Source organism: Myxine glutinosa, chromosome 10 (genome assembly GCF_964187855.1).
Source record: "Myxine glutinosa chromosome 10, kmMyxGlut1.1, whole genome shotgun sequence".
In the NCBI taxonomy this organism is placed as follows: Eukaryota; Metazoa; Chordata; class Myxini; order Myxiniformes; family Myxinidae; genus Myxine; species Myxine glutinosa.
The window spans coordinates 96,085,039-96,157,127 of record NC_136270.1 but is presented as its reverse complement, the minus strand read 5'-3'; the positions used below and the strand labels follow the sequence as shown (position 1 = coordinate 96,157,127).

General features: G+C 44.8%; 1 protein-coding gene across 1 annotated transcript; it reads right to left on the bottom strand.

Moving 5' to 3' along the window:
• Positions 1–12,267: 12,267 nt before the first annotated feature.
• On the bottom strand, positions 12,268–71,427 carry LOC137433939 (C-signal-like). Its single transcript, XM_068126446.2, has 6 exons — positions 71,137–71,427; positions 46,833–46,884; positions 35,403–35,599; positions 22,797–22,943; positions 15,167–15,277; positions 12,268–13,011 (listed from the first exon to the last, which is right to left on the bottom strand). The coding sequence occupies exons 1-6, from the start codon at positions 71,278–71,280 to the stop codon at positions 12,898–12,900; spliced, it is 765 nt and encodes a 254-aa protein (XP_067982547.2). The 5' UTR covers positions 71,281–71,427; the 3' UTR covers positions 12,268–12,897.
• Positions 71,428–72,089: the final 662 nt, after the last annotated feature.

Sequence of the window (72,089 nt, the reverse complement as noted above, 5' to 3'; positions counted from 1 at the left end):
GATGCACATAATATGCTCCCATAATATAAACCATGGTGCCAATGAAAAGAAAAATGGGATAAAAAGTTTATCCAAACTGTCCCTATTTCTTGATTATTATTATTTTTTGTATTAGTGACTGTCCCTATTCACCCGTAAAACGGGGTGAATAGGGACAGCCATAAAAATCCTATTTATTCCTATTTAACCCATATATGGGGTTAATAGGGACTATAAGTTGCTTTTAAAAAAAACAAGAGAACACTTTCAACCCAGATATCAACACATCAGTATGGTTATCAATTTTCAGCGAAAAAGGTTTCCGAACTTTTTTCAGTTTGTGTCCCTATTCACCTTGCTGTCCCTATTCAACCCATTTTACGGTACCAAAGGGTCGAAGTGGTCTAGGAGATTGAAGAGGTCCAAAGGGTCGATAAGGGTGTAACAGTATGTTCTAATAGTAATAATTAAGGGATTAAAGCTCAAGAGCTTTAGTGAGCTATGGGGTCTAATGGTCTAAAGTGTCTTAATGGTTTGAAGGGGCTAAAAGGTCTGAAAAGGTGTAAGGGGTCTTAGTTGTCTGAATGGTGGGTCTTAAAAGGTCTGCAGATATAATTATAAAGGGTGTCAAAGTCTAAAAGATCTAATAGGGCCAAGGGGTCTATAAGGGTATTAAAGGTTCTAAAGGTATGTTCCAATGGTAGTTATGGTCTTAAAAGGGCAACATAAGGTCTTAAGGGGTCTGTCTCATGGTATCTGGGGTTTAAAAGGCTATTAAGGTCTCTCTAAAGGATCCAAAGGGATCTAAGGCTCTAAACTTTAAAGATTCAACATAGAGGTAATTACTAGACATCGTCACGCTGCAACTGACGTTCAAACAGTATGTAAGAGATGGAAGTACGTGGTGTAACTTTTTCCACAGACATGAATGGCTCCCCTGAGGAAGTTGCCGGAGGCGTTTATATGTTTTCGGGTTGTCCGTCTGTCCGTCCATCCGTGGTCTAAGATCTTTCGTTACCGCGATAACTTAAGAACGGCAGGAGTGATCTCAGTCAAACTTGGTGCAAGTATGTATAATGATGGAAAGATGAACTGATTAAATTTTGGGGTCAACACATCAAAGGTCAGAGGTCCCCTTAGGTAAAATTCTGTTACCGAGCTAACTTGTGAACCAGTGATGTGATTTTGACCAAACTTGGTAGAAGTATATATTATGATGCAAACATGAACTGACAAGATTTCGGCATGAAAAGGTCAAAGGTGACTTATACAGTCGTGGCCAAAAATATTGGCACCCTTGCACTTTTTTCAATTAACTCACAATTTTCTCTAAAAATAAGTTGAAATTGACAAAAGTATTTGGTCTCCACAATTCTTTATTTCACTGTTAATATTACAGAACCTTTGTTTTTGATTCAGAACTTAATTTATCCTTTTAAATCAGAAAATAAATAGAAATGGCATTGACAAAATTATTGACACCTAAGACTTAATATTTGGTAGCACGGCCTTTGGACAAAATAACTGCAGTCAAGCGCTTCCTGTAGCTATGAATGAGCTTCCTTCACCTCTCTACTGGCAGTTTGGTCCACCCTTCCTGTGCAAACTGCTCCAGTTCTCCCACATTTGAAGGATGCCTTCTCCCAACTGCTGTTTTCAGATATCCCCACAGGTGTTCAATGGTATTTAGATCTGGACTCATTGATGGCCATTTCAGAACAGTCCAGCGTTTTGTGTTGAACCATTCCTGGGTGCTTTTTGAAGTGTGTTTGGGGTCATTGTCCTGCTGCAAGACCCATGACCTTCGACGGCGACCCAGCTTTCTGACACTGGGTTGAACATTGCGCTCCAAAATGCCTTGGTAATCTCCTGATTTCATGAGGCCACGCACACATTCAAGGCACCCAATGCTAGAGGCAGCACAGCTAACCCAAAACATCACTGAACATCACAAACTGCAAATGCCGAATCCTCCTCCATGTTTACCTGCGAATCCTCCTCCATAACCGAATTAATGTAATTGCAAAACAATATAAACACTAACAAGTGAATCCTCTTGGATTGCGCTGAGGTTCGGGCATGGAATTTCTAGGAGGAAGTATAATTTGTATGCAATGAAAGTACATGTAATATGGGATCGAGTAAGATCGAGTAAGCTTCACCAGTGCGCGTGCGCGAATTTACGTCACGTCGGCAGCGAGAAGGCGTTCCCCAACACGAACCAATCAGGAACTGCCACGCCCACTTATATGATCTCAGAATTCCTGTGACAGGAATTAGCGTTACACTGGCTGGAAGTCATTCGCTAGAGGCGCTTCCTCAGCGCCAATCACCAGTGCGCGTGCGCGAATTTACGTCACGTCGGCAGCGAGAAGGCGTTCCCCAACACGAACCAATCAGGAACTGCCACGCCCACTTATATGATCTCAGAATTCCTGTGACAGGAATTAGCGTTACACTGGCTGGAAGTCAATCGCTAGAGGCGCTTCCTCAGCGCCAATAATATTACCACCTCCCCAAGTGTTTTTTCCTGCCGTGTTAATGTGTATAAATAGCTCATCATGCCCTTTTTGTGGGAGCAACAGCCGACCAGAAGTAAAAATATTATAAAACCACAAACACGTTTGATTCCCTTTTTAAATAGTTGATAATGCTGTTTAACACTGAACTGAAATACATTTGGAGAAACCCGGACATTGGACCATTCTTATCACGTCGACAATCGTACCTGATCGTAGATCTACTGCAGTCTATATACCCCACAAGGGTTCATAACACGACCCTTCCTGCCTTTCCGTGGAGTCCTTCCAAGGCGTTTTCGTGGCGTTTTTCCAAAACTGCTTCTCATTACAAAAGTAATAACAACACATGATGATCGTATAATATTCATAATATTATGAAACAATATCCCCACTCATCAAGGGGTTTTGTGAATTGAAATATTGCCTCCCCCAACCCCGACGTCCTCACTGAAGTAAATTTCACAATCGGGAATTTTAGAATAACGAGGCACAGTCTGATCCGCTCAATGACCTGATCTAACATGTTATAATGTCATGCACAGTCTGATCCTCTCAATGACCTGATCTAACATGTTTTATTGTCATGCATGGTCTGATCCTCTCAATGACCTGATCGAACATGTTTTATTGTCATGCACGGTCTGATCCGCTCAATGACCTGATCTAACATGTTATAATGTCATGCATGTTCTGATCCTCCCAATGACCTGATCGAACATGTTTTATTGTCATGCACGGTCTGATCCTCTCAATGACCTGATCTAACATGTTTTATTGTCATGCACGGTCTGATCCTCTCAATGACCTGATCTAACATTTTTTATTGTCATGCATTGTCTGATCCTCTCAATGACCTGATCTAACATGTTTTATTGTCATGCACGGTCTGATCCGCTCAATGACCTGATCTAACATGTTATAATGTCATGCATGTTCTGATCCTCCCAATGACCTGATCGAACATGTTTTATTGTCATGCATGGTCTGATCCTCTCAATGACCTGATCTAACATGTTATATTGTCATGCATGGTCTGTTCCTCCAAATGACCTGCTCTAACATGTTTTATTGTCATGCATGGTCTGATCCTCTCAATGACCTGATCTAACATGTTTTATTGTCATGCACGGTCTGATCCTCTTAATGACCTGCTCTAACATGTTATATTGTCATGCACGGTGTGTTCCTCTAAATGACCTGCTCTAACATGTTTTATTGTCATGCACGGTCTGATCCTCTCAATGACCTGATCTAACATTTTTTATTGTCATGCATGGTCTAATCCTCTCAATGACCTGATCTAACATGTTTTATTGTCATGCACGGTCTGATCAGCTCAATGACCTGATCTAACATGTTATATTGTCATGCACGGTCTGTTCCTCCAAATGACCTGCTCTAACATGTTTTATTGTCATGCATGGTCTGATCCTCTCAATGACCTGATCTAACATGTTTGATTGTCATGCACGGTCTGATCCTCTTAATGACCTGCTCTAACATGTTATATTGTCATGCACGGTCTGTTCCTCTAAATGACCTGCTCTAACATGTTTTATTGTCATGCACGGTCTGATCCTCTCAATGACCTACTCTGACATGTTTTATTGTCATGCACGGTCTGATCCTCTCCATGACCTGCTCTAACATGTTATATTGTCATGCATGGTCTGATCCTCTCAATGACCTGATCTAACATGTTTTATTGTCATGCACGGTCTGATCCTCTCAATGACCTACTCTGACATGTTTTATTGTCATGCACGGTCTGATCCTCTCAATGACCTGATCTAACATGTTTTATTGTCATGCACGGTCTGATCCTCTCAATGACCTGCTCTAACATGTTATATTGTCATGCATGGTCTGATCCTCTCAATGACCTGACCTAACATGTTTTATTGTCATGCACGGTCTGATCCTCTCAATGACCTACTCTGACATGTTTTATTGTCATGCACGGTCTGATCCTCTCAATGACCTGATCTAACATGTTTTATTGTCATGCATGGTCTGATCCTCTCAATGACCTGCTCTAACATGTTATATTGTCATGCATGGTCTGATCCTCTCAATGACCTGATCTAACATGTTTTATTGTCATGCATGGTCTGATCCTCTCAATGACCTGCTCTAACATGTTATATTGTCATGCACGGTCTGATCCTCTCAATGACCTACTCTGACATGTTTTATTGTCATGCACGGTCTGATCCTCTCAATGACCTGATCTAACATGTTTTATTGTCATGCACGGTCTGATCCTCTCAATGACCTGCTCTAACATGTTATATTGTCATGCATGGTCTGATCCTCTCAATGACCTGATCTAACATGTTTTATTGTCATGCACGGTCTGATCCTCTCAATGACCTGCTCTAACATGTTATATTGTCATGCATGGTCTGATCCTCTCAATGACCTGATCTAACATGTTTTATTGTCATGCACGGTCTGATCCTCTCAATGACCTGCTCTAACATGTTATATTGTCATGCATGGTCTGATCCTCTCAATGACCTGACCTAACATGTTTTATTGTCATGCACGGTCTGATCCTCTCAATGACCTACTCTGACATGTTTTATTGTCATGCACGGTCTGATCCTCTCAATGACCTGATCTAACATGTTTTATTGTCATGCATGGTCTGATCCTCTCAATGACCTGATCTAACATGTTTTATTGTCATGCACGGTCTGATCCTCTCAATGACATACTCCAACATTAGCAGGGGCGTCGAGAGGGGGGTGAGGGGGGACAGGGTGGGTCGCTGCCTCGGGGCCAGGGGTCCGTTGAAGGGCCCAAGCTTCTCCTGTAATTTTTAAAAAACTGTTCAATGAAACCCCTCATCGGCTCATCCTCATTTCCTCATCGTTACATTTAAACCCAGAAGCTGATTTTGCTTTCCTTGCCGGAAACAAAACAACATTTACCACTGTTAATGGTACAGTTTCAAACTTCACAGAAAATGGTTATTAACCAAAAATGTGCTTTACAAAGAAATAGGTTTGAATCCTCTTTTTCCAAAAAAAACTATTAACCATCTTCTCACATATTTTTTGCCAATCTTATGGAGAAATAGTGTTCAACAGTCGAGGGTGCGAATTGACTCGATCGGTCCAAACGTCCCGCTATCTCCTTTATTTTCGATCATTCGGCTAAATAAAAGTGAGCATTTGTTTTTTTGTTTTTTAAGTTTTTCATTCAAGAAAGTTCCTTAAAAAGTTATAAAAGAGAGAAAGGGTGGCGGTGGCCACCTCGGGGACCAGGCTGGCTCTCGATGTGCCGAAGCATAAGTAAGAGTTATAATAATTGGCAATAATAATAAGGATAATAACATGACCCCCTGTCGCTCCCGGAGTGAGTGGGTGTACTAGTCCTATAAAGTGGGTGGAACTTAGAGCAGAATCTCCCCTTGTTGGAGGTCTCCCACTGAAATTGCCATTTTTTGTCAATCTGACTCTGAATTAGATGAGAAAGTTCCGACAGGCCAAGAGTGATTTGGGTTTCAAAATCAGATCTGAGTGTATTTGGCTGCCTGACCGCAGGCCTCCTTGCATCCAATGCCTACATTGGCAGGGATCCAGCCCAGGTAAAGGAGCCCCTACAATATGCATCAATTGGTTAATCATAAATTTGTTCTGTTACTAAATGCTAATCTGACTCACGGGAATATAGGAAATGCAATAAATATCGGTGGATGAGAGGTGGTGAGTTCCTACCATTTCCTGTTAGTACAAATGAGCGGTGGCCATGGATGTAACACACACACATGACGGCATCGTCTTTCCGATTGCAGACTCCATCAAATATATCACAAAGCCTGTCATGTTCACACGACGTAATCCCGCAAAGTTCAAAGTCCACTTGCTGGCAGCGATGGTCGAAGGTTTGGGTGTAACGCGCCATCGACGAACCTTCAGTCCTTGCACCGATTCACACGGCCTTGGGAGTTTGCAGTATGGGGAGCAGCAAGCTATCAGCTTTTTGGGTGGGCTTAGAAAGTTCTCCAACTCTTTCATTGTGCAGAGGCAAACACCCCTCCACCCACCCTTTTTCACAGATACGTTTGCAAGTATTTTCAGCTTCACTTAGAAGCTCTGTGAGCCATTTTAGGTAACAATCCTTATCTCTCACACACACAATGTATGTTTGGCTGCCATGATGCCCCCAGTTGCTAGAATCTTTATGAGCCAATTGCACGGTATCCCCATGCTCCGAGCATTCTGGGGTGGATTATATCATTTCAAAAGTCACATATTGGTGATATTAGTAAGATGTAGAACTTCAAGAACCAGGTCATACCTGCATCCAGACTGTAGGGACTCCAATGGTTGCAAAAAACGGGAAGAAAATCAGATGAATATTGATGTTTGCTGTTGGCGTTTCCCCTTTCTACGGTTGTTCTCTTTGTGTCCTCATCTGTTCTGTGTCCTAGCTCTTCCTCGTGCCTTGTCCATGCAAAAGACAAAATGGTGGTGCTATTTTTTCACGTCAGTATTGCATGTGTAAGTTTGATCAAATTCCAGATTCTTCCTGACATCTTTGTTCCTTTCACATTTCTTTCTACTTTTTCACATTTCTCTTTATTAGTCCCCTACCGGTGTACACCGGAGGGGTCTATAGGTTTGCACTCCGTCCCTCCGTCTGTCAGTCCGTCAGTCCGTCAGTCAGCCATGCAAAGAACAGTTTTCCGGACTTTTTTTCTAAACTCTTAATGCTAATGATTTCAAACTTGGTACATGGTTTCCTCATGATAAGTTACAGAACAAGTTCGAACTTCACGACGCTTCGATCATTTTTGACAAAGTTATGGCACTTTGAACTTTGGTAATTTCCCCAACAGTTTTCCAGATGACAGACTGCCGGTAGGGGACATGTATTGCAGCGCAATACTCAGAATGCTTGTTAGTCCCCTACCGGCGTACACCGGAGGGGACTATAGGTTTGCACGCCGTCCCTCCGTCCGTCAGTCTGTCAGTCCGTCAGTCAGCCATGCAAAGAACAGTTTTCCGGACTTTTTTTCTAAACGCTTAACGATAATGATTTCAAACTTGGCACATGGTTTCCTGATGATAAGTTACAGATCGAGTTCGAACTTCACAACGTTTCGATCATTTTTGACAAAGTTATGGCACTTTGAACTTTGGGAATTCTGATAATTCTGATGATCCTTAACTCAGTGCCATTTTAAGTTTTAATTTCCTTTAAAAAAGATTTTCTCTGCAATACGTGGACCGATTGAGATCACATTTTCACCATTGGAGGGACTCTGTCTGTAGAATATTTTAATGGTAATTATGACGTCGCAGGTCACGTGGTTCGGCCGCCATATTGTTTTTCGTGAAAACACAAAACCCCTTTTTCTCTGCAACGGCTGAACAGATCGATGCCAAACTTTGCAGGCAGAATCGCATACCCATGACGAACAAAAAAGTCAGCGAGCATGATGTCAAGCGTCACATGGTTTCAGAGTTGTGACGTTTTTAAGCATGAACTTTTAAAACCGAGCCCCGCCCTCATTTTTGATCCAATCGAGGGGAAACTTCACAGATCTGTTCAGCATGTCAATCTACTAAAATGTCCTTTTGGAATTTGCGATAGGGCACGTGGTTTGGCAGATATCGTTAATTAAACGAAAATATTTTTTTTTAATGGATATCTCTTGTTTATTCAAGAGTTCTCCTCAAGCCGCACCGCGCGCCCTCAGTCTCGTCTCGCGAACGTCAAAAGCGCGACACAGCGTGCGCTTTCCGGAGGGGCGGAGCCAAGCCGAGCAACATATATATACACATCGATCATTGATCATGAACGGGGAAATAGAATAAATTACTGATATTTAGCGACTCGAAAGGTTCTTTATCAACAACTTATTTTCTCGTGCTTCTGCTGACCTGTCTGCAAGATGTATAAATCGAAGTCCCGAGTGCAAATCACAGGTGAGCCCGCCCTGAGGTAATTAGCGATTGGGAACGATTCAGAACCTGTGGATAAATAATCCTTGGTAATTTCCCCAACAGTTTTCCGGATGACAGACTGCCGGTAGGGGACATGTATTGCAGCGCAATACTCAGAATGCTTGTTCATTCTAATTCTTGCTTTGTCTTGATTTTTCTCTTTCTTTATCTATCTGTCTAAAGAGAAGTGAATTCTTGCAGAAAGTTTTCAGTGAGACTCATAAGAATTCAAGAATTTCAAGAAAATAAGTTTTCAGTAAGAATCAGCATACAAGATAAGCCAAGGTCACCATGCCCCAAAGAGGCCACTAAATCAAAAAAAGGCAGATGCAGTCATTAAGATTTTGTGAACTATCCATGCCTACCTGTTGCTTCGCTGATGGGTTTAATTAAAAGACAGCATTTTACACTTCACATACATATTGCATGTCTGTTTGTCGCAAGAAGGATATAAAATGAAGAGAAACACGAAAAGAGGATCTTTTATAACACATACCTGTTGTTGCTGTCGTCATGCATCTGGTTGTTGTTGTTTATATGCTTCTCCCATGTACTTATATATATTTTTCTATTGCTTTAAGAAATATTACTATATGTATATAATTTTATGGGCTCCTTTCGTGTCCGTCACCCTTCATTTTAAAAGGTTCCTACTGTCGTACAGTTGCAACCGCTACATTAAAGCTCCAAATCCAGATTCTTCTTCTTCACTCCCAGAAAGGAGGGCTTTTGGAACAGGCATTTTTGTGATTAAACGGACACAACTTTTTGTTCCATGTTAGTTGATTATTAGCTTTCCATCTGAATTTTTAAAATTATTCTATGACAGCATAAACTCTTTAGAATAAAGCGTGATGGACACATGGACAGACAGCCAAATAACCTACCAATCTCATTTTCGTAATAGATCACAAATCAGTGTTCAAGTACGTAGCTCATTCTGAGGGCCTTTCTCTCTCTCTCACCGCAGGCAGGTTGGTGGTCTTTCTGTCTTCTACCAACACCTCTCCGGCCTTGCTCCCCCTGCTCTGTCTGTGCTCTGCCCCCCAAATATTCCTGCAGGACGCACAAGATCTGCCAGAAACCCTCTTCTGGTGAAACTGCCAAAATCAAAACTCGATGCTCACCTTCACTCATCCTCTTCCTCAAAATCATTCCTCTTTTCCCCTGCCTCTGGAACAAACTCCCACACTGTCTTCAATCCCTCTCCTCCCTCCAGGTCGTCAAAACAGCTGTTCACCACCATCTCTTATCTTCCCCCATCCAAAACCTTGATCTTTTCTACCTCCGTTAAAACACCCCAAAAACGCCTCTTTCAATCTCCGACTTCATTCCTGAAATTCCTAGTAGTGTTCATTTGCTTTATACTACCCCTCTCTCCTCCCCCAGCCCTCCCCCTTCCACAGATCCCCCGACATCCCTGTTCTCTACTGTTGTTGTGCTTCTTTGCTTCCCTCACTCTCCCCCTCTTGTCTCCTGCTCCCTTCATTGTATGTTTTGTGTGTCTGTGCATGTTTTCATGTTCAATGTGTTAGCTCTTACACGAGCCTCGATTCTGTATCCCCAAAAAAAAAAAAAAAATTGCTGAGACATTCCACATAAGCACTGAGTCATTGTGCTCCATACTCACTGAAACATTTGGCATGAAAAAGGTTTTAAGATGGGTGCCTGGAATGTTGACTGCTGACTAGATGAGAGCTCGACTTGACATTTACAGGGAAATATTGAGAGCTATTTATCGTTTCTGCAAACTCTAAAGTTAACTCCATGAGCAGGATTGTGACTTAAGCAGGATGAGTCACAGATTCACCGCTTTGATTGTAATGATGTCGAGTCTCCTCGGGCAATGATGGCATTGCCTTTCTATGGCTGGTACACACGGGTAAGTGTGTGGTATAGACGGGGGTCGCCACTTCTCTCCGTCCTCTGCTGGCCGTTGGGGAATTCACCCTCTTCCGCCCGTGCTGTTGGAGTCGACTGGACCTCTCATCCACCAGATGTGCGGAGCCATCTGCCATTTAAACCGCATGGCTGCGGACCGTTACCCTGGTAAGGGGGGTTGACAGGTACTACACCTTGCCCACAGGTGACCTGGGGTTATGCAAGGCAGGAGCATCCATCTCTCTGAGGTATCAGTAGACACCCGCATCGCCAAATATTGATTGTAATATCAAACAGCAGACAATGCAATAGAAGCACATATTGTCTGCGTCCCCTAAAGTTCAAGAATATTGTACCAGTTTGGAAAGGTCATGACCTTTCCAAGGTTTGTTGGGACAGTGCAGGGGTGATTATGATTTTTTTTTTTTTTTTTTTTTTTTTTTTTTTGTATACAAGATCGAGGCTCGTGAAAGAGCGAACATTAATCACACAGAAAGACAAACAGACACATAAAACAAATAACATCGGGAGCGGTAGACAAGATGGGGAGAGAGGGGGAAGGACACAAACACAACATTTGAGAGCAGGGACCGAGAGACATGGAGACATCGAGAGATCTGTGGGAGGGAGAGGGCTTTGGGGGGGAGGCATGTGAAAGGGGGGAGGCATGTGAAGGGGGGGAGGCATGTGAAGGGGGGGGGGGTGGGAGAGGTATAAACATATGGACACTGCCAGGATTTCCAGGAAATAAGTTGGAATTTCAAACAAGGTGGATCTGGGGTGAATTAGTGGGGGTAGAAAAGATCAAGGTTATGGATGGGGGAAGATAAGAGATGGTGGTGAACAGCTGTTTTAAAGACCTGGAGGGAGGAGAGGGATTGAAGGGAGTGTGGGAGTTTGTTCCACAGGCGGGAGAAAAGAGGAATGAAAGAGTGAAGGTGAGCAGAGAGCCGAGATTTCGGCAGTTTAACCATCAGAGGGTTGCTGGCAGATCTTGTGCGACCTGTAGGAATATTTGGGGGACAGAGCACAGAGAGAGCTGGGGGAGCAAGGCCGGAGAGGAGTCGGTAGAAGACAGAAAGACCACCTACCTGCCTGCGGTGAGTGAGTGAAAGGCCCTCAGAGATAGCTTCATCGCGGGAGATTCCAATGATTTTGAAAGCTTTGGATTCAACAGCGTGAAGCCGAGCCAGGTGTGAGGCAGGAGCACCAGCCCATAGGGGAGAACAGTATTCCATTGAGCTGCGGATGAAAGCCTTGTAAGTGGTGAGGAGCATGATTGACTACATTCTAAAAGACAGTAATTAATTGGGAGTGCTATGTCAATGAATTGCAGTGGTTGAGAGAAGTCATCAAGAACGAGCGTTGTGGAAAGTTGAATCAAGGAATGTTGCTTCTCTGGGGCAATGCATCACCCCACACAGCCCATGTTGCTGGGAGTACCATGGAAACCAAATGGCGCATGAACAGGTAATGCCCAAAACGTCAGCTTCGTTTGGCATCATGGCAATTTTAGCAATTTTCAATTATCATGAAAACCCTTCCTTCTAATTGTCTAATGCAGACAAACAATAGCTTTGATAAAATCTACTATTCATCTGACCTTGTTATTTGTTGTTTTGACGAAGGGCCAATGCTCAGAACTTTTTCCGCACCTTGTATCCCATGGTGGTTAAAGAAAAAGAAACAGACAGACACAGATCTTCACATACATTAAAATTCCATTGCTGAAGTCTTGGATGAGCTAGAATTTGTGAAATAATTATTTGACGAGCTAGAATTTGTAATGTTACATTGTTTTCTCCATTATTGTATAATGCACGTGAAATTTAGCATATCGCCATATAAAATGTTTCCTTTTAAGAGACAAATCAGGCATTTTATCTGAAGCATTTTGTGAAACAAACACAATTATTACACTGATATCCAATTCCCACACACCGTGTTTTGCATGCTGGGAGATAACAATGCATAGTAATTATCCTGAGGTATTGGAGAATATTTCATGGATTTTGAAAGTACAGTATTCATTTCTTTGTAATCCAAGACAGACTTTGCATTCCACGTCTGAGTTTAGCAAAACAGAGATGACCGAGTCAAATCCAACGTATCCCAACGTATCCCATGGTAAGTTATGAACTTCACCATCATAACTCAAAAAAGAACCCGTGTCCTGCTGATAATTTTAAAAAAAACTCACCATTAAAAATGCACAATGCACATTTTGGATTAAAACGATGAGTTAAACATGAGCAAACTATCACTTTTCTAAAACAAGCATTTGCAGTGCACTGAATTGAAAACCCAGAGATTATAATAATTTTCAATGCTTCATTAATTTACCTGCAAATTCAAGATTGTGATTTGTCTCACCATTGTCATATATGCTTAATGATTCATTATGTGCAATAAAAAAACATCAAAACCAAACATGAACACGAGGATAAAGCACCGCTGGCCCAGCATGAAACGATATGTTCCTAAATCACGAGATCCTGGTATTTCGATGAGCGTCGAACACTTCTTCCACGAGTAAAACGTTGACGTCACAAGAGTTACCATGGGAGAACTTCACCATCATAACTCAAAAAAGAACCCGTGTCCTGCATAGTCAAGTTCTTTATCACCTTTAAACATGAAGACACACTCTCCTCCACACTGAGTGGTGCCTGCAATGTGAACAACAACAACAACAACAAATTTAGGATCATCACTTTTATTTTTCAATAATTGCAGCTGTTATCATCATAGGTTTTTATCTGTAGGTAAAGGTTATCTTCAGTCCAAGTCTCTCATTATCAAAATTCACATCATATCAAATGTACATGCAGGTTATTTAAAATATGTAAAACATTTAGAACATGTGAGGGCATGCTGAAAAATAATGCCTCACACCCTTATTCTCCAAAACAGGCAAAGATATTGGAATGAAACAAAGACAGGTACTACATCAATCTTTATTCCATCAAACGCATATTTATTTCTCAACGTAATAACCACTGCTGGCCACACATTTCTGCCAATGTTCAAGAAGTGTTTAGTGATGACGTCACAATAGAACTGTGCATCCTCTTGACTGAACCAGCCAGTTAAATTAACCAGTGGCCTTGACATCGTCTTCAGAACAAAAAGGTTCTCCACAAAGGTGTTCTTTAAGTTTGTGGAAGAGATGAAAAACTGACGTAGCTAAGTCGAGGCTGGTGTTCCTTTGTGACAGTACTCCATTGACGGTCTCTTACTCTCAGGATCATAATGGTGCATCCATCCCTCATCTCTAGTCAACCATTCCAACTCTTAGCTCCAGCACTAACAATGTTGTGCTGTCCTCTGCCATCTTGACTAACATAGCACTTCGTTTGTTCGTTGGTATACAGCACAAGGGTGTGGGATAGCATCAATGGCATGTGTGTGGCTGTGCTGATGATGACTGGTAAGAACAGGAATTTAGAACTTGGCCATGGTGTCCACCAACTTGAACTTTAATGTCCACCAACGAATGCTGGCAGATGGGACACGTGTTTAACAGCACACACAATGACACATCACCTTGCTTGTGAAACACCTGGATGACAGTTTATAATTGCGACGGGAATCAAGCGCAGGGTAGACAGCTTAGAGGTGACTGTGCGTACCTCCTGGCCATCCTGTCGGCCTAAAATAGCACTGAGACATCTAGTGTCTGGCTAATATCTAATTTACATAATTATTCAACCCCCTGAGTCAATACTTCGTAGAAGTGCTTTTGGCAGCGATTACAGGTTCGAGTCTTCTTGGCTATGTCTTCATCAGCTTTGCGCATCTGGATTTGGGGAGTTTCTCCCATTCTTTCTTGTAGATTTGCTCAAGCTCTGTCAAATTGGATGGGGAGCGTTGGTGAACAGCATATCTTGAAGTCTTTCCACAGATTCTCAATGGGATTCAGGTCTGGGCTTGCCTGGGCCAGTCAAGGACTTTCGTGTTCTTGTTCTAAAGCCATTCCAGTATTGCTTTGGCTGTATGCTTGGGGTCATTCTCCTGTTGCAATGTAAATCTTCACCGCAGTCTAAGGTCTTTTGTACTCTGAAGCAGATTCTCCTCAAGGAATTGCCTGTATTTGGCTCCATTCATTGTTCCCTCTATCCTTACAATTCCCCCACTCCCTGCCACTGCAAAGCATCCCCATCGCATGATGCTGCCACCACCATACTTCACTGTAGGGATGGTGTTAGATGGGTGATGGGCTGTGCTCAGTTTCTGCCAGACATAGTGCTTTGCATTCAGGCCAAACGGTTCAATTTTCATCTCATCAGACCAATGATGTTTTACCTCATGCTCTCATAGTCTTCCACATGCCTTTTTGCAAACCCCAGGCGTGCTGTCATGTGCATTTTTCTCAGGAGTGGCTTCCGTCTGGCCACTCTCCTATAAAGCCTAGATTTGTGAAGTGCTACAGAGACTGTTGTCCTACCGGTAGGTTCTCCCATCTCAGCTAAGGAACTCTGTAGTTCTGTCAGAGTAGTCATTGGTTTCTTTGTCACCTCCCTGACTAAGGTCCTTCTTGCCCAGTTGCTCCACACATGGTTAGGTTTCAGAAGGTGGAACAGAGCCCTCCCAGGTATCAAAGTATCACCTTCGTGTGTGTGTGTGAGTGAATGAGAGTGTGTGTGTGTGTGTGTGTGTGTGTGTGTGTGTGTGTGTGTGTGTAAGTTGCTGTTGTTGACTGCTATCTCCACGTATGGGTGAGTTTCAGAAAGTGGAAGGGAGCCCTCCAGGTAACAAAGTATCACCTTTGTGTGCGTGTCTGTGCGTGTAAGACCTTGTTGTTAATTGTGAATCCACAGATACCTTTTGTCCTCCCATGTCTGTGCGCACCCAGCCAGGGTGAAGAGGCAAGCAAATGATACCGTCTGCTCGAAGATCCTCAGCCATGCAAACTGAAGCCATGTTGAGACCTGCCTAAACAACAAGACAACAAACTATAACTCCGTGCAGTTTGAAATTCAAAATTTTGGGCAATGACCCCATGAAATGGTAATTGTGCAACTTATACGATCTGGTACAATCCTGCAAGTTAAAATAAAGCAATAAATCATATATATTCCTCCGGCTTCTTGATTGTGGTAATTTTGTAAATTGTATTACCTACGTAATTGATGGAAGGGGTTGTTGTAAAACCTGTCCCACAGTAATCTTTTGAAACCTGTGAAACCCGTCCCATTCTACTCTTGCCACAGTTGTAAATCCTGTCCCCTGAAATTCTTCTTTAAAAAAAAAAGAAGAAATTCCCAACCAAGTGCTGTCAAAAAAGGTCATACACTTAAACTAGACTGGGTCTTCCAAAATGAAAGTCTTCTCATGAGATTATTTAAAAAGTAGTGAAGTTATTTTACTTCATATTTCTCAAGAAAGTGGAGAAAACTATAAATATGACAATATTGAATCCTATAATCCCGTATACTGATTGCTCGATATCCTCACAATCCTCTTCAAGCACTCGGGAATACCTCTGGCTGCATATACCTCTCCATAACCACCTAATGTTTCTCTGTGTGGTGTCTGTGTGGTCCACCCAACGATGACGATTCCCCATATACCTCTCCATAACCACCTAATGTTTCTCTGTGTGGTGTCTGTGTGGTCCACCCAACGATGACGATTCCCCATATACCTCTATTTCCTCTGAAATGGATCAATTCAATCACCAATGCCAACTCTGTTTTGCACCTGCAATTATTTCACCGATCACAGGGCCTGCTGATGGAGTGTTGGCTCAGCATCAACCAGACATGGTATGGTAGAAAAGTCCTGTGGCTCTGTGGGTTTGACCCACTCTGTAAACTTACGAACTCAGATTGCTACTACTGGTACGTTCTCCCTCCAGGACCTTAGTAATGACTGACTTTGCATCTAATCTCTTCTGATGAATCTCTTGTCATGGCCCATATCTCCTGGCTATTACATGGGAGCAACCTCCAACCTCCCTTGGTATATGACTGTTTATACAGGCCAACTGCCAGGGACTTCAATCTTCCCTCGCGAAAAAGGATTAGGCCACTATTTCACAACATCCGGTATCGATTCCGCCTGGGAATACTTTCACAAAGTCTACTTACTCTCATGAACCGGTTCATCTGGTATTGTCTGTGGTTTTAATACCCATCATCTGGACCATAGTACGTTTAATCCTGTGGAGAGGTTGGTGAAGTCAAGTAGCCTGCTTTTTCTGCATGGAAAGTTAACTCGACCGAGAGTAGCTTCCATTTGTTCCGTATGGCTCGCAACAGGTGTATGTCCATGTTGTAGCAAGTCAGAAAACATCATCTTCCAAATGTCAAAGCTGAACTCTTCAAACAGTCTCCTTATTCCAATTCATGGTAGTGCCTTGTCAAGTACTTGCTGGTGTATGCTTCCCCTCCCATCCCCTCCCTCACCTCAATGGCATTACTGCAGACCTTGCCTGAGATGAGGCAAAATTTCCAAACTATGACATTGCCTCTAAATCTCATGAACCCAACTCATCCCGTTCGGTCCCAATCACACTGCCAACCCACTGTCTACAAGACTCTGTGTCCTCACCCAAAAAGGTAGAGAAAGTTATTTTCGTCATTAACCCTGCTTCCACAATGCACCCAGATGTGATCAAGGTCATGACCTAAAATCCTGCTCTGCTGTTTTTCCTTTCTTTTTTTTTCTTCTTTTTTTTCTTTACAAGATCGAGGCTCGTGTAAGAGCTAACATTAATCACATAAAAACAAACTGACACAAAAGCATATGATAAAAGGAGCAGGAGACAATATGGGGAGAGAGAGGGAAGCACACAAGTACATCACCAGAGAGCAGGGACATCAGGAGATCTGTGGAAGGGAGAGGGCTTGAGGGGGTGGGCATGGGAAGGGGGGGGGTGGGAGGGGTGGGAGAGGTAAAAAAAACACATGGACACTGCTAGGACTTCCAGGAAAGAAGTCGTTATTTCAAAAAAAGTGGATCTGGGGTGAATTAACGAGGGTAGAAAAGATAAACGTTTTGGATGGGGGAAGATAAGAGATGATGGTGAACAGCTGTTTTAAAGACCTGGAGGGAGGAGTGGGATTGAAGAGAGTGAGGGAGTTTGTTCCACAGGCGGGAGAAAAGAGGAATGAAAGAGTGAAGGTGAATAGAGAGTCTTGATTTTGGCAATTTCACCAGAAGAGGGTTGCAGGCAGATCTTGTGCGACCTGTAGGAATATTTCGGGAACATAGCACAGACAGAGCTGGTTGAGCAAGGCCGGAGAGGAGTCGGTAGAAGACAGAGAGACCACCAAACTGCCTGCGGTGAGCGAGTGAAAGGCCTCCGGAGTTAGCTTCATTGCGGGAGATTCCAATGATTCTGAAAACTTAGGTTTCAACAGCGTGAAGCCGAGCTAGGTGTTAGGCAGGAGCACCAGCCCAGAGGGGAGAGCAGTATTCCAATGACCTGCGGATGAAAGCCTTGTATGTGGTGAGGAGCTCAGGTGTGCCAAGGGAGGACTTCGCACGACGGAGGATGCCCAGTCGGCAACTGGCTTTGGAGGCCAGCTTGGAAATGTGGTTTTCCCAGGAAAGATAATGGCAGATAGTGAGACCCAAAATCTTGAGTGACAAAACTTATTGGAGAGGATTGTTCAGAAAGTAGATGGGAGGATTGTCCAGACGGTCTTTTCGGAGAGACATAGTGAGTGAGTGAGATTTGTCAGGATTGAAACACATGTTCCACTTGTTTGATCAGTCTGTGATTTTTTTTTCTCCAGGTCTGGGTCTGCAGAGTGAGGAGGTTGCAGACTGCCGATCTGAGCGATGAGGTATGGAGCGGCAGAGAGTGGAGTCATCAGCAAAGAGATAGAGAGGATTTTCCAGAGAGTCGGAGAGATCATTGCTGAAGACCAGAAAAAGCACAGGGCCCAGAACACTGCCTTGGGGAACTCCAGCCTGAACAGGAAGGGGCGATGAGAGAAAACCATTCAGGGCCACACGTTGACTACGATCAGAGAGGAAGTCTGCAAGCCATGCGTGGAGATTTCCATGGATACCATAGGAGGAGAGTTTGGTGAGCAGAGCGGGGTGCCAGACCGTATCGACGGCAGGTGTTAAGTCAATGTTGGCTGATTTCCAAGCTGATGGCATATGACCTTGAGCAAAATAGAGGTTGAAGAGAACGGAGAGAGGGTGTGAAAGAGCGGTAATGTTGGCTGATTGAAAAGGTGAAAAAAGAAAAGCTGATTGAAAAGAAAAGGGTGATTGAAAAGGTGATTGAAAAAAAGGTGAAAGAGCACCTTTTTGTGTAAAGTGGTAATGTTGGCTGATTTCCAAGCTGATGGCAGATGACCTTGAGCAAAAGAGAGGGTGAAGAGAACAGAGAGAGGGTGTGAAAGAGCTGCAGAGCAGGATTTTAGGACCCGTGGGCTGATGCCGTCTGGTCCAGTTGCAGAATCAGTCGAGGATTGACAGAAACTTCTCCACCTTATCAGGAGAGAAGGGCACATAGTCCAGGAGGAGCTGGGTACGACTGGGTACGGTGGGTACAGAGAGAGATGGGTTTGGGAAACAAGATTTTGAGGCAAACACAGAGTTGAGGCATTCAGCTTTTTCACGTGCGGAGTCAGCTGTGTAGCCATTTGAGGTAAGGGAGGGGATGGAGGGGGAACAAACACCAGAAACCAATTTGACCAAACACCACCCGGATTTGGAAGAGGGAGACAGGTTTGAGAGTTCAGTCTTGAGAGTAGAGATATATTGTTTCCTGGCTCTCTTGAGGGTGGACATACACTTGTTCCAGGCTTTTTGAAAGGAAATGAGATTGCCTTCCGTTGGATTTGCCTTCCAGGAGGCAAAGGTAAGTTGTTTCAGGGCAACTGCTTCACCACAAGATTCAGTGTACCATGGACGGGAGGAAGGGTATGACACTGAAGATGAGATAGGATAAATCTGTGCATGAGAGAGGGCAATTTACTTTGGAAGAATTCCCAGGATGAGTTGATGTCAGAGGCAGTAGAGATGGGAGACCAGTCCAGATGATTGATGGCTGCTTGAAGACTGTGCCAGTCAGCCTGAGTGAAATGCCAGACTCGTTGACGCTGAGGTGGCTCTCTGAGAATGGCCAGAGAGATGTCAACTTTAACAAGCATATGGTCAGATGAACCGATTAGAGCAGAAGAAGAGCAGCAGACATTTGCAGGGATGTTTGTCATAATCAAGTCTAGAAGAGAAGATGCTCCATCGACTGAGATCCGGGTCGGGAAATTGACAGATTGTGTCAGTCCCAGTTGGTTGCAGACGTCCTTTGCTGAGGTGCCATGGCTGGTGAGAGAGGTACCCACAACCAGCTAGCTGGCATGATGACAGTTGAAATCACCACATATGAGGAAGAGGGAGTTGGGATGAGTAGATAGAATTTGGTCCATTTTATCAGACAGCAAGATGTAGATGGAGTCATCACTGTTTGGTGGACGGTACAACACACATATGTACAAAAGGTGGGAGCGAATTGGAAGCCGTAGTCAGAGGTACTCCTGGGGGTGAGGTGTCGAGAGGGCATTGCAGGGAGAGTGAGGAAGGGAGTTTTTGATAAAGATAGTAACTCCACCTCCAGGACGAGGCTCAGTTCTATCGTACAGGAGGAGGGAGTAACCAGGGAGAGATATCAAGGAATCAGAGACATCATGAAGGAGGAAAGTTTCTGTTAAGCAGATCAAGTCTCGTTTGTCAGAAGCAACCTGAATGGAGAGATCAATCGGGTTTGAGTGAAGGCCCCGGATGTTTGAGGTCCATACCGTTAAGGAAGAGGAAGGGGGAACATCGGATTCAGGACAGGGGAGGGGTAGGGTAAGATGAGGAGGAGGTCGGGAGAGCTATTGATAGTGTCTCAGATATTTCAGAAGAGCTAGGAGAAAGGGAAGGATGAGGATGAGGAGGACAAAAGGTTTGATGGTGATGGGATGTGGCACAGTGAAGTGTTGTTTGATGGGGGGCAGAGCGAGGAAGAAGGTTTGTAGGAGATGGAGGTGAGAGTTGGAAGGGAGAGGAAGCGGGGAGGACGGACGCTTTGAGGAGGAGAGGTGAGAGGGGAGAATTGGAGAAAAAAGGAGGGTGGGGAGATTTGAAGGGAAGGGGGAGTTTTGAATGGGAGAGGTGAGGGGGGAGTTTAGGAGGGGCAGGGTGTGGGGGGAGTTTAGGAGTGCAGGGTGAGGGGGGAGTTTGGAAGGGGAGGCCGGGAGGGGTGGGGGGGGGGGAATGTAGGAGGGGAGCAGCGAGGGGGGAGTTTAGGAGGGGAGGGGGTGAGTTTGGATTTTCGAAAGTGTTCGACGATTAATGGAAAACGAACATTTATTGCAAAATGAGTTTCTTGTGATTTTCGAGTCAGAGATCCATTTGAAAACGTTGGAGGAGGGGTGGAATGCAGGTGAATTTAGGGAATGTAGGAAGGAAGAACTGGAAGAGATTGAAATTTTATTTGAAATGAAGAGATTTGGTGAGCAAACCGAAAGCAACCTTTTAAAGAAGAAGAAGAAAAGTGTGTTATAATATACAACACAATACAACACTTCAGGGGAGAGTTTAAACATTTTAAAACTAAACCGTGAAAACTATCCCCTCTATTTGTCCTATTCAGTCTGTTCTCCTTTGACCACCTTCCGTCTGCATCGGTTGCCTCATATCTGCATGGAAGTCTCAGGAAGCATCACTCCCATCCATAACGAGGATGTCAAAAACAGACCACACCACTATAGGCCAGTGTGTTCGCTTCCAATTACAAAAATGTCATGGAATCCTTCACTGCTTCTGATGTCAAGGTGCAATTGTTTATCCCCTATCAACCCACCCACACACCTTTTCCATCTGCAGCATGCATGTCCACTTTATCCCCTCTTCTCTTATCTTCTCAGAAACTCTTTTCCTTCTCTCCCTACTCCAATTACACACCAATACCCACCTATCCTTTATCGTTATCTTCCTTTTCTCCATTTTATTTTTCCTTCGATCGTGCATCTGTAATCATTGGATAGCCACTAATGTCCTTTTATTTCACGTAAAAGTAAACTGATATTTCATAATGTTCTTGTTCAGCATGTGAAATACTTGCAAACTCTTCCAGGTTCCAAAGACTAATTACCTCCGCCACCAGAGGTGGATGGATGGAGGTTATGTTTTCACCCCTGTCTGTTTGTCTGTTTGTCTGTCTGTGAACAAGATATCTCAAGATATTGTGGACGAATTCAGACGAAATGAGGCAGAGATGTAGCGTATGTGACAAGGACGAAATGATTAGATTTTGGTGAATAACTGGATTCGGATCCGGATACTATAACTTTTTAAGTGATTCTTCACCATTGGGAGATGGGGCCAAAAACGATACACAGCAAGATATCTCAAAAAGTTGTGAACGGATTTGGATGCAACTTGGTGGAAAGGTTGGATGTGTGACAAGGACTAATCGATTCGATTTTGGTGAAGATCTGAATATGGATTGGGATGTGAAAATTTATTTAATTTTTGAAGTGATTCTTCACCAGTGAGAGATCGGGCGAAAAGCGATATATTGGTTCACGAGTTATCAAGTGACCACTATATTCGTCATGGGGGTGCGTCTGTCTGTCTGTCTGTCTGTCTGTCCGCAGCATAATTACCCGATGATATCATCCGATCTTGATGAAACTTGGGTGGGTGGTTGATATCATGATCTAGTTGTGTCCTGCCTAGAGTTGGCGTCTTGCGCCCATTGTGGGTGGAGTCACACCTGAAAAAGATGTCCTCTTCGGGTGTAATCGAGTTCAAGCTACATCTTCTCCGAGGGAGTTGGTGGAATCTGACAGGGGTTTTGGCATTTGGTTAGGCCAATGTCATGTGTCTAGTCCCACGGAGCTCGATTTTTCATTTTCGCCCCAAGGTCAAGGTCACAAGGTCACGAAATTTAGAAAAGTCGATTTTTGATGGTTTTATTACATTGTTCGCTTCCTGATAGGGTGAAATGTGGTACATGATCTTATATTATCACATACATCATGAAATACAAGTTTTCCAACAAATTTCAGAATCTTCGACCTTTGACCTTTGAAGGTCACAAAGGTAAAATTTTCAAAGTTGTCGGAATCGAACCGAATTTTCGGTATTGTGTAGCTAACTAACCTCATAACTGATTATGGCCCCGATTTGATGCATCAATCGTCGATGATCGTGATGATCGACTTGATAGTCCATCCTTTGTCATTGAATACCACTCGCTCATGAACCATCGTCTCCTGACTTGTAACATATTAAAAAGTTGTGGACGAGTTATGAATAAACTTGGTTGGGGAGTTGATTAGGTGACAAGAACAAGCCGATTCGATTTTGGTTCAGGTTCGAATCCAGATCCGACCCATCAGTGGGATAGAAACCATAAACTGTTCATCCTGGCGGAGGTATGTGCTCTACCGAGTGCCGTTCTAGTTTAAAATGGAAACAAAAACTCGGTTGGACTAACCTTACTGACTCTGTATGGGAAAAGGTTCCCAAATTTATAATTCAATGGCGTTTGCTTGATGCAGCCTGCTGATGATGAAATGTTCACAACGATTGCCTTCCCGCTTGGTGTCATTTGTGCTGATCTCTTCAATACAGGGAGAAGTGCCTGGTAAGAAAAAACAAGATGACACAATATTTCACTTGGACTACAAGATTACATTTGAGACGATTTTATCATATATCACTGTCAATAAACGACATATTACTTCCTACTATATCAACTCAGTGATCACGCATTCAAAAACAATGCGTGAGCAGAAATTAATGTCATCGGCTTCAAGATTACTACATCGGTGACCATTTTTGTGGAAACATTTTATTACAGTATTTGCAAAACCATTGCTTATTACTACTTTGGAAAAGTGAGCCATTTCACCATGAAACCTACTCAAGCAAGACATACAGGATGTTCTAGAAAGACCTGGACAACTTTGGTTACTAATACGTATATTTAGAACCACAAATGATACAATGATACCCTTTGGTTTATATGACACAGAGACTCATAATGTTTTATGCACACCATTAATACACTTCACTGTGAGCTCCGTTTGTTGCGAGCAGGACATCTAGGCGGTACACAAGTCTTGCCATGTTTGGCTCAGCATGTTTGCGTCCACCAATGCACATGCAGCTGTGATCTCAGAAAGAAGATCCTGCAGTTTTGCCACCTTGGTGTTGGAGACAATATCTTTGAGAAACCCCCAAAGGAAAAAAAAATCAAGGGGGTTATATATGGTGATCGTGGAGGCCAGGCGGTTGGTTTGTCTCAGCCAAACCAGCGACCTGGAAATTTATCATTCAGGACAGCTCGAACGACTAAGGCCCAATGAGGGGGAGCGCCGTCCTGTTGTAAAATGATGTCGGGTTGTAGGTCTTCAATCTGTGAGAAAATGAATCCTTCCAACATGTTCATGTAAATTGTTGAGGTCACTGCATCCTTCGCAAAGAAAAACAGACCCACCAAGTGGTCATGGAGAAGGCCACACCACACATTGACCTTTGGATTGTTGCGTATGTGCTCAATGACCACGTGTGGGTTTTCAGAGCCCCAGATGTTCACATTCTGCCATTGGCCTTCCCTGATAAATGAAAGCAAGCTTCATCTGTGAGCATGACCTTTTTCAGGTAGTTTTCGTCATCTATGCAATTGAACCATTTCCACGGCAAACACATTTCGTTTGGGTTCGTCATTTGGTTTGAGTTCCTGCAGAATATGCATCTTATAGACACAAAGCTTCAGTCTTTAATGCAAAATCCTGTGTACAGGGGTTGTTGGTAGTTCCCATTCTCTTGATGTGCGTCGGATTTATTTTCTGGGACTTTGTTGAAATGATTCACGCACTGTTCAACATCTGCTGCACTTGTGCTTGGTCGACCGGTACGTTTTTGTTTCTGACAACTTCCAGTCTCCTTAAATCCCTTGTACCATTCTCTGATACTAGTGCATGATGGCAGATTCCTTCCATACCTTGTACTGAAATTATGCTGGACTTGTGTGTCGGATCTCATCTCTGTGAAGCATTCGACGCACCGAGCTTACTCCTGTGGAGTCGCCATTTTGTTTTACATTAAACCACCAGACCTGAAGATAAAGAAAACTTTTGAGTTTCTGTTTCATATAAAACAAAGGGTATTGTTGTATCATTTGTGGTACTAAATATATTAACAACTAAAATTGTCCAGGTTTTTTCAGAACATGCTGAACATCTATCTTCCCCTCAGCAATTTCATCATATGTTCCAGGGTGGAGGGAAAGAGGCAGACAAGCAACTACCAGACAAAAACATCCAGGATCAAAAGAAAACATGATATTATGAGGTATGCAGTCTTTGGAAGGAAGAGTTTGAAAGGACAAATTGAGAGAGGTAACTTCCAGAGGACAAGGATGGGTTCAAAGAAATAAAGGTGGGCAGAAAGCGAAGGTCTTGAGAGATCAAAGTATGCAAACTGCCATGTGAAACAAGGCAAAGCTGACCTTTCCTGTCTTAACCCTTTGTCGGAGCAAAATAGCTCTGATTATTTGATTACGATTTGAGCAAGAAGGGTGCAAAGATAGATCCTAAGAAGTACAGAATAGAGACTTTATTTTCATTTTTAAGCGAAGAAATGGAATCCGTCATCACTGCTGAAGTCGTCAAGTCTTTCTTTTTCAAACAGCAAGATTTCTGACAAACAGTTTAGATTTTGTCCTGGTCACTCAACGATGGACATCTTGATGCTTATCACTCAGCAATTATTGGAGACTGCATCTCAAAGGAGAGGTAAGCACCATCTCCCTGAAATATCTCGGGCATTGGCCATCGACAGAGTCTGGCATCCCGCTCTGCTTGCCAGGGACACCACCTGTAGCATCCCATACATGGTCACCTTAATACCTGGCTTTATGACTTCCTCAATTCATGCAGTCAACACATATCTATCAATGGAATCAGCTCCCCTCTCTCTCTCCCAATGGAGATTACAGTGCCTCAAGATAGTGTCTTGGGTCCAGTCTTGCTCCACCCTCACACAATTTACCTCTCTGATGTTCTGAAAACTCACTCTGTTTTTATGGATGACTCTAAATTGTGTATTATTGTATGCCATCCCACTGGCCAGCAGGTAGGAGCAAGCTGTCTGTCTGTCTGTCTGTCTCTCTCTCTCTCTCTCTCTCTCTCCCTCTCCCTCTCCCTCTCCCTCTCCCTCTCCCTCTCTATCTGTCTCTCTTTCTCAAATGATCTGCAATTGATTAGATTCTGGTTGTACAAATGGAACATGTCTTTCAATCCTGGCATATCCCACAGTCTTACCCCACTCATTCAAAAAGCATCATCAATCAAACCCACTTATGGTCAGCCACATTAAGAGGTTAAACATCTCCAAACGTAAAACCTCACCATCAGCCATAAACTCTCCTGTTCTGATGCCAGCTGCAGACTGGGCCATTCTTTTATTTCTTCTTCTTTCATATGAAACACATGTCTGTGAGTAGCATCATTTGCTGGGGACACAGCTATGCTGCTGATGCATTTCTCCCTCTGGAATGGAGCAGAAATTTGGAATTTGTCCAGGATGCTGGTGATACCTCACTGATTAGGCGAGGCCCATGGATTCACAGAAATACTTTACTGTAAAACCATGGTTGGTTGAAGACGTACCAACACCCATCCAATTGGCATGGTGACATATTAAAGCAATGCATATGAAGAAGAAAGAGCGAGTTGGGATGAGTGGTGATAAGATTGTCTATGTTGGCAGAGAAGGATATGTAGAGAGTCATCTCTGTCAAGAGGAGACAGTACAGCACACAGACAAACAGGAGGTGGTCGTGAGGGTAAAAGTACAGCCAAAGTACTTCCGGTGGGTAAGAGCGGGAAAGGTAGTGCATGGACAGTGGGAAATGGATCAATAGACAAGGGGTGGGATGCTGGGGAAGCTCATTCACGTATGAAACCACATGTGTATGTGTATGTATATTATTACGTTTGTGGGGGTAGGTAATGAAATACCTTAGTCTAGGTAGGATTGTATAGGGTAGTGTGCTCCGAGTTGTTGTTTTTTCGATTAATGACTTATTTAATTAATTATCAAAAAGTTACAGCTTTGGATGAAGCACCGGTGGTGTAGGTATGCTATTAGTCAATTGATTAAGCAATACTGTATGATCATTATTTGTTGATTTTAATTCTGCAATTAATCAATTATTGTACACCTCTCCCTCCAAATTCAGTCTCTATGAGCTGCACTATGGTATTGCCGGGTGCCAAAGGCACCCCAGCAATGTCACGCTGGAGGATATTTATTTATTTGGCATGGGGGCGGTGTACTTTGAATGTATCTGTCCTTGTTTTCTTGTTACTTGCCGGAAAAGATTCCGGCAAGTATGTTGGTTGGTTGGTTTGTCTGTTTGTCTGTTTGTGCGCAGTACTACGTCTACACCGTTGCACATATAAACTTTACACACATATTTGTCTTGCTCTGGAATAGACTGTGCCCAATGTTTAACTCTCTCGGCCCAAGGCCTCCATTATGACGTCATAATTCGATAATTCGACAAGTACAAAACTTCATCCAATCAAGATGCAATTTCTTGAGTGACATGACGGCATAAACTGGTGGAGAAAAAAATAATAATGATGACATCATCGGTCACGTGGTTCGGCCGCTATCTTGGAAAAACCGAAAAACTTTGCACCTCTATATCTCCAAAAGTGCTGAATAGAACAAGAGAAAAATGACCACAGTGTGGTCACCAGCTGCGACGTGTAGAATTATGAGGATATCCGTTGCAATATGTTCTTACCTCATACCAACGCACGTCTGAGTGTATGCGCATGCGCTATTCAATAAGGCACCCCAACAACAAGAACAACAACTCGGTCCTCTCATAGAGCTGCTCGTCGCAGCTAAAAAATTGAGATATGGCTCATTGTAAAGAACTCTCCATGGGGAATAAAATATGTTAATGATGATGTCATTGGTGCCTCCATTATGAAGTCATAATTCGACAGGTACAAAACTTCATCCGATCAAGATGCAATTTATTGAGCATCATCAAGGAATAAATTAGTTTTGAAAACAAATAATGATGACGTCATCGGTCACGTGGTTCGGACACCATATTTTTAATTCTGGCAAGTCCTCGGTCTCTGACCGATTTCCAGTTTGTTTGTTGGTTTTCTTGTTTGTTTGTGTGTGTGTGTGTGTGTGTTTTCATGAGTGTGTGTTTTCATGTGTGTGTGTTTATATGTGTGTGTTTATAAGTGTGTGTGTGTGTGTGTGTGTGTGTGTTTATATGTGTGTGTGTGTGTGTGTTTGTGTGTGTATGTTTATGTGTGTGTGTGTTTGCGTATGTATGTGTTTGTGATATCATATTAAATATAAATTTTCCTTATTGGGTGAAGGTCGTGGAGTGTTTTAGGCACCTAACAAATTGATTTCTTTAAAATGCATATTTTGAAGTAACTTTAGTGAAATGCTTCAAAATGCAATAAACGAATAACACTCCAATTTCGTTTAACCATGGCATGTGCTTGTTCTGACGAAGATACGGAAACCTTCGTAGTTATAGGTTGATTTTTAAAAGTTTTTTTTGAAAGGGGCCCGGATGAAGGGGACCAGAGACTTAGTCCATTCTGGCTCTCGACGGCCCTGCCCTCAGCTCCTGGGACAAGCTGTCTGGTCATTGATGGCCTGGCACTCGTTATGACAATGGAAACCTCCCGAGGCAAAAACACTGGTAATTATGCAGATTTACCTAAACATTAGTCACAGATTACAAGCTTATTCTGGGCCACGTCTGTGTCAAATGACGATTCACTGTTCTACCACAATGGCCCGTCTATGGACGTCCAAGTCAGAAGTGTGGACCTCGTGTCTGCAGTGCAAACCTATTATCCTGCCTCAATTGGTAATTCCCATATAATGACATCTGTACTGTGCCAAAGAGAAGATGATTCTCTTAGCCCTGATTACTCATCATTTTCAAATAAACAGTTTAACTTGTGTCAATCAGTCAAAGCTGGTGAATTACTCAGATTGATGTGCTTTTTGCTGGCTGAGTTTGGGAATTGGTCGCTTCATTCAAAGGAATTGTTTGTTTCATCTGGTAGTTGTTAAAAACAGTGTTTTGTTGTTGTTTGGTTTTTTACAGATGTACCGGATGGCTGTGGATATCACAGTTGTTTCTATGGCAAATTCACAGATTTGCAGAAGGTTGCCAGAGCTATGAAAAATGTGCTGCCTCTGACTCTTTGCAACTGCTCAGCCAGGTCCTTCAACAAGTGGGCAGATACAACTGCAGTCACAGGTAAAAGTCACAAAAGTCACACAAAGGGGCATTCGGTAAAAAAGAATCAAGATTGTTGGGCAATTGCAAGAGGATAAGCTGATGCAGGCAGAAACTGTTGATGCAGGTTTGTAATTTTTCATTGGTTTGGCCCAAGTGTTTGAAACATAATGATGTATTGGGGAGAAATGTCACAACCTGATGAAAGATTGCATCTGTGGAGTAAAAGAGTTGTGTGGTGACCCTGATGAGGGAGTCACCAGACTCATTCATTTTTATTCTTGTGCAAATTTATAGTTACAAATAACGTTTACTTTTTTTACTCTCTCAGCACATAATTTGCATGCATTTCAATATTTATAATTACAGAAACAATCAGAAACAATCCGCCATTAATCTGTGTGAGTGTGTTGTAATGCTCATCAGGGCATATCGATTAAAAGTTAATTATGTCACGTTTGGTATGCAATGTTGCTTGTGGAAGTTCAGATTCGTATTTGGCACATCATTTTCATTAAGAAACACTAATCATAATTTTATTCCCTATCAGTGCCACAAAATTTGATTTCTAAGCATCTTTTGGTTTGTGGTCCCATAGACTACGTGCAGCCGCATTTGGAAATGCGAGGCCATTAAATTTAAATGCGAAATTGTTTTGGAGCAGCCTTGGTGGGAGTTGGTACCGGGTTGCGGAATTTGGAGCAGGGGAGGTTAAGGGAGCCGTCCTCGTGGGAAATTGCCCCCCTGTGAAATTGGGTTGTGCCAGGAAGCTGGCAGGATTTGGACGTGGATTACAACCACAGGTGTTGGGGCCGACCCGGGCCCCACTGGAGGTGTGGTGGAGTGTGGAGCCCCTTGTCCATCGGGACGCTGTCCGAGTGAGTATTTCGGGCCAGTGGGGTTGCCGGACCTTGGAGGGGGGTTGAGACCTCTGGGGGTTCGAGATGGTCCCTTCTGTGCACCTGCTACCTTTTGGCGACTCTGTTTGGATTCCGGACACCACAGCCTGAAGCGCCACCACCATAGATATTACCTTAGAACAGATAGAAATGTATAGAGTTGCATGGTCCGTGTGCGAGTAGGTGAACAATATTGATGTAATTAGAAGGGACACATCAAATTAAGGATTGTCTTTTTTGTGCACCATACAGAAGAGTAGCTGACATACGGAGTGGTGGGTTGTCAAGGGAGACAAGGGTGGAGCTGACAAAAAGCACAAGAGGATTGTGCTCGTTCTGAGGAGAAGGAGGAGGATGAGTTTGGATGTGTGGGGCAGGATCACGCTAGTTGTGAGGAGAACTGGAAAAGATTCTGGGGAGAATTGGGGAAACCTGGAAAGATTGGGGTGTGCTAAGAGGGTGGAGAGCATTACGAAGGTAGACAAGACTTCCAATTGTAGGCAAGACTTCCCTCATCTGATGCACAGAGTGGACACCAGAATGAAAATAGACTACTTCAGGAGCCAGGTGCTCGACGATAGCTCCCAGAAGCCAAAACGAGCACGATAAAGATGGTGTTTGCTGTGGAATGCCAGCGATGATCTACCTCCTCAACCAGGCCTCAAGGACCCCTTTTATCCCTTAAGGAACACCCCATGGGGATGCCCTCTGTCCTCTTCCTCCACGCTCCACCAACACATGGTGAACCCAGCTTGCGTCAATCCAAGAGACAAAACCACACATAGTCCACTCTAAATCTCTGTGATCAGTTTGCCTGTCCTCCTTCCACACAAGGTATTTTTTATGGATATTGCCCCAGCCAAAGCATACAGCCACTCTAGGTAAGGGGCTAAGAGAAGGTTAGAAAAATATAAGGATAAAGCAAAACAAAATATAAATAAATAAATAAATAAATAATAACAAGAAAAAATCCAAGACAGAGGAAGTAGCAGAGGTTGGGTAAAATGCAATTAAACCTCAAAGCCGTTGGAAGTATGAATTGACATTCCTCTTAAAACCGTGTAGATCGTAGGATAATGAGAAGCATGTTACAGGTAGTGAATTCCAGAGCGAGACAGCGTGAGAGATAAAACTATCTGCAAAGCCTTTCGTTCTGCATCTTGGATTAGCTGTAGTGTATGCGTGCGCAGAGATGGTAAACCGAGTCTTACGTCCAATCACTCGCACGGGAGGAACCAAGCTAGAAAGTCCAAAATAACATTTGCCATGAAAATATCTGTAGAACAAACCAAGAGTGGCAATAGACCTACAATGAAAGAGTGGTTGAAGAGTTGTGAACACATCTCCACACCAACCAGGTTGACAATGCATTTCTGGAGCCTATCAAGTAAAGATATGTAAGTGGCAGGCTGGTGCTCCAGCCCAAATGTGGCAACAATACTCCATGAGGGGAGGTATATAAAATTAAGGATAACCTTATACACGTACAAAATGGCCTCTGGAGGTAAATACCTCTGTGCTCAATAAAGACAACCAACTCACTTGGAAGCACTTTTAGCAACACCAGATATGTACTTATCCCAACAGAGGTTAGAAGACATGTCCAAACCAAGAAGCTGAAGTTCCGATGATTCTGTTAATCTCCGGATTCCTCCATAGGAGTGAGTCCCCATGAGACGCCTCCACGAGAGTTTATTTGTTCTCGTCCGGACGGCAGACCGTATAAACGGCCAAAGAGGACGGCCAAACGGCCAAACTTCCAACCAATGAGGACCAAAATCATCATTTTAATGAAAGCAGTACCTCCTAGCTGGCTTTAGTGGTGAGCACTAGCCACGGATTATGTCTCACAAGGTAAAACTAGAACGCCATTCAGTAGAGCGCATACTCCTGCCGTGGGTCAAGTTGGAATAGTGCGATTTCACAAAAGTTTGAGGGAGTAGTTCAGTGACAACACAAGACAGACACTGCACAGATATATATATATATTTATGTCATCCATGAGAACAGCTGGCCAATATCTCGGAATTCCTACTTCATTGGTCATATTCAATTGAAGACCTGAGTGGAAGAAGTGCTTAAGTCACAATTTTGGGCAAAGTAAGTGAGAACCAGGAACTCCATATCTACAGTATGGTAACAATCCCAAAGGAGGACGGGTATCTATAAAAGTGAAATGTCAGTTTGTTTGTTTGTTTGTGAACCTACTCCTCTGAGCTCCCAAGGTTAATCGGCACGAAACTTTATAGGATGACATATTTTACCAACCTGCACATAAATAGGGGTTTTAAAACAGTTATTTTCTCACAATTCATCACTTCAACCATCCGAGCCGCCACCTGTCGCCATGATCTCCGAGGATTGATCCACATATACAAATCTTTATAAAAAGCCCACTTTTTATCGGATTTCAACATATATAATTAGTATCGATATAATTAGTTTGATGGTGAGCTCCGATCATCAAATATGTTATCATATGTGAAAAACAACTTTTAATTAAGATGTTACCATGATCGGTAAGTTTGGCAAAGAAGTGACCTCTCAAATGCGCTAATTATACAAAAACCGAAAATAGTACAAATGCAACCAATAGATCGTTTTAAAGGTAATTTTACTGCTCATCTAACATCACTCTCAAGTGTGAAAAAATAGATTGGAGAAAAAAAGGACCCACGTGACACCAACTACAAACCGCCACTTGACAACGGGTGACCCTCCAATGATTACCTCATCCTCACAACAAGGTGAGTTGTTGTTTTGCTTTGTTTGGGATCTTACTGCTTTGAGCTCCCAAGGTTAATCACAACGAAACCTTCTACCATCAGATTTTTAACCACGATATACCTGAAAATGGGCTTTATACCGTGACGGTGATGAGGAGGTCATTTTTGCCCGTAATTGTTGTGTTGCACTCCCGAGTTGATTTATTTACGAACCCGAGGTAATTTCTTTACTACACCTTCACCCCTTTACACACTTTAGACCCTTTCCACCCCTTAGACCCTTTTATACCCTTTCCACCCCTTATACCCCTCTAGACCCTTTACACCCCTTAGACCCTATACACCCCCTTAGATCCCTTTGACTCTTTACACTCTTTTGACCTTTTACACCCCTTAGACCCTTTGCACCCCCTTAGAAACCAATGACCCTTTACACCCCTTAGACCCTTTACACCCCTTAGAACATATTTAGACCCCTTTTAACCCTTTACACCCCTTAGACCTCTTTAGACCCTTTACACCCCTTTGACGCATCAAACCCCTTCGACCCCTTTAGACCCTTTACACCCCTTAGATCATTTACACCCCTTTAGACCCCTTGCACTCCTTAGACCTTTTACACCCATTAGACCCTTTACACCCCCCTTAGACCCCTTCGACCATTTATACCCCCTTTAGACCCCTAATACTCCTTAGACCCTTTACACAACTTTAGACCCCCTTACACCCCTTCGACCCACCCCTTCGACCATTTACACCCCTTTAGACCCCTAACACTCCTTAGACCCATAACACCGCTTAGATCCATTTATACCCTTTACACCCCTTAGTCCCCTATGACCATTTACACACCTTTAAACCCCTTACACTCCTTAAACCCCTTTTGACCCTTTACACTTTTTAAGATATTGACTTTTTAAGACACTTTGGCCAATTTAAGACCATTTGAACACTTTTGACCCCTTTTGCTCTTTCATCCTTGGACACCATTAGACCCCATTTGGCCCTTTTAAGATCATTGATTCTTTAAACACTTTAGACCCCTTTATGACCCTAAAAATTTTTTAGACCCCTTAGATCATTTGAAAATATTTCCTCCCAAAATCGGTTTTGGCGACCTTTTCTGTGCACTATTCGCGTCGCATCACAAGTTGCGATAATGAATCTAAACTGATATCTCAAAGTGAAACTGATGTTGAAACGTGAAACTGAAACTACTGATCATCAAATGGGAAACCAGAATGAAATGCTGTGGGAAATTGCTGAAAGCAAAGCTATGGTGAATATAGAGAGAGGGGGAAGATCGGAGCTGAAGAAACAATGTGGAGAGGGATAGGTGCCTGGAGGTGGTTGGTTGGTATGGAAAGAACTTTGGTGATCTTCCATCAGGCTGTAGGCCTAAAACATGCCCAAACCCGTTTCCCAGCTGAGCTTTCATAATATCATCTTCACTCCCGAGCAGTACTTCGGAGGTACAACAAGTATGGATTGGAAATCTTAGCTGATAGAATGGAACGAGGTTGTCGAGGATACCAGCCGCACCCATTGTGACATATGCTCACTGAATATTTATACTAAATTCCTTTTTCTATCAATACACACTCCAAAATAAATTACTCATTTCAGGTGAGACATGTATGCACCCCCCATCATTGACGGGTACCTTTGCTAGTCTGCAATAAATTTGCATAGTTCTTTTGTGACTTAAGCACTTCTTCCACTTGGGTCTTCAATTAGTCAGTGATACATCCTGCTTCTCTTTTCTGGTATGTGGTTGCACTCATCAGAAGTGCTTCCAAATTTGCTTCGGTCCTTGATCCACAAACCAATTGTGTGCATCTGTGGTTACAGCAAACCATCGATCCTCACGAATATCACCAAAATGTCAAATATATTGATAGTATATACTCTTTTTGCTAGATATATTCTGGTCACCCTTGTGTTTTACCAGTTGTCTGTGAATGTTCTTGTCCTACATATAATGTACTAGCAAGAGTACCTGGCGTTGCTGGGGGGGAGGGAGGAGGCAGGAGAGGGAGGGGTGAGGAAGGGAGTGGGGGGAGTGGAAGTGGGGGAGGGATGCGAGAGGTGAAGGGAGAGGGAGGGGAAAGATATACTACATATACATCTTTTGGGGGGGGGGGGGGGAGGTGGCTTTGACAGGCCCCTCCGTTTTGGGGGAGGGGGGATGAGAAGGAGAAAAATTTACCCGTGCAAAGAGTGCTTTAACCTCAGTGTTGCCCAGGTAAAAAAAGGAAATTGTAATACCCTCTAACCTCAGTGTTGCCCAGGTAAAAAAAGAAAATTGTAATACCCTCTGCCACCAACACCAGGTGGCGCTACACGGTACACATTTACATAGAGAATTGACGCCCCTCTCCCAGTCCCCCACACCCCAGCATTAGGCCACGGCCAGATAGCCCATGTTACCCCCCAGCCAAAGTTGTATTTGTATTTGTACACCGAGTAAAGTATATCATTGTTTATAGCTGGAGTACCCGGCATTGTTCAAGCGAAAAAAAAACATTAACATATTTGAAATGAAGGCAAATATAATAGAAAAGCAATTACATCCAAATCAAAATCCATCACAATCATCATTTCACCTTTTTGTTGAATATATGTTGCTGAATGTTCCATTCATCACGTTTCTGAGTGAAGTATGATGACTTTCTGGAAGAAGAAGCCTTACGACCCACTTCGTACACTTCCAGAATTGTTTTGTTGCACTTCTTTGTACACTTCCAGGTTCAAATGTTTGCGAATTGTTTTGTATTTATTTATGTGAATGTGTACTTGTATATAATTATAACTGTCATCAATCAAAAAGGTTTAGGCACTATGTTTTTTTTGTTTGTTTTTTTTTAATCCAAAAAAACGAACTTTTTTTTCAAATGTTTTTTTTTTGCCTAAAACACTCTCAGGCACTCATTGATGAACCTCTGAAAGTTTGACGACGATCCGTTCAGCCATCTCTGAGAAAAATGGCAGCACACAGACAGACACACAGACAGACAGACAGACAGACAGACCAATGGCTCTCTTATATAGTAGAGGATTTACAAGCTCCATGAGCTTTGGTTGCAGTTGAAAAAAAAAATCCTTTGCAGTGTTTTTCAGCAACCTTGATAATCGCATATTTTTCATCCATTGTCTTTCACATCACTGACCTTTGTCATCTGAATGGGGCCAAGAATATTAGTACGAACTGCGAGCTCCATGTCTGATGTCTGGAAATTGAGGCCAGACTTCAAACTATCCATGGGATTGACACCAGCATTGTTGACAAGCAAGTTCAAGCCCCCTTTTCCACAGAGCTCATCTGCCTTTTTTGCTGCATTTTCAATGCTGCTCCAGTCATCAACATCTTGATTAAAAATATAGGAACACAAAAAAGTCATATTAGCAAAAGGGGAAGTGTTCATCCATGTGTTCATCATGTTTTATTCCAAAGTGTCCCTGCTGTCATAGAATAATAAAAAGGTAGTTAGAAAGCTAATAATCGATTCACTTGGAAGGAAACATAATAATCTGCTTGCAACAAAAATTGTGTCCATTTAATCATAACATGATTGCCTCTTTTAAATAAATTAATGCCCATTAAAAAAACCCATCTTTCCACGAAGAAGGAGGAAGAAGCAAGACTTGGAACTTGGAGGGAGGAACCCTTTAGAATAAAGTGACGGACACGGAAGGAGCACACAAACTTATCATAATACTTATTGAAGGAATAAAAAAAAAATGTTAAAGTTATGATAAAGGTACATATCAATATCATAATATATAAAAATGTATAAGGGGCACACTAACAACAACAAACTTACATACTCGTTTGGGCTCACAGATAGACATGCAATATATTTCACCTCCGGTTTTGGGTGCCTTCACATGTAACGCTGGTTCGAGCAGTTCCTCCTTCCAGCTCATCAAAGCTAGGTTTCCTGGACAGCACCTCTTATTGTGCTTTACCCTCTTATTTTCATTCCTGTGTTTCAAACTCAATCTGCCATGCACATGTTCCTCCTTCATTCTCTATCCCTTCCCTTTTTTCAACATCCCCAAACTGAATCTGAATTTGAGTAAAACATTTCTTCCTTTAAAAGCTCTTAATAACATTCGAAAAAAAACCTCTTTTTTAATGCACTTTAAAATGCCTCACTCTCCTTACTACTCTGTCAGGAACAGCTGATGCATTCTTATTCTTCAACAGAATCTCTTTTCACTTCTTTTTCACAACGCTTATTTTCCAAAACGTTTTGGTCTTTCCATCCTCCTGATGGAAAGAGCTTTCCATCTTTCCATCCATCTTTCCATTCCTTGAGATAACAAGATAACAAGATAACATTTAGCCTGGTGTTGGGCTAGCGGCTAGGGTGCTGGCTTAGGATCCGAGGATCCTGGGTTCGAATCCCGGTCAATCACTGAATTAACGCCAGAGGGGTTGACTCAGCCTGCGTCATTACCTTCCGAGGTCGGCAAATTGAGTACCAGTTCACTGGTAATTCCCTGTTTGTGACAAAAAGGGTTGGCGGCAGGAAGGGCATCCGGCCGTAAAACATTGCTTCAAAAAGGGGACCAAAAAACAACAACAACCACGGTCCCCGAAAAAGGCCAACCCCCACTTGCGGGGAAAAATGGCCTCTAAAGGTTTTTTGTTTTTTTCCACCTTTCCTTGAGCCTGGTGTTGGCTTAGCCGTGAGGGTGACGGCTTGGGATCCTAGGATCCTGGGTTCGAATCCTGGTCGATCACTGAATTAACACCAGGGGGGTTGACTCAGCCTGTCATCCTTCCGAGGTCGTCAAATTGAGTACCTGCTTCCCATAAGCTCCCCATTACACTGAACACAGTAAAAACAACACTGAATCACAGTAATGCACTTTTTGATAAAATGTCCTGATTGAAAATATGCAAAACTATATATGTACATGTTGCTTGATATATGAACATTACATTGGTATACATTACATAGCATTATATTATGCATGGTTACCATGGTAACCAGATGCATACAAATGATGAATTACCACTTTACAGCTTATATCTTCTCTATGACAAGTCCATTTACGTTCAAACTTGGTACATATATACAATACTAGGAAACAAACATTTTAATTGATGCATTTGTATATTTGTAAAAAAAAGTTTTTTTTTTGCCTTCAATGGTATAATGCCCCCTTAAAACGATCATTCATTCATTTCATTCATTCATTCATCCTCCTCTCGTACCAACAGCTCCACTTTCCTCTACTGTGGTTACGCAGTACTTTCCTCCACAGCTTCTTCAATGGAAAACCGTTTTGCATCCCTCCCATGAAGTCTGTCTCTGTATGTCCAGTCTAGAAATCCTGAGAAGTCAATTTTGAAGCTATTGCGTGCATACAAAAATACATTCCCCTTCATTTCCATTAATGATGGAAAACCCCTCCCCGTTAGTACATTCCTCCGTCTCTTTGCTTCCCTCCCGTCCTGCCCACTCTCAGCTTCAGGCTGCTCAAGGTGAGGGAACAACCCACTTCTGCTGAAACTCCAAAAATCCAAAATCACTGTTCATCTCTACTCCATCGTTCCTCTTTTCTCCCACCTGTGGAATCAACTTCCATATTCACGCCAATCTCATTCTTCTCTTTGGGTTTTTAAGACAGCTGTTCACCACCATCTCAGATCATCCCTCATCCACAACTATTATCTTTTCTACCTCTGTTAACCCTCTCCAAGCCCACCTCTTTCCAGCTTTCCTATTTTTCTTCATGAGGGTTTGCTTTTGCAATTTGTATCCATCTTTCCACCCCCTTTGTCCTCCTCTAAACCTCATTCTTAAACATATCCCTTATCTTTGAAATGTCTCTCCATTTTCTTCCTCAACCGTGCAATTGTGTGTTTCTTCCTCTTCTTATGCTGTTCATTTTGTTCTGTTGCATAGATGATCCTGATCCATTCTATGTTCCAGCCCCTCCACAGGCCTCGACTATTTAAAAAAAAAAAAAATTGCAACATGTTGTCTTTTAATTAAACCGGTCAGCGAATTGACAGGTAGGCATGGCTACTATTTATGAAAATGAGGCTTTAGAGGGCGGAGAGAGAACGTTTGGGGGAGGTTCGCAAAAGGGTCAAGGGTGGGGCTTATATAACCCGTGGGAGACGCCCCCAAAGAGAGTCGAGGAGGGAGGAGATCAGATCACAGACAAGCCTGAAGAGAGTCCTGCGAGTTTGTGAGAGAGGGAGAGAGAACCCGTCACGCCAGACCCCCCACCAGCAGCGTTGGCTCCACCAGGCAGCTCCGACCCGTTACCCCGCGCACACCACAGGATCGGTGGCATCGGCAGCCATCGAGGTCCAGCCCGACGTCCTGTGCGGGATCAAGCTCCAGCCAGCTCCGTGCCTTCCTCCCCCTCCAGCCACCCACCTCCTGCCATTCCTGTCATCATCCCTCGTGTGAGTTTGCTCATAGTCCGTTTTGTGTGTCTTGTCCTGGGGTATTAATTAAGACTGAATAGGTAAGCTAGAGTTTTCACTGTGTCTTTCTTGTCCGTCCCTCTTTCTGTCTTTATTTTATTATCTTTCCTTCTTCCTTGGTTTCTTTGGTCCTGTAAATAGTAATAAATTATATTCGTATTTCAAACCCTCTTTGTCTTCTTCTTCTTCACATCTGCGTCGTCTTTGTCTTTTCCAAATTGAATATCTGTGGCACGTTTTGGCCAACGTTCCGAATCGGGTCTAGTCATTGTTAACGGTTCGGGCCGCGGCGCCATCCGCTCGGCAAATTAACATCTTATCCGCGGTCCGTAACAATTGGTGCCGGGAGCGAGATACGGACCTGAAGCGCTTCGTGCGCTCAAATTACAAGTGGGCCGAAATTTGTTTTATAAAATCTTAAATTGAACATCGTGCCATGGATAGTCAAGGCGGCGGGATGCCGGTGGGGGCATTAGAAGAGGGGTTAGGGGTAACCCAGGACCAGAGGGAAGAAATGGAGGAGAATAATGAGGATGTGGTTGAGGAGGTTTCAGGCGCGCAAGATGGCGCCCTCGCGCACGAGGTTGCGGGCGCGCAAAATGGCACCTCGCACATGGCTACGGCGGCCGCGCCCGCTGCACAAGTGGGAGGGATTGACATGCAGGCCCTCATTCGCGCAGCTGCAGGCAGCTGTACAGATGAGTATGGGAAACCAAATTTGAGGTTTGGAAAACAGAATGAGGGCTGATAGTGAGAAAATGGAAAACAGAATGGGGGAGCGACTAGGAAATCAAATCGGGGGGTAGAAGCTAAATTGAGAGACGGGTTAAACAATATGGGAAATAAATTTGAGGGTTTAGACAAGAAATTTGAAGGGTTAGACAATAATTTTAAGGGGTTGGACAATAAATTTGAAGGGTTAGACAACGGGATAAAAGAGGTAAAGAATGGGTTAACGGGGCTAGAAGATGAGATGGAAGGCAAATTGCGGGAAATAGGGGAGCAATCCGCCCGGGAAATCAAACGGATGGGGAACCAGATAGAGGAGGTGAAAATCGGGTTAGAAGGTAAATTGGATGCTCAGAGGAATGAATTGGAACAGATGAGGGTGGCATCTACAAAAGAAATGGAGGAGATGAAGGAGGAAATAAGACGAGGTGTAAGCGAGGAGGTCTCGGGGGTACGCGAGGAGATAAAGCGAGGTGAGAAGCATATGGAGAAAGAGGTGAGGAATAATACGGCAAAGTTACAAGGGGGCATAGAGGACCTGATGCAGGAGGTGGAACAGCTGACGGTGGGACAGACGGAGTTAGTGGAGCAGGTACAAAGGAACACTGCGGTACTAGGAGGGTTAAAGGCGACACAAAAAGAACTAAAAAATGACTTGATAGCGACGAAGAGGGAATGTCAGATGGTACGTGAGGGACTGACAACGAGGTTGGATGAGGTGATGGAGGCAATGGAGACAAAGGACCGGGAGGTGAGGACGCACATAGAAACGGTCAAGGTGGCATTAGAGGACGGAATTGAGGAGACGCACCGGGAAATAAAAGAGGTGAAGCAAAAGTTAGAGGAAGTGGAAGAGGGGGCGAGTGAAATTAAGAAGAGACGGAGGGAAACTAAGAGGGAGATAAAGGAGGAAGTAATGGAATATGTGCAAGGTCGGTGCTCAAATCGTGATGGTGTGCTTGCTAACCAGATAAGGAGTTTGCAGGTGGCGAAGGAGGTGCGATGATGAGGTACCGAGGTGAGTGGCGATATACGCGGAAATGTATATGGTGTGAGGGGAGCTTCAGTCGGTTTGGGGGTTGGTTTGGACCCGGGTGTTCGTGAGAGGCCGCTGGTAAAGTGTGCGACAGGTACGGAGTGCGACAGAGGAGGTGTGCGAGAATGTCCGACTCTGGGGTGTGTGAGGAAAAAGTGCGCACCGAGGAGTGAGTGTGCTGTCGAGAGTGAGTTGGTCGTAGCGCGTGTGCAAGGGGGCACTTGGAGGCGCGTAGTGGGGAATGTTACAAGGGATGTAACGGGAGAATGCACACCTGTGGTGAGTGTTACGGAGGGTGTAACGGGAGAGTGTGCACAAGAGGATGCGTGAGAAAGGTGTGTAACGGACAGGTGCATGAGGAGTGAGTGTGCTGTCGAGAGTGAGTTGGTCATAGCGCGTGTGCGAGGGGGCACATGGAAGCGCGGGATGGGGAGTGTTACAGAGGATGTAACGAGAGAGTGCACACCTGTGGTGAGTGTTACGGAGGGTGTAACGGGAGAGTGTGCGCAAAAGGATGCGCGAGAAAGGTGTGTAACGGACGGGTGCATAAGGACAGAGTGCGCGGTCGAGAATGAGGGTGAATGCGCGACCGAGTGTGGTGGTAAAAATAGTGAGAGTGACACGGAGCGTGAGTTGGTTGTGGCAGGTGAGAGAGGATGTACACCTGGAATGGAAGGATGCACACCTGGAATGGTAGAGCGCATATGGGAATGCACACTTGAGTTGGTAGTGAGGCACGTGATTGGGTGTGCAAGCGAGTGCACACCTGTGGTTGTCACAGAGGAGGTGACTGAGGAGGGAGCACGAAGAGGTGTGTTGGTGAGGTGTGCGAACGACGAGTGTGTGCAGAGGTGTGCGGTGGTCAGGTGTGTGACCAAGTCTGTGAGCGGAATGAGTGTACCTGGGTGTGTAAGAGAAGGTGCAATGACTAGGAGCATGGGAACGGCTGGATGTGTGAGCAAAGAACGGGCTGCGGGGTGTAAGCATGCGAGTGGAGCATCGACGCTAACCGGGTTAGCGGTTAGAGCGACTTATAGCCGAAGCGGGCCTTCGGTGCGTGCCAGGCAGCTTTGCGTGCCGCGGGGATCCGCGGGGATTGTGACCGCGGCAGTTTCAAAAGAACCGCCGTGCGGGATCCACGCCGGGCCTCGCTCTGAACGGCCACGTCCGTGCTCCGCTAGGCGGAGCGGGCGGCCCGGTAGGAAGGGTCGTCATGGCGACCCCTTTTTGTTGAGGCGTTCCGGCAGGGCGAGATCGGGCCATTGGACGGCTCTGTGCCAAGATGGTGCGTGGGATCTCGGCCCGGGTAAACCTCCTTCCCTGCACCGAGTGCCGGACGGATCCAGCCGCCGGCACCAAGCAACCCGCATTCATTGCTCGGCTTTACGAAGGCGAGCTTTGGAAATGAATTTGCGCACCGAGAGGCACTAGTGAGTAGACTGTGATGATGATGATAGTGTTTTTGATCCGAAATTTAGAAAAGTGAATAGAATTGGCAGTAATTGGAAAATTTTTGATTGGTTGAAATTTGATGTGTCAAATTGGTAGTGAGAGATACCCGATGTGGTGGGATGGCAACTCTGCATTCTCTCACAGCGGGGGCAAAGGAGCACTAGTTATGGGGTTTATGGCAGTGAAAACTAGCCCGGGAGGGTTAGGATATAGTGTGTAGGGACCTAGAGATTGACAATAGGTAACGGTAAGGTTTAGGTAGTGACAATGATACCTGTAGTGGGGACGCAGGTAGATTAGTTTGGATTATAATGACGAGGGAGCGCAATAAAGTAAGGGACGACTGGGAAGCGCGAGTTTCAGAGGGGAGTAGTTAGATGAGATGATGCCGTGTGTTTGAGGATTGGAAGTGTATTGAGCAGGGTATGAGTAAATGATTGTGAGTGTGAGTTGTAGTGAGATTGCACAGGTGTGCAACTGAACAGGTGGATGGAGCAGTGTATGAGTGAGTGATAGTGATGTGAGTTGTGCTGACCAAATGGTCCAGGAAGGAAGGAGGGTGCAGGTGGCACCAGGTGTGATTGCACAGGTGTGCAACAACAGGTGTATGGAATAAATGGTCTGGAGTATATGGAGTATTGGAATGGATGGTCGTGGAGTGAGTATGGTGGAAACTGTGGAGTGGAGTGGATGGTGCGAAGGTGTGGATGGGGGAAAGGAGGATGGACCCCATCACAAATACCCAGGGAGGGTAGTGTAAGAGTTAGGTAGAGGGTACAGGTAAATTGTGGTTGGATATTGGCATCTGTGGTGTGGGTAGTTGCACAGGAGTGTAGTGATGGGTGCATTAGTGTCGTGGAAATGGCTGGGCGTGTAGCCTGTTAGTGTGTGTGTAGTTAAATGAGCACTCCACCACTGTGAGGATGTCGGCCAGGTGAGGCCGCAGGTGGGCTCTGGGAGCCGTTAGAGTTGTGGATGGGGCCCGAGGATCCGGAGGACGGACCCGGGTAGCCCAGTGCCAGAGGGCACCGAGGGGTGACAGAGCCAGGAGGGGCCTTCCCCAGTTAGATAGGTTAGGGTGAGGAGCTAGGTAAGCTCGGGTGGCAACTACAGTGGTGGAGGTGTGCAGGTGGGTAGACCTGCTGGGAGAGCTACACGACCCAGCCCGGAAATTGTGCAAGGGCACAGGGAGTTGCATCGGGGGAGTGAGACCCCAAATTGAGGAAGCACCACAGTTTGGTCAATGGGAATTGGTTTTTAGAACCCATAGTGTAAGTTGGCCAATGGATTGGCAGGGAAAGACCACGGGTAGTGTAAAGTGTGTTAATGTCATTTAGAGGATAGTTAGGATTAAGATCTCCTCGCACCATCTGCATCCACTCACCTGGGATGACGTACCTCCACACCATGCCATGTTTTTATTATTTTTATTGTGCAAATGTTTGGAATGTGAGACGCATCATGACGTGGGTGTGACATTGTGCTTGATGTTCCATCTCTCCCTCCTTATGAGGATTGATGATGAATTGGGTGATGGCAAATTTTGGTTAGAGGGATTGTGGTGACGAATTTGGTATAGGAGAGATATGGGGAGACGTGACAGTAGTGACGAATTTGTAAATGTGTAGATTGTTGTAAATATGGGGTAAGGGCAAGGGTAGAGTAGGTGGCAGGGGGGGGTGACGTACGGTAGGGACGAGCTTTTCTCCGCTCCGTCTCCATACGCACCTCGCCTTGCATTGCCATTATTGATGTGTACCCTTGTGACCTTACCCCTCACTCACCTGTCTTTCCCCCCCCCCCCCCCTTGTCTCCCACACGAGGACTGTGCGCCACGGGGCGCCGAGGGGAGCGTGCGAGAGTCCGCCATTGGGCGCCCGAACCTCTCGCAACCACAGCTGTCTGCATAGATGCACCACCTTATGGACCACATGTCTGTGGCTGAGCACCACTGATGGACCCCATGGGTTGGGGCATGGCCCCTCTGCTGGAACCGGCCATGAAGGCCCGAGATCTTGCTGGCGGACCTTGGTCACAGGGCACCTATGCCCCACAGGTGAACCACACTAGTCGGCCCTGTGGGCCATAAATAAATAAAAATGGACACGTTGGGTGCATTTTATTTTAATCCAAATAGGCCGCCAGCAAAGAAGATGACAACATCAGGAAGAGAGCATTAGCCAGCAGAGGGGGCCGAAGAGGAAGACCAGCACTGGGGTTTGTTGTTTTTATTTTTATTGAACTGTGGTGACTGTGCACCGATTGGTGCTTGAGGGTGCTTTGGTGCATTGTTGGGTGCTTCATGGTGCATCGATGCAGGGCAGACTGTCTCCCCTCCCCCAAAAGAACAATCACAGGTCCTGGGTTAGGATTGTAAATAAAAGTAGAGTCATTGTAAATAATGCGCCCCCACCGTAAATGTATAGTTTGAAGACAATTCCGCAATTCGGTTAGCTGTGGGCGTGAGTCTGTTAGGTAGGGTGCAATGGAGCAGCGGGACATATTTATTTATGTTTTAAAACTGTCACACTCAGGGTCAGGTTAAATGTAGAGGGAACTACACCTACGTGCCACACTAAAAGTAAAGGTAATAGGCCCGGGACGTGCCTAAGAGGAGGAGGGTGCAGTGTTGTGGATATGAGGATTGTGTTTTTTTAATTGTTTTGTTGTGAACCCTCCTTCCTCCAGTTGTGTATAAAGGTCAAAGGTCGTGCCTGTAGTTATTTCACAAGCACCCACGTAGCCAATAATAGATTTCCTCCTTGTTGACAGTTATTTCCTTATTCTGTGTAGTAGGGTAAGGCCTTGTCTTCCATTAATTTGACACTCCATTGCACTGCATTAAATAAGGTAGATCCCTCCGACATGGCATCTTCAAAGTGCCAGGTTTGCCAGGTTTGCTGCAATTGCCAACTGCATCTGGGTGGTTTTCTTCATTCGCCATTGCTGCCCTTTGGCTGGGGCTAGCTCGAATCACCCCAAAACCACCATTAGCCACGAGGTAAGGTCGGGGAAGAAAGGCACGTCTCCACCTCATCATAGAGGGGAGGAGTGAACCAGCCCTTCCCGACCAACCCAGAACGAGGGGTTGGCTTTAGAGGGCGGAGAGAGAACGTTTGGGGGAGGTTCGCAAAAGGGTCAAGGGTGGGGCTTATATAACCCGCGGGAGACGCCCCCCAAGAGAGTCGAGGAGGGAGGAGATCAGATCACAGACAAGCCTGAAGAGAGTCCTGCGAGTTTGTGAGAGAGGGAGAGAGAACCCGTCACGCCAGACCCCCCACCAGCAGCGTTGGCTCCACCAGGCAGCTCCGACCCGTTACCCCGCGCACACCACAGGATCGGTGGCATCGGCGGCCGTCGAGGTCCAGCCCGACGTCCCGTGCGGGATCAAGCTCCAGCCAGCTCCGTGCCTTCCTCCCCCTCCAGCCACCCACCTCCTGCCATTCCTGTCATCATCCCTCGTGTGAGTTTGCTCGTAGTCCGTTTTGTGTGTCTTGTCCTGGGGTATTAATTAAGACTGAATAGGTAAGCTAGAGTTTTCACTGTGTCTTTCTTGTCCGTCCCTCTTTCTGTCTTTATTTTATTATCTTTCCTTCTTCCTTGGTTTCTTTGGTCCTGTAAATAGTAATAAATTATATTCGTATTTCAAACCCGCTTTGTCTTCTTCTTCTTCACATCCACGTCGTCTTTGTCTTTTCCAAATTGAATATCTGTGGCACGATTTGGCCAACGTTCAGAATCGGGTCTAGTCATTGTTAACGGTTCGGGCCGCGGCGCCATCCGCTCGGCAAATTAACATCTTATCCGCGGTCTGTAACAATATCATTCTCCTGCATTTGTTGGTCAACTTTTTTTTTTTTTACCTCCACCACGGAAGGTGGATGGAGGTTATGTTTTCACTCTTGTCTGTCTGTTTGTTTGTATTTGAACAAGATATCTCAAAGTTGTGGACGGATTCGGACGAGATTTGGCAGAGATCTAGCGTGTGTGACAAGGATGAAATTATTAGATTTTGGTGAAGATCCGGATTCAGATCCAGCTAGTGTAATTTTTAAGTGATTCTTCATCATTGTGAGATAGGGCCAAAAACGATACATAGCAGGATATCTCAAAAGGTTGTGGACGGTTTTGGACGAAACTTGGTGGACCGATTGCATATGTGAGAAAGAATAATTAATTCAGTTTTGGTGAAGATTCGAATCCGGATCAGAGAATTTTAAAGTGATTCTTCACCATTGGCTGATGGAGTGAAATCTGATACGTAGCACACTATCTCAAAAAGTTATGGACGGATTTAGACAAAACTTGGTGGACCGATTGGGTGTGTGACAAGGACGAATCGATTCGATTTTGGTGAAGATCTGAATATGGATTCAGAGACGATAAAAATTTTTTAAAGTCATTCTTCACCGTTGAGAGATCGGGCGAAAAGCGATGTATAACATGATATTTAAAACGTTATGGACGAGATATGACTAAACTTGGTGGACGAGTTGGTTAGGTGATGAGAACAAGCCGATTAAATTTTGGTTCAGGTCCAAATCCAGATCCGGCCTATCAGTGGGATACAAAACGTAAACTGGTCAGCCTGGCGGAAGTGTGCGCTCTACCGAGTGCCGTTCTAGTTATTATCATGGGTCAGGTTTTTGTAGATTGGCATTTGCAATCACATCAAATACTCAGACAATCCCACTTAACTAAGAATTTGCAAGCTTCTGGGAACACCTACTTAATCCCAGAAAATTTCCAGCCCTCTAGGTGTTTCAATACAAAGGTTTTCAAATATTTTCATTGTTTTTTTTTGAAACGCTTCAACCAATTTTAAATTTAGCACAACCACAACATGCTCCCAAATGGGTTTTTATAAACGAGAATTATTAAATGCTCATCTAATGTGTGCGGCCCTGAAATGTACTTGTTCATTCTCACCCAGTTTGATGATTTCAATGTTGGGATGCCGTTGTGCCAGATTCTGCAGCTCCTGAAAATGCAAGAAAAAAATTGTAAAGTTTTGAAACTCATGCGCATCAAGTTATTCAACATTCAACGCACAACTGATTTTTACTACCAAATTTTCATTAAATGATTTTAACGTTGTATCGTATTTAAAAATAATTATCTAAACATATGAGCTGTGATACAAAACTTCAGCTTTATTAAAAAATATATTGAAAATTACATTGAAACTTCATGAAATGAAAGGGAAAATGATAAGGAAAAATGGAGTGAATATCTTTTGGGAATGTGTTGAGCCTTCGAAGATTTGTCAGGCTATGTTTTGTCATACAACTCACTTGAAAGCCCAAGCCCCAATCACTATAGCCTTCTTCATGTGGAATGTATGCCTGAACTTGGACAAAATTAAATTGAGGGCTTAGGGAAGGGATTATAAAGGCTGGAGGACCAGATTCAACCCGAATTTTAAAATGGTGTACAATGTGCAAAGGCTCGTATTTTGTTTTCCAGCAAACCTGCAACAGAATACCTGTTGGAAGCATATTGTCATGAACAACGTAATGCTCCATTTGGTTGTATTGTATATCTTCTACTATAGAAGAGAGATGTCTGTCTGTGTGTGTGTCTGTCTGTCTGTTTGTCGCCATTTTTCTCAGAGATGGCTGAACGGATCTTCATCAAACTTTCAGAGGTTCATCAGTGAGTGCTGGGAAGTGTTGTAGGCAAAAAAAAAAAACAAATTGAAAAAATATAGTTTTTTTGGAGTTAAAAAAAAAAAAAAATCGCTCGATAGTGCCAAAGCCTTTTAAAATTAATGACAGTTATATACAAGTATACATTCGCATAAATAAATAAAAAACAATCACCAGACATTGGAATACAAATAAATCAAACAATTCCGGAAGTGCACGAAGGTGGTAGCACGGCTTCATCTTCTTCCTGATCAGCATCACACTTACCTCAGAAACGTGATGAACGCCACATTCACCCCATTCACCCACCAGCATATATATGAACCCCCTTCCTCTCCTGCCTCCCCCCTCCCCTTCACCCCCCCCTTCCCCACCTCCCCCCCCTTCCCCACCTCCCCCCCCTTCCCCACCCCCCCTTCCCCACCTCCCCCCCTCCCCCCCCCCCCCCCCGACAACCCTACTTCTGCTAGTAAATTATAATACAACAAACTCGTGAGATCACGAAAAGCAACTTTCAGAACCACGTTTTACAGTTTAAACTCCGTGCTACGTGTCAATGTGTCAGGTCCAAGGCTGAACGGTCCAAGACTTCCGTTTCCGGTCCCTGGAGCAAGGAAGCGTGTTCGACCTCTGGGCGGCAGCAAAAGTTAAAGTATTTTTTCCATTCGTGTATTCGTCAATTTCTACTCGTTTTTTATTGTGCATGTGTTGCTGGGTGTTTTCCAGTTGCTGTTGATTCGCAATTCCTGCAAACTTTTGTATAATTTAACCCTTTTCTGTCCCACCGCGTGCGCGGCCTAGTTTATCTCGGCCCATCGGTGTTCATAGGTGTTCTGCGAATTTAAGTTCTTTCCTTCGCTGTATTGCTTATTTCTTAGATTTTCTCTTCTCCCCCTAACTTCCCCGAACATCGACCACTTGTCTAACGTTTTAAATCTCTTCAAAGTCTCTTCACGTCTCTTCTCATCTCGGGAAGTCACGTGACGTCACGTCTCTTCAAAGCTGTGCATGCGCGCACGCTTTCGAAGTTAATAAGTAACTTTTCACAATTGTGTTTTTGTCGTAATACCGGCTTTACCACAGGTCGAAACTTTATCTTTCTTTCGGTGTGTATGTAACTATTGGTGTGTCTCTAATAGTATTCTTGGTGTTGGTTTTTCATAACTGTGTACAGAATCGTCGGTATCCGTACAGTTTGTGTCGCATATTCTGACGCCTCGTGTAGTAGTAGGAGGCTACCGTGTCTGACCTTGGCTTGAGGCTTTGTTTCTGTCTCAGCAGTTTCTTCGATTGCGCTCGCAATTCCTTTCGGTCTCTATTTTTCACGTTCCACATTCGGTCTCTGTCTCTGTTTTCATCCCAACTCAAAAAAAACAAAAAAAAAACAAAAAAAATATATTCCCTTCTCTGTTCTTATCCATTTCGTTCTTATTTGTTCGTTCGTTCTTTGACCACGTTGTTCGTGATCACGTGTTCACGTCATTAAAAAATGTTTCATCTGTCCCCTGAAGAATGGTATTCTGTCATATTCTATAACACCTTTTTCTTCTTGTTCTATAAAAGGATGCTTTCGACTTGCTCACCAAATCTATTTATTCCAAAAAAAAATTCCATCTCTTACAGCTACAGTGCCTCTTTCATTCATTCCCTAAACTCTCCAGAACTCCACCCATCCTTCAGCATCCTCAAACGTATTTTTGACTCGAAGGTCGCAAGAAACTCATTTTGCAAGAAATGTTCGTTTCCCATTAATTGTACATTTTTCAAAATCCAATCTCACCCCTCCCCTCCAAATCTTCCCCATCACCCATCCCTTTCAAATCTTCCCCCTTGCCCCTCCCCTCCAAATCTTCCCCATCACCCATCCCTTTCAGATCTCCCTCCTTGCCCCTTCCCTCCTAAACTCCCCCCACACCCCTCCCCTCTGAGACCCTCCCTCACTCCTCCCCTCCTAGACTCCCCTCTCACCCCTCCTCCTCAAAGCGTCCTCCCCACTTCTTCCCCCTTCCAACTCTCACCTTCATCTCCCTCAACCTTCTGCCTCACTCTTCCCCCTCCTCAAACAACACCTCACTGCGCCTCACCCAATCACCATCAAACCTTTTGTCCGCCCCATTCTTCCCTTTCTCCAAGCTGTTCTGAAATCTCTGACACACCTTCAACAGCTCTCCCTACCTCTTCCTCCTTTTCCACATCATACCCTACCGCTCCCCCCCCCCCCCTGTTCTGTATCCGATGCTCCCCCTTCCTCTTCTTTAACAGTATGGACCTCAAACATCCGGGGCCTTCGCTCAAACTTGACTGATCTCTCCATACAGGTTGCTTCTGACAAACCGGACGTGATCTGCTTAACAGAAACTTTCCTCCTTCATGATGTCTCTGATTCCTTGGTATCTCTCCCAGGTTACTCCCTCCTCCAGTATGATAGACCTGAGCCTCGTCCTGGAGGGGCGGTTGCTATCTTTATAAAAAACTCTCTTCCTCACTCGCCCTGCACTGCCCTCTCTCCACCTCACCCCCAGGAATACCTTTGGCTACGGCTTCCCCTTCGCTCCCACCTTTTGTTCATATGTGTGTTGTACTGTCCACCAAACAGTGATGACTCCATCTACATCTCGCTGTCTGATAACATGGACCAACTTCTATCTACCCATCCCAACTCTCTCTTCCTCATATGTGGTGATTTCAATTGTCACCATGCCAGTTGGCTGGGTGTGGGTACTTCTCTCACCAGCCATGGCTCTTCAGCAAAGGACTTCTGTGACTCACTGGGACTGACACAATCTGTCAATTTCCCGACCCGGATCTCAATCAACGGAGCATCTTCTCTTCTGGACTTGGTTATGACTAACTTCCCTGAAAATGTCTGCTGCTCTTCTTCTGCTCCAATCGGCTCATCTGATCATGTGCTTGTTAAAGTGGACATCTCTCTGACCATTCTCAGAGAGCCTCCTCAGCGTCGACGAGTCTGGCATTTCACTCAGGCCAACTGGCATGGTCTTCAAGCAGCCATCAATCATCTGGACTGGTCTCCCATCTCTACCGCCTCTGACATCAACTCATCCTGGGAATTCTTCCAAAGTAAACTGCTCTCTCTCATGCATGGATTTATCCCATCTCGTCTTCAGTTGTCATACCCTTCCTCTCCCGTCCATGGTACACGGAATCTTGTGGTGAGGCTATTGCCCAGAAACAACTTGCTTTCGACTCCTGGAAAGCAAATCCAACGGAAGGAAATCTCATTTCCTTTCACAAAGCCCGAAACAAGTGGGTGTCCACTGTCCACCCTCAGGAGAGCCAGGAAACAATATCTCTCCGTTCTCAGGACAGAACTCTCTTATCTGTCTCCCTCTTCCAAATCCTGGTGGCGTCTGGTCAAATCTGTTTCTGATGACAGAGACACAATGCTCAGTCTGGGTCATGGCTAGTCCTTTCTTTGCAGAGGTGAACAACACCCTCCAACACCTCACTGATGTGATGTATGTGACAAGTGAACAGCACAAGGATCGATCAAAGTCTAGACAGAAGAATGATGTAGCTGATACCCAGAAAATGCTTGCGTTTCTTCATGAGAGGGATCCCTTTCAAGACGACGATACTCTTCACAACATTTTCACTGGTATAGTTGCCCAGACAACGGTGAATGTTGATGAGGCGAAAACTGTGGGAGAAAGGCTCTTGGGCCAGATGAGTGGTAAACGTGTGCTTGAATACAGCTTCAAGAAGAAGGGTCAAGCCATAACTATGGACTCAGAGTCTGCAATGAAGACACCAGACGGAGACATCAATATCGACCCTCAGTTACTCTTCCAGAGACTTGTGATCGCTGGCACTGAAGTAGGAGACTTATCCAAAGCACTCCTTTGTGAGTTATGCACATATCCTCCATCTTTGTTCGAGACCAAATATGCCTTGCTGTCCGCCAATAAGCCAGCGTTAGCCTCAGCAATCAAATCCTTGGCACCTGCCGATACTGCACAACCGTCCGATATACAATACGTACTCGATGGCGGTGCCCTATTGCAGCGCATACCGTGGCAGTCAGGTGAACAGTACAAGGATATTCTTGACCGCTACCTGAAATATGTTAGTAGGCATTACGGGCATGCTATCGTCGTGTTTGATGGCTATCGTGAAGGTCTCAACGAAAGACTGTGCCCATCAGAAAAGGGGTGAGTGACCATCAGTGAAGGTATCTTTTTCTCAAACTATGACGCTTTCTGTCAAGAAGGAAGAGTTTCTTCGGAACAAGGAGAACAAGCAACAATTCATAGACATTCTTGGTAAGAAACTGGAAGAATCTCATTGTGAAGTGCTTCATGCGAGTGGGGATGCGGACCTACTCATAGCAACAACTGCAGTTTGTAGCTCTTCAAAATCCAACACTGTTGTTGTTGGCGAAGACACTGACTTGTTGATACTACTGTGCTACTATTTTCGCAAGAATACTGCGCACACTCTCTACTTAATGTCGGAGCCGAAAAAGGGTTCATTGAATCCAAGACAATACTTGGACATTGGCAAAGTCAGAGAGGCTCTGGGTGATACTGTCTGTGAAAACATTCTCTTCATCCATGCGTACCTGGGATGCGACACGACATCAAGGGTCTTTGGGATCGGCAAAGGCACTGGACTCAAACTGTTCAAGGACAATGAAATGTTCCAGCAAGAGGCCCTAATTTTCGGCAATAAAGAGTCAACACAGGATGAGGTCATTGCTGCAGGAGACAGAGCAATGGTTTGTGTGTACGGAGGCAAACCATCAGACAATTTGAACGAATTGAGGGTAGCAAAATTTCATGCTAAGGTGACAACAAACAAAACATCGTTGCACCCACGGGTACTTCCGCCCACGAGCTCAGCTTCCAAATATCACAGCCTACGGGTATTCCAACAGGTTCAGGAGTGGAAAGGACACAAACTCAACCCGCTTGACTGGGGATGGAGGATCATGGACACCAGGATGATCCCTATGCATTCTGACCTCGCTGCAGCACCAGACTATCTCCTAAAGCTGGTTAGGTGTTCTTGCAAGGGTGGTTGCAGTGATAAACGTTGTGGTTGTCGGAAACTTGGGCTGCCTTGCACATTTGCATGTAGGGAGTGCAGAGGTATTTGTGCAAATGCAGACGAATCGGTGGACGTTTTCGAGGATGCTGATGATAGTGACCATGGAAGAGACGGTGACGTGTTAAATATTGTGAACGGACAGAAGGACATTGGGTTCAAATAGTTGTGGTAGTGTATTCAAACATGGTTAAATAAATAATTTAGAGTTGATTTGGTGTATTATTAAGAGTGATATTGTCATATAATTAATTTCCAAACATTGCGGTCGTCCGAAAAGTTCCCAAATCGGAAAGGACCTGAAAAACCATGTTCCACTCAATATATTTAAGTATAATTTTGGGCAGATATTTAGTAGACATCAAGGTCTCAGAAAAGTATTACTTCGTTTCTCTTGCAATTAGTGGCGGGTCCATTCACATTTTGACTGGACTATCATAAATTTCTTGTTAGCAAGAACATGAAGAACAGCAATGATTATGAATATGATTGAATGCATGAATGACTGATGAATGAATGCATGAATGAATGCAAGAATGAATGCAGGAATGAATGCAGAATGAATGCAGAATGAATGCAGGAATGAATGCAGAATGAATGCAGAATGAATGCAGAATGAATGCAGAATGAATGCAAGAATGAATGCAGGAATGAATGCAGGAATGAATGCAGGAATGAATGCAGGGAAGAATGCAGGAATGAATGCAGGAATGAATGCAGGAATGAATGCATGAATGACTGCATGAATGAATGCATGAATGAATGCAAGAATGAATGCAGGAATGAATGCAGGAATGAATGCAGAATGAATGCAGGAATGAATGCAGGAATGAATGCAGAATGAATGCAAGAATGAATGCAGGAATGAATGCAGGGAATGAATGCGTGTTGTGACACAAATGAATTTATGTTTGTTTAGCTAGGACCTTAACTAAACTTACTTTTAATTTTATGTCCCCAACTTGTCCAAGCATGCAAGAAATCTAATTTATCTATCATAGCACGCCTGGAGGTAGATTGGTAGAGATTACAAAATATTATAGGCCTAGCCCGAGACCAACTATAAGGCTATTATTACATGATTAAGCCCTTACACTCTCACACTTGTGCCAAATGTACCACGGAAGCAAGGCCTACAGTGGAAGGAGAGGGAGGGGATCGTGTCGGCATAATTGTGAGGTCTGGGTGAAGTTTTTCAACAGCATGAAAATCTAGTGGGAAAAAATTAACTGGGATAGGGCCTAGGCCCTATGGCGATGCCTAGCAACTAGCTAGGCCTGATGATGCTAGTACTAGTAAGTTGTTGTAGTACTACTACCATGACATATGTTTTTAGGGCCAAGATTGATACGTAAACCTTAAAACCGAGACTACAATACCGACAGCTTATTAAGCAAAATGTCTAAACTTTGATGCCTTCAATTGTGACTAGACTACTAAAACTCTAAAGGCCTAGGCCTACTAGGCATGAAGTGAAGGTTAATTGAAGGAGATTAAGCCTTAGGCCTAGATCAGATATTGTATTTACAAATAGTCTGTGTCTAAAATGATGGAATAAATATTTATGTATAAGGCCTCACTATGTTTTTTTTACTAATTTTTTTTTAATATTTACAATTTTATTGTTTGCTGCCGAAAGGTGACGGTGAGGACACGCACTCTTTGTATTCCTTATGGTAAATATCATTTGTCGTTTTATTTTCAGATTCCCCCTTGAAGATCCAATCCTATTGTAGAAGTGGAAGAACAACATTAGTCGAAGTAGCTTAGCTCACTGCATTATAACTGTGTAATGTCGCCGATACAAATGACTTCTGTTCAAACCTGTACATCGGCATTCAGCCCTAAATTGTCTATTTAAGGTAAGAAAATACACTCTTTTATCAAATGCATTTGTAGGAAATACTGTTGTCTTATTTATTTCCATAATTTGGCTAAGATAAAGCTAGGTGCGGTTTCGTTCACGAGTGACAGTTTTAGTACTTTTACGTGTTGTTTACATTCAAACTCGTACGCCAATGCATGTACATCCGGGTTATCCGAGCTATTTTTGCCCTCTTTGGTAATGGCGGACGTGCCCTCGTGTGCGCACACGATCGTAACGTCAGCGGTATAGGAACTGCGCACTCTTGTTTATTTATAGAACTCTGTGGTTTCACATCAAAGTTGTCTTCTTCTTCAGAAAAGTGGTTAAACCACGCGGCCGAGCACTAACCTCATAGGCATGAGCCATGAGGGACAACATCAAGGTAGGCTTCCTCTTCTTCTTCTACATTGCAATCGCTAATGGTTAATGGTTAGTCGTTACTCCCTATGCCACAATCGCTGACTTCGTAGGCATGAGGCTCAGGTTTCACGTCAAAGTTGTGTTCTTCTTCTTCTTCTTCCCCGTCAGAACAGTCGGTAATCCAGATTGTTGTATTCTTCTTCTTCTTATTCACTGTCATAGATCCAAGGGCTTCACATCAAGGTACTCATAAGCATGAGGGTCAGACTCTACACCAAGGTTGGCTTCCTCCTCTTATTCTTCATAACAGTCATTGAGCGTTAATGCTTAGTTGTTAATCCCCAAGTCACAAGCACTGACCTCGTCGGCACGATGCTCAGGTTTACGTTGAAGTTGTGTTCTTCTTCTTCCCCGTCGGAACAGTCGGTATTACCCAGAGTCTGTTGTAAATCTTCTTCTTCCTCACTATTGTAGTTGTTAATCCCCACGTGACGAGTACCAGCCATACAGCGATGGTCAGGCTCGGGAAGAAACTCGCATTTACTTAAGAAATGTTGTGGGGGCCGAGCAGTTGCCGGACACGTTGGACACAATTTGAACGATCTTACAATTTGACACTAGAACGATCTTTCAGGTGGTCATCAGGTGAACAGTTGATTAAATTCGAGTCTATGAAGTGGGCCCCAGATGGGTGAAATCCATAATGGAGCCGAATGGTTTGCCAAATGGAGGCCAAAGATGTAGAGGCCTTCACAATAGAGCCTCTGGAGATGATGGGACAATAATGAGCGATTTTATTCAGCATGAAGTGCAGGTGCATCACCTTCTGTTGTGCATTGCGTCGCACGGCAGGAAGGACATCCTCTCCGTCATCTGCAAGGCCTCGTAGGGGCGAACGGTTGGTTTGCTTTCCCCATGTGACGCCGTCTCTAAGAAAATATGAAAAGTTTTGGATCGATTGAAAGGTTATACTGGACATTTTGTCGCCAGTTCTCGAAAGACATCATTGTTTCCTGCTTCGCCAGACTCCATTGTTTGGGAGCCCGATGTGCCGCCGCCATTTTGGGAGTGCGGAGTTCTTCGGCTGTTTCAAGCAGCCGGTCCGGCATATACGCACGACCTCTTCGGTCAGGAAATTGTGTTGGTGTCCGATGTATGTTTGCCGTGTTTTACACGGTGTGCTGACGAAATGACAAAGCCCATGCTATCCAGATTAGTGTTGCTCTGCCTGGTTGGTCACGTTTGTGTGAAAACGCTCCTGTGGAATGAGGCGGGAATTTACCAGTTCGTACGTCGTCGGTTGTTGAGTCAGCGGACGAATGGGCTCAAAGACACTGCCACCACGCCAGTAAATGGTAAACGCCTCTCCTTCCTTCAGAGCGAATGCCCAACCAAAACACGTTCAGGCTTTGTTATAACATCAGCATTTAATCACCACCCTTTGTCGGGTGACGAGCCATGAGGCAACAATACACCAGGATGAACAAGACACCGGCACCGCCGGGAAGCGCATGCGCAAATAGCGATGATGCATATGCCTGTCACCAACAGTAATCACATTAACATATATTGGCGCTAAAAAAAAAGATGAATGAGATTGTTTCATTTTTCATGTTTGACGTTTGTGGGGTTGGAGTGGGTAGGTGGTTGTGAAAGTGAGAGAGAGGTACGGATGAATAGGCAGAAGGAATTTTTATTAGCTGAGGAAGGATTTGCATGCTCTGTGCAATGGGTGGAAAGAAGTGGCAAGTGTAGAAAGCAGTGTGTTTGAAGACTTGAGGGTGCAAGTAGGAATGAGCTCGATGGTGCTAAGTAAATCATAAAGGATGAGGAGGAGGCAGTAAAGGATGTGGAGGAGAGGTGGTAATGGATGTGGAGGAGTAGGACGTTCTTGGAAAACCCATTCGGCTTTCACAAAGGAACTGTTGGATCATGTAAGATTGAGAGATTCGCCCGTGTCAAATGAGGAATTGGAGAGCCAACTGTGGAATATTGTTATGTAGGTGCGGTAGAGATACTTTAGACCAGGTAGATTTGTGTGGGTAACATGCTCCGACTGTCGTGAAGAAGAAGAACTACCACCATGTATTAAGGAGAGGACCTGTTTAGCCCGGATGTTGGATTAAGGTGTATCCTCGTCCCCATTACGAGGAATGGGGCATGTTAACTAGTTATAAGGATTATGTTAACTACTACCTTGTTAGTCAAACCTCTGCGATCTATCCTTTGTCCTTTATGACACCGCACCATAGACACTTGTTTGAATTGACATTAAACTACACTAAACAACAATAAAAACCAACCGGAAGCCTGGCATCAAGCACTAAGGCTAACAATTCTGCCTGGCAGACACACATCGGTCGAGCAGGCCGAGCCATGCCAAGAAGGACAGTGATTGGGTGGGAGTTGACCAACGGGAAAGCCGGGGTAGGAAGAGACTCGCTGATTGGTGAAGGAAGGACGAGGAGGAAGCAGCGCGCTGACTGGCAAGGTTCGACTGATGACGTCAGAAGTGGACTGCGTGTGGATTGGTGGAGAGCTGAGCATGCAGTGCTGGCCTGCGGGCATTGGTGGAGAGGCACAGATGACATCATGAGACGGTCAATAAAAGAACTCTCGGACCGACATTTTCTCTCTCTTGCCTTCTTCTTGCCTTCCCTCTCTCTCTTGCCCCTCATGCCTTCCTCTGCCCTCGACTCTCTCCTCTTAGTTCCGGAATTTGGTGGAAGATGGCTGTGCGTGGATGACGGGCTCCAGGAAGCGATCGGACCGACCCTGTTCAGAGATGCCATCGGAGACGTACAGAGGCTGCAGGAAGAGCTGCGGCCCAGGAACTGCGGTTCTCCATGCGAACGACGAGTGTACGAGCGCTGCAGCGTGAAAGGGCGCATCGAGGCCTACTGGACGTGTTCCCACGCACGGACCTCCAGACCCGTTTGCAAACCCTGATGAGATCCCAGTGATGATGATGACCAGTGATCGGAGCTAAGTGCACAATACACCACACGTTTTCATTTATCCAGTTATTTTATCCCTTGTTTGTGATTTGTGTCTGGTGTGGGGATGTCCCGAAGAGGACTTTAGTTTCACTGTCGCGTTTTTCCTGTCACAGGTGTTTTATTGTAATAAATCGTTTTATTATTTTCCCTGTACATTTTAAACCTGTTTTTCGCTTGAGTTTATTTTCCGCAGGTTTGAGGACTGTGGTGGGATCCGTGAAGGTAAGCTCTTCATTGTCCCCTTTCCCTTTCTTTCCCCGCGTGTATCAAGTCTGCAATTGAACTGAACGCTTTGGAGTAAAAGCTCGTTTGGCCTTCCGTGCTACCCTACGGTATTCACCAAGGGTAGTCACACGATAATATTTACTGAGTTGCCAAAATGAGGAAGGATAATGAAAATAGGGACGACATAATGCAAGGGGGAGTCTTTGAAAATGTGGACACAGGAGAAGGGGCATGTTCAAAGTTCTCAGCCTGCACTTCAGACCTGGGTGTGGTAGTTGATACAGGTGATAGGTAAACACCACAGTTAACAGTAGTTTCAACACTATACAGGTTTTTAGTGAGACCTCACCTCGAATATTGTTTGCAATTTTAATTGCCACATTCTGAAGGACATAAGTGCTGTATCGGGGATCCAGCATAGAGCAAGAGGATTGATTCTGGGGCTCACTAAACTAAGCTGTGAGGAGCAGCTGAGGGAGAGAGAAGACTTTATAAATTAGATATGAGGAGATTACAAAGGAATTTTAGAGATGTTTGAGATAACGAAGGGTGTACAGACAAAAAAAATGCAGAGATTATCAGCACATTGCACAATGACAGGGCCAGTAACTACTGTTCTATAGTAAAACGAGGAGAGTTAGGACAGCAGTGAGGCAGGGGACTTTCACTCCGAGATTAGGTAATCCATAGAATGAACTCCCTGGAAATGTAGTGGCACCAAAAATTGTACAAAAATTAAAAACTGGAATGAGATAGGTACCTCGGACCATTGTGGATATAGGGTGTCACAAAACATGAAAGTTCTTTACTCGATCGATTCGCACCAGCAGATGAGTGTACTCCAAATAGGTTGATTACAAAAGTTAAACACAAAACTTTGATGTGACACAGTGTACAACAAAGCAAGAAATTCGAGGATGCCTATTCTTTCTCCCATTCCCATATCTTCGGAGAGAGAGTGTTCACAAAAATCCCTCCCTCTACAAACCGCTCGTACTTTCTGGAGGATCCTATACGTGGAAGCAACCATGAAACTCCCCGCCCCCTAATGATCTTTCTATAGAGGTTAGAGAGAGAGATTATAACTTGTTTTATTATAACTTGTTATAACTACAACATTATAACTTGTTACCCTTTTACACAAATACTTTTTTCGAATCAACATCTCGCCTCAACAAACATTACATTTCATATTGAATATTAAGTGTCAAGCATACGTAAATAGTTATGAGTTAACCACGGCCGCCACTTCAAGAAAAAGTCACAAATTCTCAAAAATTATATCAATTATTTACTACAACCATCTACAAACATGGAAAAGAATTACCAAAAGATTGACAACAGGGCCACAAAATGGGTTTTTGAATAAGTTGCTGGAAAGTCATGAAGGTATTTTCCTGAACATCCCTCTGCCCCGACTCCCCTCCCTCCCCCTTACTGAATTGCCCCTCTTGGTCAAATCTGTAAGTGACACAGCGATGACCACATAAGTAGGAATGTATTCCTGGAAGTATCCCATCAGATCCACAAATGACCATACTTCCTCAGCAAACACAGCAAGAGCTACTGACATTGACTGCTTCCTCCCTGGTCCTTTCACTTGACCCCACAACAGCAGCCTCACTACATCCAAAGCGATATAGTCATAGCAGCTTGGGATACATATTTCCCCTCAAGATATTTCTGCTGCACCTTCAGCTGGCCCTACTCCCATTTGGTCATGTAGGCTCAGCTAACACAGGAGGAGCCACTTGATCACCGTTCTGTGCATCAACCTGTGTAGTAACTGTGCAATCCTCTTGCCACACTGGATCCGGATCATTTGGCGTCTTCGCTCTTGGTACATTATCAATGATCATGTCGTAAATTACATCAGGAAGGTCATGGACTTCAACCACACTTGTCAGCTAAGGAGTTAATAATTGGCACCTTCTGTACCAAGGTACCAATCAATAACATGTAGCTGAACTTTCCAAGTTACTGGTCCTCTTCTACCAAACCCTTCTTCACCCATGACTCTGCTGCAGCCTTGTTCCTTCTGCATGCAAGAGTTTCCAACGATCACGTTCACCACAAGCGTCTGCCCTCTAGCTCCAGCAATGGATTGGATTGCTCTCCAGCAGGAGCTTATTAGTGCATGCAAGCAACAAATGGTGCTTCCCAATACACATTTACAACTTGGCATCTGACACCTCTATCTTGGGGAAGTGAGCTTTCACCAGGCAGCCGACACTCACTTCACGACCTTTCAGTTTTAGGTATTACCTGCCAAGGCCTTTCTCTAGGCCAACGTTTCACATACCAGCATCCCTCAGCATCCACAAATTAGCACCTTTCAAACATTACCTGCAACCCCTAGCTTGCAACATGCCCTATTCAATTACATAGATAACACCGCATCTCAGAACTCAATACCCTACCCTTAAATTAGTTGTTATAGGAGTAGTGCAGGGCCCTATGGCCCTACCATTATACACAAAACGCTGCATCTTGGAAATAATCCACATTTTATCCTTCCCTTTCAGCACAACATGTTCATTCTCCTTCCCCTGAGCTCTGGCATTAGGACACTGAACAATGGTGGCAGATTTCTGTTATGAGCAATGAAGAAAAGATCTGCATCCCTGGCGAACTCGAAGATTCGACAATGCCCTCTCATGCAGAAGAACAGATAAGTCATTCGAGAATGTATTAATGAATTTCTCCTTCACAAACAACTCAGACACTTTGTCGAGCGTCTGGTCAGTCTTGAACTGTTCAACCCACTTAACCAAGTAATTACTTCACCCACTTAATCCTACCTCTCCCCACCCTCCCCAACCCCCTGCCACTCCACCCCCAACATAACCAAGATGCACTAGTCTGAAACCACTCGCTACATATTCCCGTGCATATAGTGTTTTGTAGATAAACCTTTAAGTTATTTTGGATACAATACTGTACTGTACTGGAATACACTTTAAACCATCAAAAACGAAGATCATGCTGTGACACACCTGCACAATGAAAATTATTCTATTTATAAGCTTAGTCAACAAAATATCAAAACTATACACAATGCACATGTCCATCATTCTGTCTATATCATACACTCGACTATCTCTTCCTTAACAGCTCCAATTATACCGACTTTCTTGGCAAGCCTGGGTAGGTTTTTGGCCCGAGCCTTTTACAAGCGAGCTGGTAAGGCCTGAGTTTGACTGAAAGTGATTTGGGTGGGAATTTGTAATTAGCATCAGGTGCCAATGATAACTTGCCTACACTTCGTCAAACACACTGTGGGATGTTTCATAGCTACAACCTAATGATGGGCAGATGGGTCATCAGCTTAACGTCCACCCTAGCTAGGGACGGCACACTTTGTAATACAACGCTTGTCCATCTTTCAGTAACTAGGACAAAGTTTACTGATGCTAAAGTACGAGTGTAAGTATAGTTTTCCTTGCCTTCCTAGCCATCACAAGAATGTTGAGAATCCAATGTAATTATCAAAAAAAATACATAAGTGAAATAGTATATTTTTTGCGAGATGGGTCTTGGCACAGTTCCAGAGGTCCAATTGACTATCCTAAAGGAACAAACTCTGGAACAAAGTCCCTCACTCTCTTCAATCCCTCTTCTACCTCCAGATCTTAAAAACAGCTGTTCACCACCATCTCTTATCTTCCCCCATCCAAAACCTTGATCTTTTCTACCCCGTTAATACACCCCAAATCCGCCTCTTTCAATCTCCGACCTCATTCCTGAAATTCCTAGTAGTGTTCATTTGCTTTATACCGTGTACCCCTCCCCCCACCCTCCATTACCCCCTCCCTCCCCCAGCCCTCTCCCTTCCACAGATCTCCTGATGTCCCTGTTCTCGACTGTTGTTGTGCTTGTGTGCTTCCCCCTCTCTCCCCCTCTTGTCTCCCGCTCCCTTTATTATATTGTTTTATGTGTCCGTTTATGTTTTTTGCATTTAATGTGTTAGCTCTTACAAGAGCCTCGACTTTGTAAACAAACAAAATATATATAGGAACTAATTTATTTAATCAGTGTTGTACACGTATTTCCAATAGCTTTACAATTAGTGCAAAAGAAAACGATTGGACAATCTAGCTTGATCTATCAAAATCCATCAACTGGAGAAAATAGTTCACCATAAAGAGAATAAATCATTCACTCAAATGATTCCGCATAAATGTACTGACTGTTTCTTATAAACATGAAACAGGTGCACAATGCACAAACAAACAAACAAATACACATGAAAGTTAACCTTTGGAGCTGCCTTTAAATATTGATTATTTCTTCCACCTTGCTGAATGTAACTTTTCTTTCATTGTTGAGGCCAAAAAACTGCTCGTAAGGCCTATTCTGGCTTGAGTATCGTTCTGGTCTAGCGTTTATGACAAAATATTGTCGTGTTTACTTCCCCCGCCACGACTGTCAATAAAAAGTCATTGGATGAGCTGTAAAATGCCAAAGCAGTTGCTAACCCTAACCCTAACAACTCGGTCAATAACACACCGCGTTATTATAGCAGTAGTAGGGTCATCCCACCGTTTGGCACCGTGGACTCCACCTGAAGTTGTTGAGGACAATCCCGGCCCGGAATATGGTGAACTACATCATGGAGATGCTGTCAAACCGCAGCTTCGTCCTACAGACCAGCGACAGCCAGCGCTGCAGGCTCAGAAGACTGAGGAATGGTGTCCCGCAGGGTTCTGTTCTCTCGCCGATGCTGTCTAACATCTACATCTACGACCTGCTGGATACAACATCCAGAAAGTACGGTTACGCGGACGACCTGGCCATCATCCTGCGACGACCAACATGGAAGGCGATGGAAAACGGTATCAAACAAGACATGGGCACCTTGGTAGCCTACCTCCGGAGGTGGCGTTTGCAGCTCAGCATTGGTAAGACAGTGTCAGCGGCATACCATCTTAACAACAGAGAAGCAAAAAGGGAACTGGACGTGTTCGTTGACAACAAACGCCTGGAGTTCCAGCAAGCCCCAAAGTACCTCGGTGTATGCCTAGATCGGATACTGACCTTCAAGCAACACCTAGAAGAAGTTAAGGCCAAGGTGACATCAAGGGTCTCACTTATCCGACGTCTCGCTGGTACGACCTGGGGAGCCTCCGCCAAGACCCTACGAATATCCACACAAGCCCTGGTCTCTGCAGCCGAATACTGCGCCCCAGCCTGGAGCAGAAGCCCACAGGTGAGAAAGGTTGATGTTGCCATTAACAACGCCCTCCGCATTGAAGCTGGTTGCTTGAAGCCCACCCCGGCATTCCACCTGCCAGTCCTAGTGGGAATTGCCCCGGCCGGCCTCCGACGGGAGGCTGCTACCCTCGCCCTGGCAAGGAATGCCCAGAAACACGACTGACACATCCTGCACAACACCACAACGATAGTGGCGCCTCCAAGCAGACTCAAGTCCGGCCATCCCTACAACAAGGCGGCACAAGAGATGCTCAGTTCTATCCCTGAGGACCTGTCTAGAAGCGCATGGCTGGCGGCATCTTGGAAGCAGGTGTGGGAAACGGCCGGGCCCACCCGCATCCACCGCTACATCTGGGACCCAGGAGGTGGCGTCGTAGGAGAAGACCTACCACGCCTGCAATGGACCTTGCTGAACCGTCTACGTACGGGGGTCGGCCGCTTCAAATCATCGCTGAAGATGTGGGGCCTGGCAGACAGCGCCGCGTGCGAGTGTGACGAGCCTGAGCAGACTGCCGAACACATAATTACCACCGGCCCCCTATACAGACCACCTTCAGAAGCCGGCCTCTTCGACGTAGGACCAGAGACGAGGGCATGGCTGCACGACACTGAGCTGGCCATCTGATGATACACGAAAGAAGAAGAAGGGTCTTCCCAGAGGCCCCGCCACAGGTGATGACATTGACATCATCTCACCGTGCTGATGCCAGAGGGAGGGGAAGATGAGAGCGAACCTCATGCTGTGAACTTGTTGAGCGACTTCATATTGTTGCATCAGACAGCCTCTGTTAACATCGGCAGTCTGCATCAGGTGTATACAGAGAACAGCCAAAAGGTATAAACATTGACTGCATTTCATTCAATTAATCTACACTGTGTTCTTGACTTAGGGTTCCCCAAGGTTATTCCCAATGAAACCAAATTTGGGTGGTGGTGTGCGAATGTGAGGGGCGAAATATGGGAACATGTCTTTTACCTTTATAAAGGTTTATTTGCACTGAAAAGAAAAGAAAAGAGATACAGGGAAAAGAGGAGGAAAAGAGGTAAAACAAAAGATACATACCACATGAACACATAGTCCATGCTCAGGTCTTATAGTTTGATGACTACCCTGTACCCCAACCACAACAACACAACAATATTTATCCAATTAGTCTCGAAACAATCACGACATCGAGGGGCATCTTTCAGAGTGTTGCGTGGGTGCAACCTGCCCCCATTGCATCTCATTCTTTAAGTTGTAGAAGAGGCATTTATCCATAGCTTCAGAACAATTAATAACATTTTAGATGGTGATTCATCCAACACCTGATCAAGAAAAAGTCCAGTTTTGCTGTTACTGCAAAAACGGCTGCAATTCCCTGTGATTTATATTTCCTTGTCTTTTAGTTTCCACATGGTTTTCTGACAAAAGACATTACAGATAAGACAAAAGCATTGTCATGTTGATGGCCTTCACCCAAAACCACAAGGAACACTAGGTGGGAGTTGCAGACTCATTCTCAGGTGGATAAGTCAAAACCCTAACAATCCGGGTGAAGGGGAGTGTTTTAGGCGCCAACAAAAAAATAGAAAAAAAACATTTATGATTTCTTCACAATGCCAAAATGATTAGAAAAGCATCGGGTAATACCGGTTACACCTGCTACTACTTAATAAAGCCAAAACGGTTTGCGTGGGAAAGATGGCAGAAACTGATATGCATGCAGTCTGTAAGAGATAAATAAACACTTTAACAAAGAAACCCAAGTCAAAACAAACATGGAAATCTGCAAAAAGACACAATGAGTTATAACAAGCGTTACGCCTAGGTCCCCCGTCGGTGAAGTGATGTGAGTTGACAAAGTGGAAGATGCAAGGCGGCCATCTTGGATTTTTCTTTTTTTGTGTATACTGAATCGAGGCTCGTGAAAGAGCTGACAACCGCGAGGGAAAGACAGTACAGGGGGACCGCGAGGGAAAGACAGTACAGGGGGACCGCGAGGGAAAGACAGTACAGGGGGACCGCGAGGGAAAGACAGTACAGGGGGAACGCGAGGGAAAGACAGCACAGGGGGAACGCGAGGGAAAGACAGCACAGGGGGACCACGAGGGAAAGACAGCACAGGGGGACCATGAGGGAAAGACAGTACAGGGGGACCACGAGGGAAAGACAGCACAGGGGGACTGCGAGGGAAAGACAGCACAGGGGGACCACGAGGGAAAGACAGTACAGGGGGACCACGAGGGAAAGACAGCACAGGGGGACCGCGAGGGAAAGACAGCACAGGGGGACCGCGAGGGAAAGACAGCACAGGGGGACCACGAGGGAAAGACAGCAAAGGGGGACCGCGAGGGAAAGACAGCACAGGGGGACTGCGAGGGAAACACAGCACAGGGGGACCACGAGGGAAAGACAGCACAGGAGGACCACGATGGAAAGACAGCACAGGGGGACCACGAGGGAAAGACAGCACAGGGGGACCACGAGGGAAAGACAGCACAGGGGGACCACGAGGGAAAGACAGCACAGGGGGACCACGAGGGAAAGACAGCACAGGGGGACAGCGAGGGAAAGACAGTACAGGGGGACCACGAGGGAAAGACAGCACAGGGGGACCACGAGGGAAAGACAGCACAGGGGGACCGCGAGGGAAAGACAGTACAGGGGGACTACGAGGGAAAGACAGCACAGGGGGACTACGAGGGAAAGACAGTACAGGGGGACCCCGAGGGAAAGACAGCACAGGGGGACCGTGAGGGAAAGACAGCACAGGGGGACCACGAGGGAAAGACAGCACAGGGGGACCACGAGGGAAAGACAGCACAAGGGGACCGCGAGGGAAAGACAGTACAGGGGGACCATGAGGGAAAGACAGCACAGGGGGACCACGAGGGAAAGACAGCACAGGGGGACCACGAGGGAAAAACAGCACAGGGGGACCACGAGGTAAAGACAGCACAGGGGGGCCACGAGGGAAAGACAGTACAGGGGGACCATGAGGGAAAGACAGTACAGGGGGACCACGAGGGAAAGACAGCACAGGGGGACCGCGAGGGAAAGACAGCACAGGGGGACCACGAGGGAAAGACAGCACAGGGGGACCACGAGGGAAAGACAGCACAGGGGGACCACGAGGGAAAGACAGTACAGGGGCACCACGAGGGAAAGACAGCACAGGGGGACCACGAGGGAAAGACAGCACAGGGGGACCACGAGGGAAAGACAGCACAGGGGGACCACGAGGGAAAGACAGCACAGGGGGACCGCGAGGCAACGACAGAACAGGGGGACCACGAGGGAAAGACAGTACAGAGGGACCACGAGGGAAAGACAGCACAGGGGGACCGTGAGGGAAAGACAGCACAGGGGGACCACGAGGGAAACACAGCACAGGGGGACCACGAGGGAAAGCACAGGGGGACCATGAGGGAAAGACAGCACAGGGGGACCACGAGGGAAAGACAGCACAGGGGGACCACGAGGGAAAGTTTTGACGTGGCGACCCAATTTTCAATAGCTTTCTCCCTTATGCCTAGATACACCCACACACCAGATTAGAAGTTGGTAGTTTGTTTATTTTTCAAGATATTTCGCTCACAAGGTTCAGACATATATATGGTGGCGGCCATCTTGGATTTTGACGTGGCGACCCAATTTTCAATGGCGTTCTTCCTTATGCCTATATACACCCACACACCAGATTAGAAGTTGGTACTTCGCTTATTTTTCAAGATTTTCTGCTTACAAGGTTCAGACATACATGGCGGAGACTATCTTGGATTTTGACGTGGCGACCCAATTTTCAATAACGTTCTTCCTTATGCGTAGATACACTCACACACCAGATTAGAAGTTGGTACGTCGCTTATTTTTCAAGATATTTCGCTCACAAGGTTCAGACATATATATGGTGGCGGCCATCTTGGATTTTGACGTGGCGACCCAATTTTCAATGGCGTTCTTCCTTATGCGTAGATACACCCACACACCAGATTAGAAGTTGGTACGTCGCTTATTTTTCAAGATATTTCGCTTACAATGTTCAGACATATATATATGGTGGTGGCCATCTTGGATTTTGACGTGGCGACCCAATTTTCAATACCGTTCTTCCTTATGCGTAGATACACCCACACACCAGATTAGAAGTTGGTACGTCGCTTATTTTTCAAGATATTTCGCTCACAATGTTCAGACATACATATATGGTGGCGGCCATCTTGGATTCTGACGTGGCCACCCAATTTTCAATTGCGTTCTTCCTTATGCCTAGATACACCCACACACCAGATTAGAAGTTGGTACTTCGCTTATTTTTCAAGATATTTCGCTCACAATGTTCAGACATATATATGGTGGCGGCCATCTTGGATTTTGACGTGGCGACCCAATTTTCAATAGCGTTCTTCCTTATGCCGAGATACACCCACACACCAGATTAGAAGTTAGTACATCGCTTATTTTTCAAGATATTCCGCTCACAATGTTCAGACAAACATGGCGGTGGCCATCTTGGATTTTGACGTGGGTTGCACCCACACACCAAATTAGAATTCGGTCCTTCGCGTACGCACGCACGCACGTACGCACGCACGCACACACGGACGCACGCACGCACACACGGACGGGGGGGGGGGGGGGGAACCATAGTGCCCCTTTCGCTCCGCGGTGCGACGAGGGACAATAAGTAGCCACAACACTTAGAGAAACTAAATTCCCTATGGCGCCTAACACACGCAGTCATGCATTCACACAGAATTGGGCAAAAGGATAGTGTTTCAGGAACCATCTCAGTGTACAAGAATGAAGGCTTATAGGATACAGGCAGGGAGGGATTAAGGGTGCCTGGGATCCAGGTGGTAACCCAAACATGGGTCCTCCTACTCGTCCTTCCCATCCCGCAGTAATGGACATCGGTAACCTAAGTCACAGTGCACTATGTTAAGTATGCATAAGGTCAAAGTGTGGTCAGGCCTATATCTCAGGATATGTTGTTATTAATACTACGTTGATGCTCATTTGATATTTTATTATTTAAAAAAAACAAACAAACCGAAACCCCATATAAACAATAAACAAGAACACTTTATTGAAAAAAAAAATTACATTTTAAAACTAAATCGACAATGACAACTATTTAAGGCAAGACAGCACAACTCATTTGTAAGACCATCATTTGATATTTGCATTTGATCCACATAAACCACTACACATATAACATTGCATCGGTCTTTTCCTAGATTTTTATTTCTGCTAAACTCATCAATGATTTTTGAGAAGTCAAGTCCTCTCGGTACTCCAGTCTCGATGGTCATGATTGAAAGAGTATCAAGTCAACCTTAACCCATTCGGTTCCTGACCTCATTCTTCATACGTTTTCGTTTTGAGGAGGACCGCTCGCTCACCCTCACCACTGCGATTCGATAGCATCATTGGCAGGTAAATATGAAGAGCTTTTTCAATGTGAGGAAATGTTTGCTTGAGGGTGTGTGTATGGAGGAATTTGGTACATTCTCAGTTCTGTTGACTTGGTTTGTTTGTGTGACGTTTGAAGGTTTGTTGAAATTGCAAGAAAGGTAGAAATTGCATAAATACACTTTCAATTGTGGGTTCCAGATCGTTGGCATGGGAGTGGGCAAGATTTTCTGTGGCTTGCTTGACCTCATGAAGGGGGTTTTGGGGGTGGAGGGGGGGGGGGGGGAGCGGTGGGGACAGTGAACGAGGCTCGCTGGACAGGAATCTAAACTTATTGATTTATTGTATGCTTCAAGACGGGCCCAATGCAAACAGAACGGTGGTCTCTCTGTCTTCTACCACCTCCTTTCTGATCTTGCATCCTCTGCTCTTTCCGTGCTTTCACCCCCTCCCCCCGCTCCCCAACCCCAAGTTTCTGCATGGTGCACGTGGTTCACCAAAACTCCCTTCTGTCGAAACTACAAAAATCCAGAATCACTGCATGCCTCCACTCCTTTTTTCCACCTGTTGAACCAACTTCCACATTCTCTTCAATCGCATTCTTCCCTCCAGGTGTTCAACACAGCTATTCACCATAATCTCGGATTGCCCCATCTAAAACCATCATCTTTTCTATCCTGGTTAACCCCTACGCCACTTCCACCCCTAAGCTCGCCCCCTTCAAATTTTCCAGTTTTTCCTTCCTGAGAGTTTCCTTCTGTATCCATCCTTTCCACCCAAGCATCCTTTCCTGCCCCCATTCCACCCCACTCCCATTGTTTGTCCAAGTTTCCCTCTATTCTGTCTTTCAACTCTCCCACCCCTCTCTCTCTACTGTTCCTTTTGTTCTGTTGCATCCTGATCCATTCGGCATTCTCGACCTTCCACGAGCCTCGACTCGGCATACAAAAAAAAGACTGATTAGCTGAGCAATGTTTACAATGAACACCTCCGTCTTGAATTTATTCTTGGGTCACAGCACAGTGTCTTCAGCTTCTTCATCGTCAAAACAGCAGTTCAGCATCAGCACACGCTCCTGGGCTGAATTGTACTTGTTAGGTCCACAGTTTAATCCAGGAAGGTCTTCAAAGTCTTCAAACTCTGTCTGCTGAGTATTGACAATTCAACAAAAGACTCCAGTAATGACATCACACTATTCACATGAAAGCTGGTCTTGATCTCTATGCACACGTGCCTTTCCAGGCTATTGAAGTGAGAGGTAATGGTCTGGTGAAAGCGCTCGAAGACTGTGTTTCGAATATCAATGAGTATAGCTGAATCCAGTTCAACCAGTTTGTCTAGGATCGACCGAGATTCATTTTAGCACTTCACTTTCTGTTCCACTTCAGTTGCCAGGTATTCCAAGTTCCAACACTTCGCCTGTGGGAGTGTACCATTTGAGAAGGGCTGTCACTGCTCCAGACCTTGCTGACCGTCGGAGTACCTGAAAGGTGATTGACAGCAGAGAGCCATAAAGGCTTCAGTTTTTCACAAAGCAGTCAACGGCGATAGGTTGATGCAGAGAGAGAAGTGTACAACTTTTGTTCAATGTCCAAGAATCTGAAGACCACAGGACTGCATTGCAGACCACTTTTGTCTAAAAGGTTGAGCGAGTGAGCGGATCATGGTATAAATGTCGCATATGACCATTGCTCACTGACGATAATTTGGGCACCGATGCATTTCCCACTCATTCGCCTCTGCATGGGCCCCCTCTTCGCTTGGACTCTGGTTGACGGTCCCATCTACTCCCTCCTTTTAATCAGCGATTGCAAATAGGTAAGGGAGGCAAAAGAGCGGGCGAAGGTATGATGGGCAGGCACACCCGCAAGGACACAGCAGGACGGTGATCTCTGTCCTGTTTCAAAGTCTAAGGATGCGCTCGCTCTCAGTGAGGCATATAGAGAGCTGTTACAAAACACCCTCTGTACCGTCACAAGTTCCCACCACCGGGGAGATTATTCCAGGAACCTCATTATGCCGTCGTCACCTAATGACATTCAACGCCTGCATTGGCGCAGTCCTGACTAATGGCTTCAGATGTGGAACCATCTCCCCACGTCGGCCTTCAGAATTCTAGTGGTGTTCCGCTGGCCAAAGACTGGAAAACGTGGCCTGATCAAGGCCCGACCCCTGATCTGGTTGCCGGCCAGTTCCAAAATTGGGGTACACATGACAACACATGCTCACCAACCAGTAAAAGAATCCTACATTATGCCAACACAACCAGGAATCTTTGCCTTATTTCTAATAACTGGCTCCTCCTCCATCTATCACAAACGCAAAAAGCAAATTCTACAAAGTATAAGTATACGTCTACATCCGATACGCAAAATCAATGTATAAAGCAACTCACACCTGTCGTCATCCCCTAACCCATGCCAATATCAACCCCACTGCCTCCCCATTCACTTACCTCTGCTCGTTCTTCAGGACAACGACAAGCAGCAAGCACGCGTGTTGCCTTCTGGTGTGTTAATTCATTCGCTGCGAGGAGCCGGACTAGTTCTAACCCGATTCCACGGTTGGCTCCAGTAATAAAGGCAGACTCAATGTCCATAGTGTGAGAGGAACTTTCTTGTTACAGTTTCGACAAAACTTTACTTCGAGGGATAACTCGGGATAAATAAACAAAGCAGAATTAATAAATGACTGACTGCGGGTGTGACGGCATCAGTGCAAACATTTCTACCCATTATATAGTCTCGTGGCAGGGTGCGTGCAAGGTGTGGTGACATTATCACTGCATGCCGATGATAGGTGGACTTGGGGTCACACACATATTTCTTTGCACATCGCGTGTTTTGTTGAAGGCACTTTCACAAAACAATTTGTTTTTTCATTCAAAAAAATGTTTCCGTATTTCCAAAACCAAGAAAGCACTTGGAATTTACATTACAAGGATGTAAGGCAGGATTCTTTTTTCTGAAAAAGGATTACAAAAGACTATCTTTCAGCGTGCTGGCTCTACCAGCGGGCTGGGTCGTGTGGCTCTACCAGCAGGTCGACCTACCTGCACCCCTCCGTTCACTGGAGCTGCCTCCCGAGCTTGCCTGCTCCTCACTCTAATCTACCTGGGGAAAGCCCTCCCTGGCACTTACCCCCTCGATGCCCACCTTGGCATTGGGCAACCCGGGTCCCTTTCCTGGATCCTCGGGCCCCACTCACTCTAACCTAACTGGCTCCCTGAGCCTACCTGCGGCCTTACCTGGCTGACGAGCTCCCAGTGACGGAGTGCCCCAAATAACTGAAAGAATAAGGCAGGATTATTTTTTTCTGAAAAAGGATTACAAAAGACTATCTTTCAGATTAAGCAGAAGAAGATTGTGTGGAGATGTGATATAATTGTATTGAAGATATTTCAGGGGA

Excerpts from the sequence above, each read along its gene's own strand:
- LOC137433939 (XM_068126446.2), bottom strand. The coding sequence starts at position 71,280 with ATGGACATTGAGTCTGCCTTTATTACTGGAGCCAACCGTGGAATCGGG. Across the intron at positions 15,278-22,796 it reads TCCCATACAGAGTCAGTAAG|GCAGGTCTCAACATGGCTTC; the intron begins GTTAGTCCAACC and ends CTTGTTGTTTAG. Across the intron at positions 13,012-15,166 it reads CAGACATGGGAGGACAAAAG|GCACCACTCAGTGTGGAGGA; the intron begins GTATCTGTGGAT and ends TTCACATTGCAG.